The sequence below is a fragment of the Myotis nattereri genome, assembly GCF_964212035.1.
Source record: "Myotis nattereri genome assembly, chromosome: 8".
In the NCBI taxonomy this organism is placed as follows: Eukaryota; Metazoa; Chordata; class Mammalia; order Chiroptera; family Vespertilionidae; genus Myotis; species Myotis nattereri.
This window is the reverse complement of record NC_138083.1, coordinates 39,174,083-39,230,776: the sequence shown is the minus strand read 5'-3', so window position 1 is coordinate 39,230,776 and position 56,694 is coordinate 39,174,083. Positions and strand designations below refer to the sequence as shown.

The following is a 56,694-nucleotide window of genomic DNA, read 5'->3' as shown; positions in this document are numbered from 1 at the left end:
GCGCTAAGGATGTCCGACTGCAGTTTAGACCTGCTCCCCGCTGGCAAGTGGACATCCCCCAAGGGCTGCCGGGCTGCCAGAGGGATGTCTGATTGCCAGCTTAGGCCCAATCCCCCGGGAAGCAGGCCTAAGCCAGCAGGTGGTCATCCCCTGAGGGGTCCCAGACTGCGAGAGGGCACAGGCTGGGCTGAGGGACCCCCCTCCCCCCTGAGTGCACAAATTTTTGTGCACCGGGCCTCTAGTCTATATAATAAAAGCCTAAGCGACCATTACAGCAGACCAACCAGAGCGACCGGTTGCTATGATGCATACTGACCACCAGAAGGCAGATGCTCAATGCAGGAGCTGCCCCCTGGTGGTCAGTGCGCTCCCATAGGGAGCACGGCTCAGCCAGGAGCCGGGCTCATGGCTGGCGAGCACAGTGGGAGCCTCTCCTGCCTCCTTGGCAGCGCTAAGGAGCAGTGATCCCAGCGGTCAGGAGCAGGCAGGCGGTAAGGAGCGAGGGGTCCCCGACTGTGAGAGGGATATCCGCCTGCTGGCTTAGGCCTAATCCTAAAGCAGACGTCCCCTGAGGGGTCCCGGGCTGTGAGAGGGCACAGGCTGGGCTGAGGGGTCCCCCCCAAACCCCCCGACCAGCACAAGAATTTCATGCACAGGGCCTCTAGTAAAATAGATTAGTGGTTGGAAGAGGAGGGTGTAGAGTGATTGTTCATGGTTATTGTTTCTCTTTGAAGTGGAAGAAAAAGTCCTAATATTATATTGTACTGATGGACCCACAACTCTGAATATATTAAAAACCATTAAATTGTACACTTTAAATGGATAAATTTTATGGTACATTAATTATATCTCAATAAAACTATTTAAACCAACAAAGGGTAAATCCTTGATTTCATTATTAGAAATTTACCACATTTACTAGTAATACTTTAAGCCGAAAGAAATTTAATACAGGAAGTTGAGTTATTTCAAAATTATTTTAAAAAAAACCTTGAGAGTGGGCTGGGCCTCTAGGAATGACTCAGAACATCATCACTATACTGCTTACTCATGGGAGCTGCTGCCTATGTCACAGCCCAAAAGCTTGGGAACTGTTGCGTTCAGGAACTCGTCATTTTAGCTTTTAGGGATCAGATGCTACTGATCTCCACCCCCCGCCACCCACTCTCCTTCACAAACATACCCTGACCATCTCTGGACACCCATGAGTTGGTGACTGAACACTGAGACCACAGCTGCAGAAATCTCAATACCTTCATAACCAGCAGGAACAGCCAAAGCTGCACATCTCACACATGTGCACTTAATGGGCATGATCTAATTGGTCTCTAAACCCTAGCTGCAAGGGAGTCTGGGAAATGCAACCTTCACCCTTCCAGGCCCTACAGTACAGGAAGGTACATAGAAAGAGGTTGAAATGAATGTTGAATAAGCCAACCCACCATCACCAATGGCTGCAAGGATGACCACTGCTTGCAATAATGAAACCACAGAAAACAACCTAACTGTGCAACAGAAGGTGTTTGATAAATTAGGCTTCATCTATTTGATGAAATCCTAGACAATGAATAAATTTGTGTTGTGGAAATACATGTTGTGACTTGAAAAATGTTAGACACCCACTGAAAAAAGGCAGGTAATCAAATAATACTTACAGGCAACTTTCATGAGAGCAGGAACCACCTCTGTCTTATCCTGTGTATCCCAGTGCCTGGCACATGCTTGGCACAGAGTAGATGCTCAATAAACATTTGTTGGATGATTAAAAGTGATTTCATTTTTAGAAATTAAAATCCTTTATAACCAAAGAGAAAATCGGGTAGGAGGAGGTAAAAGAGAGTAGAAGGGAGTAAATGGTGATAGGAGGAGACTTGACTTGGGGTGGTGAACACACAAAGCAATATACAAATGATGTTTTATAGAATTGTACACCTGACACCTATCTGAGTTTATTAACCAATGCCGCCCCGATAAATTCAATTAAAAACCATTTACATGTACACATAATTTAAATATGATATAGCAACACTGAAAGAAATACAACAAAATGTTAACAGTTGTTCTCTTTGGTGGTGATATTTGGAGTGACTTTTACTTCCCTCTTTTGGCTCTTCTGTATTTTACAAATTTTGAACAGTGAACATTCATTAAAGTCAATTAGGAAAAACCCACAGATGTTCTGTTAAAGCCACGGAAAGAAAACATGCCTGCCTCATTTCTCTGTCTCCCACCGGTCCTGACACAGGGCTGAGCCCAGAGTGCGCCCCAATTCATGCTTGGCGACCAAGTGCGTGTATCTCCACTTGCTACCTGTGCGACTTCGAGGTCACTCTCAAGGAGCCTGAGGGTGGAATTAAGCTTCTAAAGTAGTCCTGACTCTAATGCAGTGGTGCTTCCTTCAGAGAAAACTGGCCAAGTGCCAAAGCCATGCGACCTTTTCCAAGTTCCAGTCTCCAGTGCCTGCACAGGCTGTGCCAGGTGAGGTCATGCTCAAGATTCTTTAAGAGGAGATGGATGATTCAGCGCCTCCTGTACCCCCGTCAGGCCCTGGGGACATTGCTCCCAAGGCAGCAAGCAGGCCTGACCTCACTGCTCCCAGCTGGGCTCAGCCAGGCAAAGGCACAGTGGGGGCGTTGGGGGTTGGGGGGTGTCTGTCCTCCTCTAGGGCTGTCCCTTGTTATTGTGAGGAGTCCTTCCGTGGGTGGTTTCACCACTTTCACACACACAGCTATTGAGGTTGTAGGTCCCATTGAGAAGCGTGTAGAGACCAGGATGAGAAAAGTAAGAATTCCAATTGCCACCCAGAGTCCCACTTGGGATAGTAGAGCAGTGATTTTCACCGGCTGTGCCACTAGCATGTTTTAAAACATGCATTACTTGAGTATTTAGTCAGGGCCAGTAACCTCTTTTCCCTTAGATTGTCAAGTTAAATAATGACAACTGTCCCCTGGCCGGCGTGGCTCGGTGGTTGAGCATCAACCTATGAACCAGGAGGTCATGGTTCTATTCCCGGCCAGGGAACATGTCCAGGTTGTGGGTTGGATCCCCAATGTGAGGCATACAGGAGACAGTTGATCAATGATTCTTTCTCATCATTAATGTTTCCATCTCTCACCCTTGCTCTCTGAAAAAAAAAAAAAATGACAACAATCAACATAACAGCCATCTGATGTGAATGAATGAAAATTATACCTATTTTTTGTCATATTGGAAAAAATACATTTTTTGGTGTGCTGCAGAATTTTAGTAATTACTGTATGTGTGCCACGGGGTGAAAAAGGTTGAAAATCTCTGAGGTAGAGTATTGGCCTTGGTGTCCCCATCTCACCAAGAGCCAGCTTTTACCTCGCACTTTCAGAGACCTGGCAATAGCTGGCCTTCACCCTCCTTGGGGCCTCAGCGAGGCCCCAGCATGTTTGATAGTCAGCACCAGCCACGACTTCGTTTATCACACCCATCAGTCAGATGGGAAACCTGAGGGGAAGGGACACGGCCAAGCTCACACAACCAGAAAAGGAACGTGTACTGAACGGTCTCCGAGATCAGCCATGCTCTTCAGAGACTCCAGGGCAGGACCAGCGGGAGAAACAGAGAGAGGGGCGTCACAGAAGGATGGGAACTGGTCTTTTGGGAACAGCTTTCCTCACAGGACCTGCAAACAGCCCCAGCCTCAGGCTCAGTCCAACCTCAAGAGACCATGTGGGAGAAAATGCTTCCGCCCCTGACCAGCTGGGCACCATTTCCCTTTTTGGCCTTAATTTGCTTGTCTTTTAAATAGGGCCCTGCAATTATGATAATCACTAAATTCAGGCTCTAAAATGTCATGGTTAATGATTACATCATTATCGTCCCCAAACTCATTCCAAGCCATGTCACTCCCCCATAGAAAAGCTTTCTCATGGCTCCCTATGACCTAACCTGAACCTGGCATACAAGGCTCTTTGTGATCTGGGCCCCACTAAGATTCCCAGGCTTAATTCCTTGCAAGTACCCCTAAACTCCAGCCACACTATTTGATATCCCTTCCTATAAATTCTCCATACTCTTCCTCACCTTTGACACTTTGCCCCTATCTGCACAGATAGGCTCCATTGCATCAAATGCTCCCCTTTGCCTGATCTGCCTGCCTAACTCATATTCATACTGTAAAACCCAGACTCAGTGTTGCCTCCTCCGTGAAGCCTGCCCTGATCTGCCCCCACAGAGTTTCTCTCCCATTTGGGCTTCCTCAGGCCCCAAGCTTTCCATCAACACAACCCTGAACACCGTTTATGGGAATTAGTGGATAATAGCGAGCACCTTGTAACCTATTTCCTCCACTGACCTGAGAGTTCCTTGACAGTAGGAACTGTGTATTACTCATGACTCAGTCCACAGTAGGTATTCAATCAATAAGTTATCCAATAAGTAAAGTCATCTCTTCAAAAAGCACTCTCACAGCTCTGTCTCTAGCTCTTTCGGGGTCTCTAGACTGTGAGCCCTGTCTGAGCCTTGGTGTCTCTAGATATAACATGGCAAGCCTGAACCAGCTGGCCTCTGAGGGCATGACCTCTCTCCCCCCACAGCCGTGACAAAACAGACCCCAATGATGCTATCGGGTTACTCTAAAGCCAGTTCAGCGAAAGAGGAAATTGAGACACAGAAAAGTTAAGCCACCTCCAAGGTCACACAGCACCTAATATGTGTGGGCCACATCTTCACCCACGATTGAGTTTCCTTTAAGGTCACATACTTCTGCAGATGTGCCAAACACTTCTCAGGCACCCATGCCATGCCCAGGTCCCCTCACCAGGACAGAGCAGAGCTCTCAGGCAGAGGGAACAGCCTTGCCAAAGCTCTGAGCTGGGAGCGAGGCTGGCATGCCAGAGGATGGCAAGGAGGCCAGAATGGTGGGAGCTGAGCGAGCAGGGAAGGAGGTCAAAGAGCAGCAGGGTCAGACCATAGCATTATTGGCGGCCTGATGAGAACCTGGGCTTTAATTGGAGTGAAATGGGAGCCATTGCAAGTTCTTGAGCATAAAATAGTGGCATGACCCGACTTACATTCAAGGGATCCCTCTGGCTGCTGTGTGGATGGGGATGACGCGGAGGGACAGGGAAGAAGCAGGGAGACCTACTCCAGATGAAAGACAGCAGGGGCTTGGACTAGCGAGGTGACAGTAAAGGTTGTGACAAAGGGTTGGGTTCTGGAGATATTTTAAAGGTAGAGCCATCAGGACATATTGGGGGTGGGGCCTGAATTGAGTGGGGCGGGGGGAGAGAGTCAATGTTGACTCCAAGGTCTGGGGCCTGGGCATAAGGAATGGTAGCGTTGCCATCCACGGAGAGGGGCTGACTGGGAGAACCAGGCTGTGGGTGGAGACCAGGGGAATGGAGGAGGTGATGGGAAAGCTGGGTCTGGAATCTAGGAGTGAGGACAGGGCTGAAGATGCGAACATGTGTGTCATTCCTATACAGATAGTGTCTAAGGCAGTGATGGCGAACCTTTTGAGCTCGGCGTGTCAGCATTTTGAAAAACCCTAACTTAACTCTGGTGCCATGTCACATATAGAAATTTTTTGATATTTGCAACCATAGTAAAACATAGTAAATATTTTTGATATTTATATATTTAAACGCCATTTAACAAAGAAAAATCAACCAAAAAAATGAGTTTGCGTGTCACCTCTGACACGCTTGTCATAGGTTCGCCATCACTGGCCTAAGGTATCAACGTAAGAAACATCCCAAACCTGTATGAATTTTTGTGAGTTTATTTGGGCCAAACTTTTCCAGGAGGCAGTGTCTCAACAGATTGAGAAAATGCTCCAGAGAATGACAGTTTTACACCTTATTTTCTACATTTCAATTAAAGGGGGAGGCATAAGTAGGGTGATAGGAAATTCATTGGTGGTAGATTAGGGAGGTGGGAGAAAGCAAAGCCAGGGGCCGGGGGCTGGGGGCGGGGGGGGATCTCTGGGATTGGATAAAGAGTAAAATGAATAGACACATACTTCGTTTACATTAGTGGGTATAGGATAGTTAACAGGGACCATTGACAGCACATAGAGGCGTATGTGGTATCAGGAGAACAAGAAAACAATAGAAGGTTCTGTGGTCTTGCAGAGATTGAGCCCTGAGGGATCTGGAGAAAGGGATTACATTTCAAAGCTATGCTACGTACACAAAAAGACTAAGGTAAAGACTGATCTTTATCGAGGGAGATTCCAGCCTAGGACGTGACTACTCATCGTGACTCACTTTCAGTTCTGGAGTTTTAATTTCAGAGGGACCCATGTGCTTACGGTAGGTCTCTGAGTGTGTAAGGTCACCTTGCAGGCCTCCCCTGAGCTTGTCAGCTTTGGTATGCGGCACAAAGGTCGCGGGCTGGCTAACTCCTCCTGGGGTTGGTGTGGGGACCGAAGGAGACGATGGGTGGAAAACACAGGGCCCTGCACACAGTAAGCGCTTAGCGACGGTGGCCACGCAGCTGTCAATGTGGCGGCTGTCATTGGGACCGGTGACTCGGGTTACGCTGTGAAGGATAGACAAGCATAAGGAGCAGTGCAGGCAGAAGCACCGAGGTGTGAACCTGGCCGCACCGCCTCCCCAGCCCCGGCCTCCATCCTCTCCTGCTGGGACACAGACACCAGCCTCCTCTCTGCTCTACAGTGTCCCTTCTCCCACCCCCGTAACAACTGGCCCCGCACAGGAGAAAGGCATTTTGCAAAAAGCATGGTTTGGGAGCTGGGCACGCCCAGTCCTACGCAGGTCTGTCAGTTTCCCCACGTATAAAAGGCTTTCACAAAAGCCATTGGAGGTGGCTGAGCTGGGGTTGGCTGCTCACTGTGAACCTGGGACGGGGGATTAATGAAGGCCGGAGTCCAGGCCGCCTCTGCCCTGGGGTATCGCAGTGGATGTCCTACCTGAGCTCCAGCAAGGCCATCCTGTGGGTGTCTTAGAGCTGCTGGTCTAGAGAGATGCACTTTTCCCAGGGCTACTTGATGGCTATGGGGTAGCAGTGGGGGTTGGGGAATGGAGGTGGCCTGTTGGATTCAGCTGGTGGGATGTATCAGAACCTGGGACTGGGACGCTCAGGGAAGGGACAGACAGAGCATGAACCCATCTCGACAGACCCAGGGCTTGTCCCAGCTCCAGAAGTGTCTCCCAGTGACCTCGGACAAGCTCCTGCTCTTTCTCAACCTCACTCTTCTCATCTGGAAATTGGGTGATGGAGCCATTCATCATGCAGACAGAGAACTACTCAAGAGAATGACAACTTAGGGTCTTGGGGGGCCAGATGAGGAGGAAAACAAACCCAGAAAAGGCCATACCCTGCATAAATCTTTTTCACACAGAGCTGGCACACAGTAGGTGTATGGCAACACTAGCATCCCCTCTCACCCAGGCCCCAGAGCTGACGTGAGGGAGCAAATGGAAATGAGGGCCTCGAAGCCCTTGGAAATAATAAGAGTCATGAAAATAGCCAACATTTGTGCAGCTTTATCCAGTGCCCAATGCTCTGCCTCACAATTACTCATTTCTTCTTGAATTTGGGAGGTCAGTACTCTCCTTATCCCCATTATTGGGATGAGAAAACTGAGTTGCAGGGATGGTAAGGTGTTTGTATCAGGTCACACAGCTGGGAGGCCTTCATCAGCTCTGCCTCCAGACCTCCTGACACATCTGGAGACCATCCTGAGCACCCAGAGAGGATGGTGACCTGAGAAGAAGGTGGGTGCTGACGTAGAACTTGTCCTGATCTGAGATGAGGAATCAGTCACTTCCCTCTTCCCACCTCTCCACCCCGCAGCAAGCCAACAGCCCACTGTTGCTTAGGAAAGGACAGGGTTAATCTAATTTGAACCTCCAGGACATGCATAGGGTGATTCATTTTATTTTTTAAAAGCTTAAAAAAGAAGGAGAAGAAGCAGAACAGCCTCACCTGTCAGGTCTCATTTAGAAACCTGAACATTCTGAAAATACTGGTGAGGAAAGGGGGCTGCGTCATGGGAATGGTGCTAATCCAATGTGACAAGGGGATTCTTTTTTCCAGGCCAGAAAGGCAGAGACTGAGAATTGCTCTTCGGGGGGTCAACCAGCTGGGGTGCAAGCTCAGGAGGCCTTCTGTGGCGGAGCAGTGGGATGAGGGATGGGCTCCCGTCCCCCACTTGCTCAATTTCCTGTGATTGTTTATCAGAAGATGAGGCCTTGCTTACTCCCCTCTCACAGTCACAGCAAGTTGAAAGCAGAGACCTTAGCGCATCAGAAATTCATGACTTGGTTTAACCTGCTCATTTCTCAGATGGGCACACTGAAGCCCAGGGAAAGGAGTGAAGCACTCATTTGATCAACTGCCAGCCAATAAACATTGATCAGAACCCACGTGATGAGCTGGTCACCTCCTGCCGAGGTGGCCAGGGATATAGAAAGGCAGCCGGGCCACCTTTATGGCTTCAGTTTGGATTTGCGTTCCCGCTGCGTGGCCTAGGGAAGGTTATTTAGGTTCTCCGAAGCTCGGTTTTCCCTACAAAATGAGGAGAATAACCTTAAACTCCATAGCTGTTGGAAAAGCCAACTCAGGGAACTATAAGGGTCTCTATTAAGCTCTTTGTTCGCACGAACAGGCACAGATTCAAGGCAGCTTAACAACATCCAAAAAATCAATTGGAAGGACATGGGGATGACTCACATGTGTTTATCCAAAAACAAAACCATACTACACACGAAGAGCTGCGCCTGTACTTTCACAGCAGCTCTATTCACAATTGCCCGAAACAACCCAAAGGTTCTTCGACTGGTCAATGCATAAATCAACGGTGGTACATCAATTCAATGGAACGCTGCTCAGCTATAAAAAGGACCAAACTGCAGACATACAACAACATGAATGAATATCAAATGCATTGTGCTAAGTAAAGGAAGCCACATTCAAGGCTATCCTATGTACTGTAGGATATCATTTTTATGACATTCTGGAAAAGACAAAATAATAAGAACAGTAACCAGATCAATGGTTGCCAGAGACAGAGGGCGGGAGGGAGAGAATCACCTGCAAAAGAGCAGGAGGAAAACTGGCGGGGGGGGGGGGGGGGGGCGAGGGGGCGGGGAGGGCGGGGGGGCGGGGGAAATGATGAAAATGTTCTCTATCACCATTTTGATGGAGTAACACGACTGGACATGTTTGTCAACTCATTGAGCTGTACACCTGAAAAGGATGAATTGTATGTAAATTGTAACTCAATAAATCCAACATGAATAAAATAAAACAACAAGCTAACAAACCTAGCTTCAGAAAAGACAAGAAATGACATGGTCCTAGGAATGAAGCCGTGAACTTGAACCATCGCGGGCAGACCTCGGAGATATTGCTCGGAGGTTTGGTTCCAGACCACTGCAATAGCGTGAACATCGCAGTAAAGTGAGCCACCCAGTTTTTGGGTTTCCCAGCGCGTAGAATAGTTACGTTTACACTACACTGTAGTCAATTACGTGTGCAATAGTATTGTGTCTAAAAAATGTATGTATCTTAATTAAAAATACTTTATTGCTAAGAAATGCCAACCATCACCTGAGCCTGTTTGAAAAACAGCGCTGACAGACTTGCTAGATGCACGTCCACAAACCTATTTGTAAAGAATGCAATATGTGCCCAGCATAAGCGAAGCACAGTAAGATGAAGTATGCCTCTATTTAGAACTTGTGTCAGAGCTGTAAGATCTAAAGTCCCAGGAGGGAATCAGATTGGCTGAGTTTGGGTCCCAGGCTCGCCTCTAACTAGAGTTGAGCAGGGTCGCTGGATTGACAACCCCACCAAGCCTGTAGAAAAGGGGTCTTACTCAGAAGCAAAAATGTACATTGTACAGAGGACCCCATCCATTGCAGAGGCCTGTAGGCCTTGGGGTTTATTGTCCTGGACATTGATGCCTGCCCGTCCAAAAATAAGACCAAACTCCCCATCTCTGAGACATTGGGACATGGGGGATGGCAGGTCCCCCTTGGATGTGAGAGTTGGGTTTCAGATGAACTGAGTCAAGCTGAGGGTGGCTTCAGTCCTACCAGCATTCAGTTCAGGCAGATAGTCACTCAAGTGGCTCATCAAACAGGCAGGAGACACAAGTGGTCAGTTCATCTAAACAAGTGTTCAGCCTAGAGCGTCATTTATTTCCATGAAAGAACATGTGTTCGACTATTATTGACTGAAATGGGTGTGTCAGGCAGACACAACCAGTGACTCAGCCTAAGGTGGGGAGAGGCCGCACAATCGGTGGTTCATTCCCTGTCTCTCTCTGGCCGCCCCAAATGGCCATGGGATCTTGGCCAGAAACTAGCCCCAAGGCTTAACTACCCTTGCATGACATCTTAGCAGAATCAGTTACAAGCATGGACTTTGGAGCACTCACTTGGCCCCTTCCAAACGGTGTGACCTTGGGCAGGTCATTTCACCTCTCTGACTCTCCTTTCAACAAAGTAAAAGATTTTTCAAGCACTTTCTTTGATTTTAAGTGTGTGTGTGTGTGTCGGGGGGGGGGGGGGGGGGGGGGACGTGCTCCAAAAGCATAGTAAGATATAAATAGGGTTGCTACATAACCAAAACTCGGTGTACTGTCTTCGAAATTCTGAACTTCAGATGTGGGAACTCTCACCAGCATAGGGGGATGATGAATTTCCTCTTTATTCATGTGCTGTACTTGTGGGTTTTGGTTTCGTAAGATTGTGCCAATATTGACAAAGTTTTTTAAATGAGCTGGTGGTGGAATTTGGGAGGGGGGGACACATTAATTTTCTTTTATATCTCTATATTTTTTCTACCTACTAGTCCTTTGCCAGCATTTCTTTATTTTGGAGTCTTTCCATTTTTATGAAAGCTCAATTCTAAATGTAAAACAGGTTATTCTTTTCTTTTGAAAGCTAACCTTTAACTTCCAAAGTGGTACATACAAATAGTCCCCCACTTACGTTTCTCACCTCCCAGGGGATCTGAAACCAGCTTTAATCACCACCACTTGCTCCCAGGCAGGGCGCCTGTACCCCTCCCACCCCTGGCAGCAATTTGGAGTGTTTTTCCAAACTTTCTTCTATATATTTACATTTACATATCTAATATGTACTTGTGCTTTTGTTCTCATAGAAAAATAGACCATCTTGTGGAATCACCCCCCGCATAATGTTCCCCCGTTTGCTCTTTCCCCCTCCTAAGAATTATGACTTGCAATTGTTTCCATGTCCATGCACAGAGGACTACCTCTTCTGTTCTTTAACTGCTGTGGAATATTCCAAGGCATAATTTATGTATCTTCCCCCTTTGCTGGGCATTTAGGTTGCAGCCAGTTTTTGCCATAACATATAAAGCTGTAGAGACTCCCGCCTGTACACACCCCTGGGGCACAGGCAGAAGTGCTTCCTTTGGGGTTTAATTGGAGAATGGGACAATATTTGCAAAGGCTTCTAGAGCTTTATGATTGGCTTTTTTTCCCCAACCACCATTAAAAAAACGCCCATATTATTAAGATGTAACTCATATCTCATAAAATGCACTTGTTTACATTGTGCAATTCAATGGTTTTTAGTATATTCACAGATTTGTGCAACCATTCCCACAATCTAATTTTAGAACATTTTCTTCACCGCCCCCCCCCCCAAAAGAAACCCTGTTCCCATGAGCACTCACTCCTCATGTCCCATCCCTGTAGTTCCTGACATCCATTCAGCTGCTTGCTGTCTCTGTGGATTTGCCTATTCTGGGCATTTTATATAAATGGAATCAGATAATATGTGATCTTCTGTGACTGGCTGCCTTCACTGAGCATAATAGTTTTGAAGTTTCCACATGTTGTAGCATGGATCAGTACTATTATTATTATTATTATTATTAAAGTAGAGGCCCGGTACACAAAATTCATGCATGGGGGAGGGGTGTCCCTCAGCCCAGCCTACAACAATGCCAGTGTCCCTCGCCCTGGCCTCCAATCCAAGGCCCCTTCCCTCCCTCCATGTGGTCAGGGCACGGACACTGGGCTCGCATTGCCAGGGTGCCGCCACCAGCGTCCCGCCCCGGCCACTATGGGTGCCGCCATCTTTGTTGCAGAGTGACATTTAATTTACATATTACTCTTTTATTAGCTAGGATAATCAACCATTCTTTTTGAGTGCCAACTCTCTACCAGGCATGGTGTTAATCCTCACAGAAAACCTATAAAGTAGGCACTACTTTGTCCCCATCGTACAGATGAGGAAACTGGGCTCAGAGAGTGCTGTAACTTATCCATGGTTGCACAGGAAAGGGGGTGGCAGAGCTGAACTTGAACCCAGGTCTGTTGACCCCCAAGCCTGTGTCCTTGTAGCTGAATCGTGCTTCTGCTAGAAGCAGGAAGGGAGTGAAACGTGTTTCATAGGCCCAACGTGCTCATCACAAAGCCTCTATTCATAGGATGCCTCTAGGTCCGTGGTCGGCAAACTGCAGCTCGAGAGCCACATGCGGCTCTTTGGACCCTTGAGTGTGGCTCTTCCTTAGGAGTATCCTAATTAAGTTAATAACAATGTACCTACCTATATAGGTTAAGTTTAAAAAATTTGGCTCTCAAAAGAAATTTCAATCGTTGTACTGTTGATATTTGGCTCTGTTGACTAATGACTTTGCCGGCCACTGCTCTAGGTCACTGTCATGACTGCTGCTGATTGCCCTGTGAGGCTGGGCATAGCAAGCAGGACAGTTTGCTCAACTCCCAGTGGCCCCAGATGTTACCAAAGTCAGAGGTCCTGGTTCCTCTTGTGAGTCTTTTCTGACATCTCCCTCCCTGGGTACCTCCCACATCCGGTATTTCTTCTCCGCAATCCTAATGTCTTAACATCTCATCTTTGGGGACTGCTAGATCAGGTTAGGATGTTGCATTTTGATTAAAATTGTACACCAAGTAAGTGATAATTGGTTGTGAGTAAGGGTCTGAAGCGGGTTTTCCTATGAGTAAAGCACATTTTACTGCCTGTAATGGGCAGGACTCCGCTCTCAAAAATCCTAACACTCCCCATTCCCTGGGGTGTCTGCACAGTTAAGAAATGGAAGCACTTAATGGTGACAATACTAGACTCAACTTGTTCTCCTTGGAAGGGGCTTTCACTTCTTAGCATCTCCTTCTCTGAGCCCAGTGGGCCAAGCATTTTGAGTTCTTTTCCTTGGAGACAGCCAATGAGAGGGGGCCCTGGGGTGGAGCGTGGAGCTTTCAAACTCCATGTCGGTCCTTGTCACGCCAATTCAGCATTGATGACACCAGGCGAGCCGCGTGTTCCATCCCACTCCCCTTACAATGCAGTTCCCATTGGCAAATGGAGTAAAAGCAGCTTTCTAAATGTCCAAAAGCGAGGGTGGAGGTGCAGGGCCAGTTCTGGCTTTTCTGCAGGGTCTGGAGCCCCTGACTCTGCCCTGACTTGGCTGTGGGACTGGGAAGATTGTCGGCCTGAGGCCTCTGAGGCTCAGCAGAGGGCCTTCTACCCGGGGTTGTGACTGATGTGACTGGAGAGTACGTTGGGCTCAGACCGCTTATCTCTGATGGAGGCACCAAGGCTTGTTAGAGGCCCCAGCACCACACCCTGGCGCCTGGTTCTGCCATGGACAGCTGGCACCACAGATCTCGCCAACCAAGGCTCTGAGCTTGGCTAACCTCCAGAGCTTGGCCTCAGGCTGGACAAGTCTCTCTCTCTCTCTCTCTCTCTCTCTCTCTCTCTCTCTCTCTCTCCCTCTCCCTCTCCCCCTCTCCCTCTCTGCCACAGGTCACTTATTTATTCAACAAACATTTGTTGAGCAGCCACTAAAGCCAGGAGGGTGGAGGGAGACAGAGGCCCACACACTGTCCTTAGACAAGGCGGGCTGTGACAGTCCTGTGGTGCTGGGGGCTGGGCTGGGGTTCTGCTTTTATTTACTTATTTTTTAAATATGTCTTTGTTGATTTTCAGAGAGAGGAAGGGAGAAGGAGAGATAGAAACATCAATGATGAAAGAGAATCATCGATGGCTGCCTCCTATACGCCCCCTACTGGGGATCGAGCCTGAAACTGGGCATGTGCTCTGACTAGGAATCAAAGCATGACTTCCTGGTCCACGCTCAACCACTGAGCCGCACTGGCTGGGTTGATTCTGCTTTTACAGGGGCATAGTTGGGCCTGAGACCCTACACAGGGGACAGGGGCAGCGGGAGAAGGATGCGGTATGACAGTGGAGCCGAGGACACCATGAGCAAGTCAGTTTTTTCATTTTAAGAATGGACACACTGGGAGGGCCCCCCGGGTCCAGGGCACTGTTCTCTGCTCCCCACCCCCAGGGGCACAGAGATCTTGCCTCCACAGGCCACCAGCCATGCCCCCTCTCAGAGGGCATGAAAGGTCACACCTACCTCTTGACCTTTTCTCCAAGTCTCCTGTTCTCACCCCTACCTCAGCCCATCCCTCCTCAGGGAGTCTGGTCCTTCCCTCCCTGGACTGGCTCATGCCAGACGCTGCTCATCTGCCATTAGTCACCAGTTGGTAGAAAACCTGAGGCCTCCAATGCCTATCACAGTCCCACCGACACGGTCCCGTCTCCCTCTCCCCTCAGCTCAGCCGTCCAGGGCCATCTCTGCGTAGGGGAGCGGCTTGGGGAACGGCTCAGCTGAGCCAGGGCCTGGGAGCCCAGGTGTGCGGTGTGACCTCGGGCAGTTTCCCCAACCTGTCTGAATCTTTATCTTTTTCTTTTTCTTCCTCTCCTTCCTTGTAGTTTCCCTTCAGTTCTCTCTGACTCATCTTGCTCTCTCATGCCAAAAACATGTACTGAATGTCCACTGCCCACCAGACACCATGGATCAGAAGCAGGGTGGGCGTGGCAGGATATAGGGCTGATCCCTGAGCCGTGGAAGAGTCAGTGTCGGCGTCTGAACCAAGGCCAGACTATCCTCCACGTCCTCACTCTGTGGCCTTGGGCAAGTCACTTCACTCCCTGAGCCCCAGTTTCCTCATTTAACAAATGACAAAAATCGTACTGTGAGATTTAAGTGGGACATCTGGCTGGTAATGGGTTATTCAAAAGTTCTAAAATGCCACCTTTATCTCTCCCTCAAGGCCTGGAAACCCTTAAGGAAGTGAAGGGGTGCCTCTCTAATGGTGGGGCCCCTGCATCCGTGACCCTGGGTATAAGACTTATTTGGGAGGCAGGGCGTTCTGCTGAGCACCCCACAAACAGTCTATATTGCTTGCCACCTGCTCCACCCACACATAAGAACCTCACTTTTGTGCAGGAAAGGGACTCCTGATCTTAACTTGCACATAAAATGTTTTGGGTACCATTTATTGAGCAGCTACCATATGCTCAGCACTGAACAGATACTGTCTCTAAACCCCAGAGGTGGGGACTCTGATTACACCCATTTTATAAAGAAGGAAACTGAGGTTCAGACACGTCTAGGAATTTGCCCAGAGTAACACAGCCCGCTCTAACCATTGTACAGCACTTCCCTTGCACAAAATGATGAAGGCCCCTATCTGTTCTGAAGGGGAACCTTGAGCCCATGACCACCCTCCCTGGGCCTCGGTTTCCCCCTCAGTAAGCTGGAGTTTTGAATCATTGCTTGTGCGATTACGTAAGACAAGGCAGGGTTTCCCAGTCCCCCCGAACAGGTAGGAAACCGAGGCCCAGGGCAGGGCCAGGGCCCCCCGGCCACCGGAGCCGTTGTTGTCCCTCAGGGCCACTTGGCATTTTTGCTCCAAAAATCAGGGACCTGGTTATACTAGGTCCCAGCCTCAGTCATTTTGATTGAGCCTTAACTCCAGGCCTGAGAGGAACGAATTCTTGCCCCCATTTTGCAGAGGGGGAAACTGAGGTCTGGAGAGCTGAAATACCTGCCCGTGGCCACACAGCTGGTCAGGGCAGAGTGGGCACTGGCTTCTTGACTGATGTTCACTCATCCTGCTCCTTCCTCTGAGCTCTCGCCAGCTGCAGGGGACAATTTCTGTAACAGTATCTGTAAAACTGGGCAGTTTCACCCATTTTACAGGTCAGCAGGACTCAACGCTGTGTCATGAGTCTGTTCACCAAGACCCAGGCAGGGCCCATTTGACCCAGGGACAAACATCCACTAAAACAAAACAGGCTTGTTCCCTGCACTTTGTCCCACGGGAATGGAAACTAGGATCAGTTCTGAAGCTGAAATCCCTCAAGAGATATGGAAGTTATTCTAGAAAAAGGGCTGGGGAGGCCCCAGACCCCTGCATCTCCAGGGACCCACCTTGCTCAGACCTCAGGGTGGGTAAGAAGCATAGGAGTCTGGGGGACTAGAGGGCCCAGGAGGAGCGATGCCCCACCCCCCTGCCCTGGATGCTAGTGGGAAGGGTCCGAGGTTGAGTTCCTGGAAAGTTTTCTTTGTTTCCTTCTGGCACACGGTGGGTCTGCAGGGATGATAGTGAATGGGAATGGAGGGAGGATGGGAAGCAGGTAGGGGTGAGTGGATGGCTGGGTGAGTGGATGGCTAGATAAATGGGTGGGCAATGGATGGGGGGATAGATTAGATCTATCATCTGAGGGATGGGTGAGATGGGCAGATTACCTGGGTTTTGCTCCAGGAAGAGGCGTGCCTGTCTCTGTGGGTATGTCTGCATCTGTACCCGAGACTGTGTCTGCATGTGTGACCGTCTCTGAGCAACTGCATACCTGCGGATGCCCCAATCTGCTTTTGTGTCCATATCTGATGGCATGTTGGTGCCTGTGTGTGTCCGTGAGCTGGGTGCATCTGGACACCTGTGTATTTGTATGTGGCTCCTGGTGGGTACCCGTGTGTCTGCCCGTGTCTCTGTCCTGGCATGTCTCCATGCTTTTAACCTGATTTTGTGTCCATGTCACTGCATGTCCAGGTTTGTCTGTTGTATGTGTAGGAGTGTGTCGGTGACTGTGTGGGCTCCACATGAGTCTGTATCTGTATATGTGTATTTTTCTGTCCAGGTGTCTGCTACCCAAGGTCTGACACTGTGGGTCCAGATGTGTCTGTGTCCTGATTTAATTGTGTGTCTTTACTGTCCCAGCCCTGCACTGCCTGCTCCCCCAGGGGGAGCCCTTGCCTGGCCACCGTTCCCTCCTCCCTCTAGGGCTCCTGCACCGCTGGCCAGCCCAGAGCGTGGGCCCAGACTGGGCAATAGCAGCCTCACCAGGTCCCCGCCTTCCCCCTCGGCCCCGCCCCCGGCCCGGCCCCGAGCGGGCTATAAATTCCCTGCGCTCAGCCTCCTCCACAGCGGCTGCCAGTGGTCCACAACTGAGGGTCCTGCCACCAGTCCCAGGAGACACTGCCACCCTGACCATGGCCGAGGGTGAGTATTAGGGTCAGGGCTGCCGCTCCCCAGGAGCCCTGTGCCCGGCTGTCGCTCCCTGGTCTCGGTGCTAAGCCAGTGCAGCCGGGGTCAGGACAGGCTGGGGCTCAAATCTTGGAGAGCAACATGAGGTCTGGGCTGGGTGAGGGCTGCCTGGCTCCCAGTCCTGGCTGGGCTTGGGGCCTCAGTTTCCCCATCCCCAGGGCACAGTCATTGACCCCTGGCTTCCTGGGCCAGATGAGGCATGGAACATGAAGGCGTGTGTGACCTGTGAGGTGCTGTGTAGTGGGCATTGTTCCTGTCCTCAGCCAGTTATTTGGGCTGGGCCCTGCTGTGTGTCGAGTGGCGTCAGGCTGTGCAGGGCTGTTGGCCTGGCCTCAGAACACTGAGCTTTGGGCAGTCCCTGCCAGCTGCGAGGAGGCGCGCCTGCTGGCCCAGGCTGTGCAGGCCGACCCCGGCTGGGGCCAGAGGGGGGCTCCAGCATCCTGTGGGGCGGGGCTGAGAGCGGGTGGCCTTCGGTCCCTCTGGCTCTCAGGTTCTGCAACCCTAGTCTTCGGCCGCTTGTTGAGTCTCAGTTTCCCCTTCTAGAAACTGTTCTTTTAAAAAAATTTATTAGAGAGAGAGAGAGAGAGAGAGAGAGAGAGAGACCTGGATTTGTTGCTCCACTTATTGACACCTTCATTGGTTGATTCTTATATGTGCCCTGACCAGTAATTGAACCCACAACCTTGGCGTATTGGGACAATGCTCTAACCAATGGAGCTACCCGGCCAGGGCTCCTTTCTGTAAACTATGGGTGTAATGCCAGCCCTTGGTACATCTATGAGGGCTGAGAGGAGTGGAAAAGGGGCTCAATTAATTTCCCACCTGCCTACACACACACACACACACACACACACGCACACACACACACGCACACACACACGCACACACGCAGTGCTACCATGCCACAGGCCGGGGGAGGGGGTTTCTACAGCGAAGGAGGTCCCTGCAGTAATGCTGCTGGGCCCAGCATCCCGACGGGCCCTTGGGTCGGGTCTCCATTTGAAATGACCCCTGCACACTGCAGCCCGGGAAGGAGCTGGGGGAGGGGAGTGTGGACGGGGCCAGGGGCCATTTGGGGCAGAGATGAGTGGGAGGAACCACGAACCTGCCTGACCTGCTGTGAGATCTCAGGTCCTTCTCTGGGACGCAGCTCCCAGGGTGTGGGAAGGAAAGCCAACTCAGGACCGGCTGTGGCATGTGGCTAAGGTGCCCCTTGTCCCTAGTGCAGCTCCGTATCCTCATCCCCAAGAGTGGGGCTCGGTGGCCTTGGAGATGACAGTTATATGAGCCTCCCACCCCGATGCCCCAGGGGCCACTTCCTACAGGAGTCCCCCGGGCTGGAAGGCCTCGGGTCCTTCCTTCGTGCAGACATCCTGTGATTTCAGACCCTCGGGTTTCTACCCCTTTAAGCTGGGCATGACTTTTGGAAATCCTTCTCCAGACAGTAGCCTCAGAGCAGGGACTGGCCACCTCCCAGAGGGGGACAGCAGTGCTCTCTCTCCTGCTTGGCAGGCCAGCGGAAGTTCTGCTCCTGGTGGAGGTCTCTCCCGCAGTGACTGCAGGGGCTGGGCCTCCCGGTGTCCCCTCCCTGGCGGGAGACTAACACAGGACACAGTGGAAGAGGGGAAGGGGGGAGAGGCGGGAAGATGGAGAACAAACCCTGAGCTGTGAGCGAGGTGGCTACTAGTGCAGGCTCCAGAATCTACAACCCTGGACTCAAATCCCAACGCTGCCATTTGCCGTGGGACCTGGGCCACATAATGCCTACCTCTGCGGTCGCTGGGCACTTCGCACCTCACTTTCGGGATATTCCATGGCAGGAGGCAAGAGACCTGAATTGGTGTCACAGTGGAAGGACTGACTTGCAGGGTGACTTTGGGCAAATCCCCACCCTTGGGCCTCAGTTGGCCACATACTTCCCAAGGGCCCCACAACTCTGAGAGTCTGTCTTGCACTCTTCCCCGACCCTGTGGGCTTCCCAATCTTGACCTTGAGCTTGCCAAGGTTTATGAAGTTTGTGCTTCCCTCAGACCCCCACCCATCCCAGCACCCCTACCCCTGCCTGGTTGTCAGCTCCTGTCCTGAGCTAAGCCCTGGGGAAAGGGTGTCCCAACATCTCCAACATCCTCTGCTAGAACTCACTGCAGCCCTTTGAGGCTTGAGCGAAGAGGGCACAGAGAGGGAGAGACACCTGTCCAGGGTCACACAGCTGCACAACAGAACTGAAACCTAGACCCAGAAGACTCCAAAATCCCCATCATTTCAAAAACCTTGTATTATGGAGCATATTGAGCAAACATAAAAGTATAGAGAGCCCTGCTGGTGTGGCTTAGTGGTTGAACGTCAACCTATGAACCAGAAGGTCACAATTCGAGTCCAGGTCAGGGCACGTGCCGAGGAGGTTGCGGACTCAATTCCCAGTAGGGGGCGTGCAGGAGGCAGCTGATGGATTGATGATTCTCTCTCATCACTGACATTTCTATCTCTCTCCTTCTCCCTTCCTCTCTCTGAAATCAATAAAAACATTTTTTTAAGTGGAGAGAATGGCATAATAAATGTGCTTGTTCTCATCAGTCTCAACTGCCACTAGCCTATAATTGCTCCTGCCTCCTGCACCCTTGTCTGGCCGCCTCGCCGTTATTTGGAAGCATCGTTTCATTTGTAAATATTTCAATATATGTCTCTAAAGGATAAGGCCTCTTTTTTTAGATGTAAACAAATGAACAAAAATTCCTTAACATCACCATTATTCCATTAGTATTCAAATTTCCAGTTGTCTCATACATGTAATAACTGTTTTAAGTAGTTGTGTGTTTTTTTAATCTGATAGCACAACAGTTGGAATGTCTCTTAAATTCCTCATAATCTATAGGTTCTCCCTTTAACTCACCCCCATTTTTATTTGTTAAAGAAACCAAGGACTTTGCCTTTTGTTTCCCTCAGTGTGAATGTTGTTGTGTCCTGGTTCTTTGTTTAAAAACTTCCTCAGTCCTCTGTATTTCCCATAAATTGAAAATTGAAACTAAAAGGCAAGCCTGTGTAATTAACCTATCCCAAATACTGCCCTTGCTTTAACAACAAAACACACACACACACACACAGACACACTCCAACAACAACAACAAAAACACCCAATAATGATAAAATAGCTGGAGTTTACTAATCATTTACTATGCACCGGACACTGTACTAAGCGAAGGAGCATGGTAGGGGGTGGTAGCTGGCCGGGGGATGCCGCCCGGACTCATGCCCCTCATTGTCTCCGTAGATCTGAATGTGGAGAAATGGGACCTGGAGCTGGAGGCCAATGGCCGTGACCACCACACGGCAGACCTGTGCCGGGAGAGGCTGGTGATACGGCGGGGCCAGTACTTTCGGCTAACGCTGCATTTTCAGGGCAGGAGCTATGAGGCCAGTGTGGACCGCCTCACCTTCAGTGTCTCAACTGGTAAGTACCTTCACACCCCCTACAGCCTGAACTTGTCCTGTTCTGTGATTCGCTTGTCCCCTGACAGACAATGGAGCAGGTGACTCCATTCCTCTTTGCCCCCCTGGAAAATCCCCAGCAGTCACTAGCCCCGTTTCCCAGATGAGGGAACTGAGGTGCAGAAAGTTGAGAGACTTCACCCAAGGACACGCAGCTTTGTAAACAAGTCTGTGCTTCTGGACACCTTGGTTCCTAAACACCTGTTATCATCAGGGTTGGGGTCAAGATCTTTTGTGCTCATTCCCACATCAAAACAACTTTCCAGCTCTTATCAATAGCTGCTTCCCAAAATCCACGCAACCCGGCCAGGACTCTGGGATCAGACCCAAATGAGGCCCAAATGAGGTCTGGGTGCTGGAAAGAACCCAGCTGGCTCCAGCCCTAGGGAGGCTGGCTCAGGCTCAGGGCTGCACGGACAGACCTGGGTTCTGGTGCAGACGGGGCTGCCTACCTGCTGTGTGACCTGGGGTGAGTTGCTTAGCCTCTCTGAGCCTGAGTTATCGTGTGAAAAGCAGTCATGGTGAAGGGTGGTTAAGTGAGAAGGGCCTTACTTGGGGGAGTGCCCTGTTGACATTAGTGGCTGTTGCTGATCTTGCTCCAGGGTCTCCAGTGATGGGTAAAGGGACATCGAGACCCCAGCCACCCCATTCCCCAGATGCCCATGCCCATTCCTGGGAAAGTGGCTTTGAATGCCGAATCCGCTGCTTTCGTTTCCAGTGGGAACCACTCCTTTGAGGTCATCGAGGGGCCACCTGGTTGGGACTCTGGCCCAAGGGTGGGAACGGGCAGCTCTTTCTGCGGTCACTGAGGGCAGGCAGAGCGGGCAGGAACTAGCTGCACCCACCTGGCTGAGGCCTGTATTTATTTACCTGGGAGGCCGTTTGATAAGGCTTATCACAGAGCCTGCAGGCTGGCCACGGATATCCCCTTCATCCCTTTCCTCCTTCCCCTTCCGCTTTGGGCAGGAGCACACCCACTACCCAAAGTCACCCCACACACCCAGCACCTATGGGGCCCTTTCTAACAAAGGGGCCTCCAGCTAGTCTCTGATCTTTCTAGCTTCAGTTCCCCTTCTGTAAAGTAGCAGGCTGGAGTACGTGACAGTGGTGCTCTGAGAAGAGTCAAGTATAGGATGATGAAAATCACATCTATGGAGCACCTACTGTTTGCATGCCCGTTCTAAATCCCCCCATCTCGGAAACATAAGGAGACCCATTTTACAGATGGGAACATTGAGGCTTAGAAAGGTCACGTTACTTGCACAGGTCACACGGTGTCTATGAGAAAAGAAAACTCAAACCCGGCCCTAGAGTTGAAGTTTCTCATCACTGTGACCCCACAGCAGTTACCTTCAAGTGCCTGCCGGCCTCAGTGTATTCCTCTGTGAAATGGAACAGTAGACAACTACCAGCCTGGCAGCCTGTGACTTCCCCCTTCCTTTTCTTCTTCTTTCTTTTTCAAGGTGTCCCCTTTCTTTCTCCTCAATTATCTAAGTGTTAGGTAGTTAGGGTTCCAAGTTCAGGGTTCTGAGGTAACCAGCCTTCCCACCCCAACAACTAATCTCTGTTCTCCAGTCTTGGCCAAATTATCTCAAACCGTAGCCAACCTGCCCTGGCCACTTCCACAGCCCCTGCGGGCGGCCGCAGGCGGAGGTCACAGTCTCTCTGGATGCACACAGCTTCCCCTGTCTGAGCAACTGAGACCCTCCCCGGGGCCGGGGAGCCCTGAAGGACAATAGAAGGAAGCCAGGCCTCCAACTCCAGGCCTGGCTGGTGTCAGCGCCCAGCCCCTGGGCACCCTAGAATGTTGGAACATTCTCGCTTGGGATCTTCCTGTACTACCTCTTCAGGGAAACTGAAACCCAGAGAGGGCAGATCGCTGGCCAAGTCACCCACGGAATGAAGTGTGTGGCCTGACCCCACACATCCCCGGGGGCTGCGTGTTCCACACAGACAGTCCGAGACCTGGCAGGCTCTGTTATGGGGTACAGACTACAAGAGACAAACCCCACCTTTGTTACCAGATTAAAGCCACGCTCCCTCCAAGGGAGGGCCAGGGCGTGAGGGTGAGTGGGGTGGGAGTGAGACCGGCCAGAAGGAGTGAAAGAGCTCTTATGAGACCAATAGAAGGCTCTGCTCTGGACGATTCCCCTCAGCCACCACACCTGGCCTCCTGCCACCCTGGTCTGGGGTAGTGCCCAGGACCCTCAGGTCCCCAGAGCCATTTAGGCCCAGGAGGTCCCTGCAGTGTCTTTGGCCCCGCAAGAGTGCAGTGTGGAACCGCAACCCAGGAACTTTCGAAACCAGTTTACGTGAGCCGCGGTGAGGCCGGGGGGACAGCCTGTCCTCATCCCCCCCTCCAGGCCCCTTGGAAGAAAGGGCCGTGTGGGAGGGGGGAGGGGGTGAGGGCGGGGGGTACGGGGGGGGGGGGGAGGGCACGCCTAGGTGCTCCGTTGTCCTGGGACAGAGAGAAAGGGAAGTGTGTTTCCTGACCTTTCCCTGGGGCTGGTATGTCAATAGTGACTGTGGCTATGGGACCTGGCCCAGGTTGTAACCGTGGTGACCAGATCATTGATCTTCCCAACAGGGACAATTCGGAGAGTGAAAGGGATGCCATTAATAATTATACTAGGACTACAGGCGAAGACTGGGACTGTCCCGGCAAACTGGAACATGGGGTCACCCCAACTTTACCCCTCTTGCCTCAGTTTTTATTTTACTCCAGTCTCCAAAATGTCATATGGCCTGAGAATGCAGATTTTCAATGGTCCCCCTTAACCCTTTGAGTGCCAACCGATATCCTAGGAACTATGCTAAAATTGCCAAGGCATTTTTGCTGATTTTACAGCAGTTTAGGAAAAAAATTATGAATCGCAAGTAAATGAAGTTACATATTCAAAAACTTAAGGAAACCTTTACTACATTGACATATTTAGCAATATCATCATCACTAATAAAAGCAGACTTAGAACTGGACGCCATTTCGAAGCTTTGGTAGCGCTCCCGGCACTTTTGGCGAAAGACAGGAGGAGCGCACTAGCCCTCCCCGGCACTCTAGGGATATATATATATATATATATATATATATATATATATATATATATTGATTTCAGGGAGGAAGGGAGAGAGGGAGAAAGAGAAACATCAATGATGAGAGAGAATCATTGATGGGCTGCCTCCTGCATGCCCCACACTGGGGATCGAGCCCGAAACCTGGGCATGTGTCTTGATCGGAAATCGAACTGTGACCTCCTGGTTCACAGGTCGATGGTCAACCCTGAGCCATGCCAGCTGGGCTTTAATGGTCCCTTTTGATGACACTGAAGATAGCTCACATTTCTGTGTAATTACTACTTCCTAGTCACTGTCTTAAACGCCTTCTATAAACTCTCACTGAATCCTCTAAAGCAGGGGTGGGCAAACTTTTTGACTCGAGGGCCACAATGGGTTCTTCAACTGGACCGGAGGGCAGCAACAAAATCATGGATGGAGTGTTTGTGTGAACTAATATGAATTCAAAGTAAACATCATTACATAAAAGGGTACGGTCTTTTTTTTTTTTTTTTAGTTTTATTCATTTCAAACGGGCCGGATCCGGCCCGCGGGCCGTAGTTTGCCCAAGGCTGCTCTAAAGAGTGTTAGGAGGTGGAGGCGACAATACATAGTAACTTTTATTTATTGTGCACTTACTATGTGCCAGGCACCTTTTGAGACACTTCACATGCCTCATCTTCTTTAAGCTTCAGACTGACTTTGTGAAGAGGTAGTGCAATTGCCTCCATTTTACAGATGAAGAAACCGAGTCACAGAGAAGCTACATAGCTGTCCAAAGTTACAGAGCCAGTTTCAGACCTGGAATCAGGCCCTCCCAGGCATGTGGTCTAAACCTATTTTCTTCTCTGATGAGAAAATTACAGATTGGAGAAGCCTGGTGACTTAGCTCAGGTCACACAGCCTCAGGGCCTGAGTGGGGGAGCCAGAACCAGATAGGTTCTCGGGCCCCAGTACTGCTGGACTCTTCCCTCAAATGCCTACTGTGGACGCCTGGGAGCATTTAAAGGCTCACAGCTGACTCCTGGCACCCAGACAGGGTCCCGGAGGCCAGTGTCAGGCCTGTTAGTTCATGATTATATTTGGGCCTGGGTGTGGATGGTGGCTGGGTGTCGGGAGGGAGCCCCTCAGTGAGCAGGCCTTGTATTGTCAGCAGCAGTGGGCTGGGCTGCAGGGAGAGGGTGGACGATTAAAAATAAACCTTCCTGGGCAGCTGCCCAGTCCAGCAGAGAAGGTTCTGTTTCTCTTTTCGGCCACCCAAGTCCAGAAAGGGAGACCAGCCGCCCTCGCCCTCCCCATGACTCAGTCCTGCCTGCAAGGGCCAGGCCCTCCCCTCCACCTGAAAAAGCAGCTATTTGAGGCAGCCCCTCTGCCTCCCTGAGCCTCAAGACCCGCCTCCTGCCCCCTTCCCCCGCCCCCCCCCCCCCACACACACACCCCAGGGAGCATCCTCTGGGAATGAGAGGTGCCGAGGGGACAGCCAGAGCCCAGGAACCTGGGCTTGGATGCCCACCCCGCCCAGAGATACCGAATCAAGCACACAGCGGGCACGTGCATATTTGCTTTGATTTCTGACCCTGGGGTAGCCTCAGTTTCCCCCCTCAAGGGGGCCTGGGGGAAGCTGGGAGCGCCCAGGCATTTCATAAAGTGCAAAGGGCGATGGCAGGTGAGAGACGGCTGTGAACACTCCTCGGAGCTGTCATGGAGATCCAGAGGCCAAAGGCTGGAGGGCCACCGGGGACCCTGTCCTATCCTCTTCGGAGCCTGGGTTTCTTTTCCTGAAAGGGAAGGAGGACGTCAGTGGGTAAAGGAACTCGGCAGGAAAGGCGGGCCCCGGGAAGCACCTACCCAATTCCTGTCCCTGCTGCAGGTGGGCAAACGGAGAGGGGGATGGGCTTGTCCAAAGCCACGCCAGTCCAGAGCAGCGTGACAGACCCTGCCCCAGGCTGCACTGACCCCTCTCCCAGGAGGAATCTGTCTACAGCTTGTCGCGCATTCCTACAAAACCACCCTCCAAGCGGGGGGTTTGATCCCCATTTTACAGATGGGAAAACCAAGTTTCGGGGAGATGAAATCTCCTGCCAAAGTTCTCTCCATGGTTAGTGGCATAACTAGGCCTTGAATCCAGGCCCAAGGACCCCTGGCATGTGCCAGGCCCCTGCCAGTCCTGACTTCCTCCCTCCCTGCCCACCCCTGGCTCATGGCCCCTGCTTTCTCCTTCCACAGGCCCAGCACCCAGCCAGGAGGCGGGGACCAAGGCCCGCTTCCCGCTGTCCGATGCCGTGGAGGAGGGCGCCTGGACGGCCTCAGTGCTAGACCAGCAGGACAGTGAACTCTCGCTGCAGCTCATTGCCCCAGCTCACGCCCCCATCGGCCTATACCGCCTCAGCATGGAGGCCTCCACCGGCTACCAGGGCTCCAGCTTCCTGCTGGGCAACTTCACCCTGCTCTTCAACCCCTGGTGCCCAGGTGAGGTATACTCCATCCATGGGCAGGTGGGAGGTGGGCAGGGCCAGACCTACCCATGGGAGCTACTGAGGGTGGGAGACGGGGCAGAAGAGACATCAAGGCAGACTGAGTGAGGCCCACTCTTTGCAGCTCCGTGCTCAGCTCCCCCAGACGCTGCGATGTGAGGACTCCTCTTATTCCCATGTACAGAGGAGGAGACAGGCTCACAGAAGCACAGTGACTTGTCAAAGCCTCACAGCCACCAAGCGGTCTTAGCCCATGTCTTGTCCGCATGTGCCCATGGCCCTGTGAGCTGGGCGTGGAGGTGGCCGGGTTCTGAAGCTCCACTCAGGAGTGGGGTGCCCATGGCTCCCACCTGGTACTGTTTCACGGGGCTCTGTTTTAAACCTCACCAGACCGGCAAGAGGAGGGGAAACCGAGGGAGGTGGTGGGGTGGGGTAGCCAGGAGAGGGGGCAGGAGCAGTTTTATCTAAGTGTCTCCCCACGCACGCTCTCAATTATTCCTCTCAACCAGCGCAGGGGGAGAGGTCAGCGGCCTCATGTCACAGGCAGGGCACTGAGGCTCAGAGAAGTGAGGGGGCTTCTGGCAGCTCCTTCAGTAAGTAAGTGGAGCCGGCTGCACGAAGCTGGGGGGTCGGAGGGGACACTCGGGGGGACCGAGGCCCACTTGAGCAGATGGGAGGAGGCAGGGGCTGCCACAACGCCTCTTGGGCCTCAGTTTCCCATCTGACTAACAAGGCAGTCGGCCGGGTTTCCTTCCTGCTCCTGCCCAGCAAGGCGGAGAGGGAGGCCTTGTGGGTGGGTCTCAGCCCAGGAACTGGTGTCTCCCCTCAAAGTCTCGGCCCAGGACAGACATCCTGGTCTCTCCAGCATCAGATAACCAGCTTCTTACAGGCCATTGCTTTATTTTTTTTTTCTTCTCCATTTGGGGGTATTTGATAACATATTTGAGCAGAAAGATGTTTTATTTTCTCTTTTACATACTTTGGCTTTTATTTCTCATTATAATAGTAAGACAGGAGACCGTCCTCTTTATAAAACCTCAAGCACTGCAGAGACAGCCACCCCTTGTCACCCCTCCTTGGGGAACACCATCATAGCCACCCTGGGGGGCTCATCTCCTTAGATTTGGGCACATGTGCCTGGAGATATCACCGCATTGAGCTCCTCTGTCTCCTTTAATGTAAAAGGATCCCCCAAATACATCAACCTACTGGGTTGTTTTTCTTCTACAATATGTCTTGAGGATCTTTCCACATTCATCTGCACACAGAGACTCATTTTTTTAAATATATTTTATTTATTTTTTACAGAGAGGAAGGGAGAGGGATAGAGAGTTAGAAACATCGATGAGAGAGGAACATCGATCAGCTGCCTCCTGCACACTCCCCACTGGGGATGTGCCTGCAACCAAGGTACATGCCCTTGACTGGAATCGAACCTGGGACCCCTGAGTCAGCAGGCCGACACTCTATCCACTGAGCCAAACCGGTCAGGGCTAGACTCATTTTTTTAATGTGTTCTTATTGACTTCAGAGAGAGGAAGGGAGAAGGGGAGAGAGAGAGAAACATCAATGATGAGAGACAATCATCAATCATCGGCCTCCTGCACGGCCCCTCCTGGGGATTGAGCCTGCAACCTGGGCATGTGCCCTGACTGGGAGTCAAACCGTGACCTTCTGGCTCATGGGTCGATGCTCAACCACTGAGCCACACCAGCTGGGCCATCAGCTCATTCTTTTTGAGCACCTGAGCGACCATAGCCTGTCCGTGTGGCTCTTTCATTCGTCTGGTCCCCTACGTCAGGGTTTCATCATGGGGAGAGTGTTGCACCCTTGCTTCCGTGGCCACGTGGGATTTCTCAGGACAGAATCGGCCTTGCTGGAGCCCGCTGTGTGCTTGTTTTAGTATATGTGCTGCCGGAGCGGGCACGTGTGTGCTTGTTTTGATTTCTGACAACCTGCGGAGCTTACAGCCCGTTGGCAGCCCAGCCCGTGGAGCAGGAACATGCAGTGTCCTCCTCCCAGCCAGCACTGTGCGAGTTCAGCGTCCAGCGAACAGGGAGCAAGGTTCTGGGGATGTCCTCCTTCCTCTGGAACTGTCCCCTCCCTGCCCTCGGGCTGGCGTGGCGGTCAGCCAAGCAGCACAGTGACTAAAGAAGTGACCCACATCCCAGGGTGAGAGCCTCGAGGAAGCAGTGGGCCTGGTGATTGGAAAGCAGGAAGTTGGGCTCTGTGTGGGGTGGGGCTGGACGAGGACACTGTTCTCCCTCTGGGGCAGAGGGCAGGATCCGCCCGTGATAGGGGACCCCCTGTCCCTGAGCTCCAGCATGGACAGGATCAAGTGCCCGTTACAAGCAAGGCTTCTGTCCCCAGTGCCCTACCCTTACCTGAGCTGGGATGGGAGCCTGAGCTGGGGACACCCAGTGTGCTGACACGCTCACTCCAGCTCACTCCGATGGGAAAACACTGTGGGCATTTCTTTCTCTTTCATTCTTTTTCCCACACTGCCCACTGATTTATAACCACATGGTTCACTTATCGTAAGGCTAATTTGTATTGCACAATTTCCGGAGCCAAAGAGCAGGATACATAGACACTCAGCCATGGCCACATCTGCCTTGCTCCATGCAGTGCGAGTGGGGTGCTGGTCACTGCAGAGGGGCCGGTGGAGCCTGGGCCCGGAGGGGTCCTGGCTGCTGTATTCTAGCCCAGGTTTGCCAGGAGCACCGACTGTGCTTTCTCGGGCAGAGCCTGGGGCCACCATTCCTCAGGGGCCCACAAAAACATGTGAATTGTTTTAAAATCAGAAGAAAACAGTAAGTGTTTAGGTCAGAGAATATGTCTTAATATATAATATTACTATATCCATCCTTATACTAATGCAGGCATGAAATACATTTTATATATATATATATTTTTTAATGGAAGCAAAAATGCCCAGGGCCCACCAAAGGCATAACGAGGCTCTGGAGTTCCCCTTCCTCCGTTTCTTCCCCTGTGACAGGGAGATGGTACAGGCCAGCCTGACATCTGACCTCCTGCCCTCTGGCCCCGGCTACCTCCGCCCCCTTGTCTGTCCTCACTAGTCGCAGGGAACTAAGTGCCCTGCATTTTTCAGCCGCTGCAGCTTGGCCGTCTCTGGTCCCCTGCTTAGCATGTCGTAAGGCATCAGATGCCACCTGCTCCAGGTGGCTGTGCCTAACCCCCGAGCTGGACGGGACCCCACCTCCCCCCAGCGCCGCAGACACACCTCCTTGGCTTTCTCTCCACCCTGAATAGTGCTCCTTCCTCACGCTGGCTCGGGCTTTAGCTTACGAAGCACCTTTCAGATCTGCCACCCATCGTACGCACGGGAAACACCGAGAGGTGGGCAGAGCCGGAGAGGTGACCTGCTAGGGCCACACAGCAGGTGAGAGCAGAGCTAGGGGCTCCCAACTCCTGCCCAGGCTCCTCTGCCCTTTGTTTTAGCATCAGTTTTCCCGTTCGTAAAGTATTCTCGAGGCTCAGTTTTTTCCACCTGTAAAATGGGGCTTTCATGGATCCCTTCTACATAGGGCTCTTGTGGAGAATAAGCAAGTTATTATATACCACATGCTTATCACCAATCCGGGCACGTGACAAATGTTGGATGAAAGGCAGCCCGCCGTTGTTGTCACTAACTGATAACACAATCTCTGTCATTGGCATGGGATTATGTATTAATGATTAGTTTTTTAGATTAAATACTAGAAAGGCTTCTGAGACGCCAACCTGGCCCCGGGGAGTTGTCATCCCCCATGCCAAGTCTGCGGGAACCCTGGGCCTCACCAGACCCAGAGCTGAGGCCCCTCCTTCCCACCCACAGCGGATGCTGTGTACCTGGACTCCGAGGAAGAGCGGCAGGAGTACGTCCTCGCCCAGCAGGGCTTCGTCTACCAGGGTTCGGCCAAGTACATCCATGGTGTCCCTTGGAACTTTGGGCAGGTATGGTCTCACGCTGCCCCTCCCGACCATCTCAGACCCACTGTGTGCTAGGCTCCAGGTCTGAGACAGTCAAGCTGCAAAAGTGTGATCTGGCCTCAGAGCCGCCCACCCCATGTTGTCAGCATTCAAGGTCCCTGAAATGGAGGCTCAGAGACAGTCCAGGCCAGGCCTGAAGTCACACAGCGAAGGGTTTCCCTACCTGTCATGGGAGCAGCAACCCCAGATATTCACGGTGGGAAAGAATGAGGGGAGCCTTTAGGAGTTGTGGGCAGGCAGTCATTCCAGGAGAGAGAAGGGGAACATTCAAGGCCATATATCAAATTAATAGGCAGCACTTGGTGAGTACTTACTGTATGCTCAGCATGTGCTGGGAGCGGGCTTTAAACCTTTATCTACATCAGTGGACCTCAAGCTTAAATATACATCAGAATCACTGGGAAAGTGTGTAAAATACACATCACGGGGCCCACCCCTAGTGTCAGATTCAGTAGATGTGGATGTGGGCTGAGATTCTGCATGTTTAACAAGTTCTCAGGTGATGCTGATGCTTCTGATCTAATGTCAGTACTCTGGGAACTGTTGGTCTGGATATATCAGCTAGCTACTGCCGAATAACAAACAAGCCTAAACCCAAGAGGCTTAAATCTCTGGGTCAGCCAGGGCATAACTGTCTAGGCTGAACTTGTCTGACCTCAGCTGGATGGCTCATCTCTGTTCCATGTAGTTTCTCATTCTCCCAGGCCAGCCTGGGCTGGTTCTCCAAACCATTGCTGTTTTCCTCTACCATTCAGCCTCCCATAAAAATTCTTGAGACATTGCTGAGAAAATTCATGAAGCAAGAACTATCTCACCCCTGACCCCTCAACCTCCTGATGTAAAGGAAGGGAATAATTGCCCACAGGAGACAGGGCAGTTCCTGAAATAGGCACCATGTGATCTGGGCTTTGAAGGAGGTGGGTGCATGTCTACTAGGCAAAGGGAACTGCATGAGCAAGAGCTTGGAGATGGGACAATTTATGCCTAAGAAGTATCTTGTAGCCTGAGGAGCACTGTACTTATGAAGGAGCCCCAGGAGGTGAAGTGGGAGAAATCAGCAGTGTTCAGGTTGGAAACTGGCCTTAATGTCAAGCTGATGGCAATAGGGAGCCACAAAAGGATTCAAGCCGTGGAGGGAGACCTGTGATGAGGCCTGGTTTGGGACAAGACCATAGAGATGTGGAGCAGGGGACAGACGGAAGAGCCTTCGAACATGACAGATCCGTGGTCCAATGGGTGTGACAAGGAGGGAGTCCTCCTTTGGATAAAGATAACATTTGAGTTGCAAGGATGAGAAGGTGTGAGCCATACAGAGAGTGGCAGGAAGAGTGTTCCATCCAAGCAAAGGAAATGGCCAGTCCAAAGGCCCTGCAGTAAAATGGGAACCCCAGCCACAGATCATGCAGGGCCCTGCAGGCTACAAGGGAAATCTAGATTTCAATGAGTATGGTAGAAACAGAGGCGTGACGAGATTACCAGTAGATTTATATCTTTCTAATCTACGTCAGTTCCAATCAGAGCAGTGTGGGTGGGCGGGGTGGGGAAAGAGGGGGCGCTCACCCGCTCTGCAGGGTGAGTCAGGTTTTGGGGGAAGTAGGAGATTTGGCTGAGCAGAGAGGGCAAAAGGACACTGGCAGGGCCTGAGGTGACTCTGAGGGTAGAGAAGCCCCAGGGACACTGGGCTCCCCACTCAGTGGTCTCTACTCCAAATCCCCAGGACCCCCCAGTAAGACCCTGGATGCAGGCACACCCCCTTTCCCTTTCTCATACACTCAGTCTTTGTCCCATCCCAGTCCCTCCTCAGCCAGGAGAAGTTGGCATCACAGTCTGTGTAAGGCAGGCTGAGGGGTCCTATAGCTGCTGGGCTTCAAGGCAGACTTCCTGGAGGAGGTGACTCCTCACCCCCTTCATCCTCCTTTTGTTTCCTCTGACACAGTTTGAAGACGAGATCCTGGACACCTGCCTGAAGCTCCTGGACATCAACCCCAAGTACCTGAAGAACAGTGGCCGTGACTGCTCCCGCCGCAGCAGCCCGGTCTATGTGGGCCGGGTGGTGAGCGCCATGGTGAGTGAGCAGCATGGCCCACCCTAGGGGTCCATGACAGAGCACAGTGGGGGCTCCCAGGGGACGGGTGAGCCTCAGCTAAGAGAGTTTGTATTTAGAAAGACAAAATTTACCCAAATGAGGATAATGTCATGTGATGTCTCAAAGCAATTCATTCATTCAGCAAATATTTATCAAGTGCTGCTATGTCCCAGGCACTGGAGAAACAGCTGGGTTTAAGACATGTGTGGTCTCTAACTTCATAGAGTTTATGTTCCAGCGGGAGAGTGAGCAAAGACAGACATTAACCAAAATGTCATGTGAATGAGTTGCATAGTCATAAATAATGATGCAGGCGCTGAAGGAACCCAGATGTGTGAGCGTGTCTGACCGCAGGCCTAACCTCAGCGAGGGAGGGGGGAGCCTCCATAAGTGACGATCCCTGAGCTGATACACTAACTGGGAGGAGAAGAGCCTTTCAGACAGAGAGCTCAGCTTGTGCAAAGACCCTGATTAGGTACCGACTTGGGCAGGTTTGAAGAGCAGGAGGGAGGCCAGCCTGTTGGAGCAGAGTGAGCAAGGGGGAGCAGGGTGCCGGCGGGGCTGCAGAGGTAGGCCGGGGCCAGACCACGCAGAAGCCTGGATTTTATCCCCAAGGGAAGGGAGTTGGGGAATGACACAATCTGGGCAGAAGCCAGAACTGGTCTTTGTCCTCAGATCACAGGGTGCCACCCCGTAGACACAGTCACATCTCCAGCATCGCCCTCATGGCCTTGTCCCCTCTCCACCTCCTGGCTTCCCTTTCCCTTTCCTGCACCCTGGCTGCCCCAACCATCTCTGCTGTACCACACAGCCTGTCACACCTTGGTACCTTCGCACCTGCTGTTCCCTCATCCTGAAACTCCCTTCCCTGCCTTTTACTATGTGCTGAACTTGTGCTCAACCCTGCACAGCCACCACCCTCTCCCCAGACTTGATCCCCCGGATGTCCTGCTGGTTGCAGGTCAACTGCAATGATGACCAGGGTGTGTTGCTGGGACGCTGGGACAACAACTACGCGGACGGCATCAGCCCCATGTTCTGGATCGGCAGTGTGGACATCCTGCGGCGCTGGAAGAACTACGGCTTCCAGAAGGTCAAGTACGGCCAGTGCTGGGTCTTCGCTGCTGTGGCCTGCACAGGTGAGCTGCACACTGCGGGGTGGCAGGGCCTGGAACCTTTTCTCAGCTCCATGAGCCCTGGAAGTGGGGTGCAGAGAGCCCTGGGGTAGGAATCAAGAGACCCAAGGTCTCGTCCTACCTCTGCCACCAATGCCATCAATGTACTGTGTGGCCTGGAGCCAGTGGCTGCCCCTCTCTGTTCCTTTTTCCCACAATGAGGGATGTTATTTGGGAGGCAGCACAGGCTCAGGGTTGAGAATATAGACTTTGAAGCCAGGCAAACCTGAGCTGATGACGATGCTTTGAGAATGGGTTAGCATCACCTCCCAGTTGGGAACATGGAGTCACGGGTGGAATTCAAACCCCAGCTGGGCTTCTGACCATGTGTGTCCTTAAGAGTAAATCACTTAACTGAAATGGGCGTAATAATAGTGCCTTTATTCTGGGGTGTTGTAAAGATTAAGTGAGTTAGCATATGTGAAATGTTTAAAATTATTTCATATGCATAACAACAAATACTTACATAGTACTGCTGTCTTTACTACCATTATTATTATTATCATTATCATTATCATTATTATTATTATTGGGCTCAGGAAATCTAAGAGCTGATCTTGGGTTCCTAGCTTCTCTGACTCTAAGACCAGTGCGCAGGCCCAGAAAAGGGTCCCCAACAGCCCCTGCACTTTCCTGCACTCTAGCAGGCTGGGTGGGGACAGCCTGACGCCGGTTCCCAGCGAAGCTGCCTCTGCTTTTCCTTCCGCATTTCCCCTCCTCCATGACTGTCTGCCCCCGTGACCTCTGAATTCCTCTTTCTCTTGAAACCTCCCCCACCTGCCCCCTTTCCTCTGAGGGGCCTACAGCACACCTGCTCAGAGAACCCCAAGGGTTTCCTGAAGAAACCCCACCATCGGTGGTCTGAGCCCCCGCGCTCCCCTGTGGGTGCCTGCTTCCCCCGGGGCTGTGACCGCCTGCAGGTTTAGCTGCAGATCTTGCCCGTGACTGTCCTCTCCCCTGGGCCAAGGCTGCGTCAGGGTCCTTGCAGCCTCCAGCCAGGCCTGGCGTGGAATGGAACCAGGAAAACTTAGGCAAACCAGGGCCTGTCTGACTCCCTCAGTCCCGGCATTTCTTCAGGAAGCCAAATGGTGGGTTGGTCCGTGGGCGCTGGAGTCTTACTGCCTAGTTTGATCCCAGCTCCACCTCCAGCCCCTGGGTGGACTTGGGCACGAGAATTGGTGTCTCTAAGCCTCAGTTTCCTCACCTGTAGAATGGAGACAGTGGTGACCAACCCAATTCACAGGAAGCTTGTAGGATCCTTAGCACTGTCTCGGGCTCAGGTTAGGTTTGGGTTGGGGGTTGTCAGGGGAAGCTGTGATTCCTCATCTGGATCCTGGGGCATTTTCTCCGTGTCTGCGAGTTGGCCAACACTGGCAGACAGACATTTGCAGGGCACCGTGACACACTTTGCTGGTCCACCCTGGGCACTGGCAGACTGGACTGCCCATACCCAGCACCTCTCTGAGTCATCACAACATCCAGACAAGCAACTATTATTAGCTCCTCTCAGAGGAGGAAATGAAGGCTCAGAGAGGGCAAGTGTCTTGTCCGAGGTCACACAGCTGGTGGTGAGTGGCACAGCTGGGCTTGGAACCACGTGTGCTTGACTTGGGGGAAGCCTCCTGGCCGTAGGCTGTGATGGAGGCTTCCCAGACACCATCCGTGGAGACAGGGATGGTACCTTGCTCCTTGGGCAGTGAGGGCAGGATTCTGGTGGCATGGCCGGGCAAGGCCTAGGTTTGGGCCACCAGCCTTCGCTGAGGCAGCAGCGAGTCTGGCCTCTGCCCAGGCCTCAGGGCACAGGAACCAGGCAAGAGGTGGGGATTCATGCTGCTCCTTTCCCGCCTCCCAACACCCACACATCTGGCCAGAACCCCGGGCCCTAGTTGACGGCAGGCAAAGTTCACATCCCTGCTCCTCCCCTGATTTAGCAATTCAACCTCGGTCAAAACCAAAAGCGAAACAAGAGTCCTGTAGGACATGTTGGCAGGGTTTTTTTGCTTCACTTCTTCTTTTTTTTTTTTTTTTAGCTATTTACTTTCTTTATCCTACCCTGAGAGTGTGTTGCTTTTACAATGTACATTAAAAAGCACCTGAAAGATGGGGAAGTAAAAGCCCCATAATTCCATCTGTCAGGAGCACCCAGTACCGCCATTCGGGCAAGACTCATGCCTGGGGCTCTCTCCTCTCCATGTGCTTTGGAGTAAATACAGGGCCCTCCTCATCCATGACTGTGTCCCAACACATCTGATGACACTGCACCTGCACCCTGACCTTATTTTATAGAAGAGGAGACAGGCCCAGAGAGGTGAAGGGCCTGGCCCCAGGTCACACAGCTGGAAGCAGCGAGAGCTGGAATGGAAGGACTTCTGACCTCTGCTTCCTCTTCTGCCTGTTTCACTGCTTGCCCCCCCCCCCCCACACACACACACACACTCTGAATCTCTATCATTCCTCCCTTCCTCCCTCCCTCCTCCTCTCTCTACTTCACCCACACCTTCATCTCATTGGACAAGATAGTCTGTGCCAGGCCTACGCTGGGCTCTGGGGATATGAAATAAGACAGATCCCTCCCTGCCTCAGAGGACTAATTAAAGGCCCCCTCACGTGCCCACCCATGGGGATGAATCCCTAGTCTTGGTATGAATGCAAACAATGGGGCAATTTAAACCCAGCGAGGTAGCTTTCCTGGAGGACAGCACAGCACAGGCCAATGCCTGTGGCTGGTGGGAGTGTGGGTGCTGGGGGAGCAGTGAGGAGGCCAATGTGGCTGGAGCAACGTGTGCAGGAGGCAGTCAGGGGCCAGAGCCTGCAAGGCCAGGGGGCCCCAGCCAGAGGTCTGGCCTTGACCTCAAGGGCCACGGGGAGCCATTGCAGGTTTAGCAGAGGCATGTTGATGTCAGATTTGCATTTTAGAGGTTTCTTCTGTTAGCTGGCGGTACAGAGTGGGCATGGGGCGACTAGCAAGGTGGGCACCATTGTCTGGGTGAGGGGATGACACACCCTCACCACTTGGACAGTGGGTGCAGTCTTCACTGGGGTACAGATGGGCATGTCTTCAGGTCCTCAGCCCCATCCCTAACCCCTCTCTCTGCCGTGTGCCCCCTCCCAGTGCTGCGGTGCCTGGGGATCCCCACCCGAGTCGTGACCAACTACAACTCGGCCCATGACTCGAACAGCAACCTGCTCATCGAGTACTTCCGCAACGAGTTCGGGGAGTTCGAGGGTAACAAGAGCGAGATGATCTGGTGAGGTGGGGCCCAGGTTGGGGGGAGGGCCCTGTGGTCTCCAGGAGAGGAGATCTGGGAAGGCTTCTCAGAGGAGGTCACATTTGAATTGGGTTTCAAATCTGAACAGAGTTTGCACGAGGGGGAAGTGGGGTGTGGGGAGGGCTCTCCAGGCAGGGGGAACAGCATGAGCAAAGGCCAAGAGGAGAAAAGTCAGCGCGATGCGTGGATGGCCCCGGGGAGTAGCGTTGTCAGGATTCTGGAGGCCAGGGGGCCTGGGCCTCCAGCGGCAGCGGCTGTCACCTCACCCAAGGCTTCCAACTGGGAGCGGGACAGGCTGACCACCTTGGAGCAGGTCTGGAGGGAGAGACCGGAGGTGGAGTGTGGTCCAGGCGGCTGGGGATGAGGCCTGAACCAAGGCACAGCCTGTTTCCAGAGGCTGGAAAAGAAGGGACAGGGCCGAGAAATTAGGAGGAAACCTCAGCTGAACATCAGGAGCCACTGAAAGGGTCGGGCGGTGGGAGAGGCATTGAGAATGACACTCAGTGCAGGAGCACCTGGCCGGGGCCCACAGCGGGAAGAGCAAAGAGGAGTGTCAGGGGGCCAGGTGGGCCCAGCTGAGGACGAGGCGAGTGTGGACTGTGGGGAGGGGATGAAAGCCTGAGTGTGAGTCCTGGCCAACGTTCCGCTTCGTTTCCCAACAGGAACTTCCACTGCTGGGTGGAGTCCTGGATGACCAGGCCCGACCTGCAGCCGGGCTATGAGGGGTGGCAGGCCCTCGACCCCACGCCCCAGGAGAAGAGTGAAGGTGGGTAGGTGTGTCCTCATTGCCTAGATGAGGAAACTGAGGCTCAGAGAGCACTCCTCAGAGTCCCTCCGCTGGAGAGCACAGGGCTGGCATTCTAACCCAAGTCTGGCTGACCCCGACTGGTCCATCTAATGTGGGGACCTCACTGATGTAATATGAAACATCACCCCTGCCTGCTGTGGAAAACAGAAAGTAGGGAGAAGCATAAAGAAAATATCAAATAGCAACTTGTCCTCTCCCTCCGCACAAAGCACCGTTAACATTCTCACACAGTCACCTCCAATTATATGCTTGTTTGCATATGTGTGTGCAGGCGAGGAAGAGAGAGCCACGGCAAAATTGGTGAAGCCAATTCATAGAACATAATGCCCAGGGTTTACAAAGTCAACCAATTACACTGAAATAGAGTTATCAAAAAATTTTAAAAATAGATTTGTAATGTAATCATACAGGTTTCATATAACAAGATCTAGCGGTAGAATTAATACATTAGGTAACTTGGTTGCAAGGATGAGCATAAACGTTATCTCCAATTATCTGTGACAACTACTAAGTGCTATGAAAGTATCTGTGGTTTTATGGGCGATGAGTCACAAGTGCAGCTAAGATTATGGTTTGCTGCTTCCACAGTCGAAGGAAATGCTGTCACAGTACAGTGAAGAGAAAGACCTCATCTTCCCCCATCCAAGTTCACGGACCCCTGGATTCTATTCGTTGCACCTTGGGGGTCCGTGGACTCTGGGTTAAGAGCTCTGGCTGTATGTGGCCTTTCATGCTGGTTTGTCACTTTTTCGTACGTCATTAGCATTTCTCTACCAGGCAGTTTCTGTGATTTGAATTTGAATTTCGTGTTACTGTGTTCCATCAAATGGACGCACCATAATACAGTTACCCAGCCTCCAGTCCTCAACGTTCAGATGTGTGACCAGTTTGAGGCAGCTGTAAGCCACGCTGAGATAAACATTGGCGCGGGTGTTGTACCAGACAGAGGCCCTGCCTTCTCAAATACGGCCAGCTGCGTGGCTCCCTCGGTTCCTTAGGGTGCTTTGGGATATCCTTCTATTTATTTATCACTTACATAGGACCTTGTATATGCAAATCCTCATTAGGGAGGTATAAATAGCATCCCCAACAGGAAACTGAGGCTCCGAGAAGTTAAGTAACTACTTCAACGTCACACAGCTAGTAAGAGCTATGATTTGAACCCTAAAAGCTGGGCTCCAGAGTCTCAATCCTTAATTCTTACCTATAATGCTTTCCTAGCAGTGGAGTGCCTGAGCCAAAGGGCTTTATGGCCTCGAGACGTTTTGCCGTGTGTGGTTGACTTGTGGATGGTTTGGAGGGTGCCATCCTACCCTCATCCCAGGTGCATCTCTGCCTCCTCTTCCCCCGACCAGGGACATACTGCTGTGGCCCCGTTCCAGTTCGTGCCATCAAGGAAGGCGACCTGAGCACCAAGTACGACGCCCCTTTTGTCTTTGCCGAGGTCAATGCCGATGTGGTGGAATGGATCCGGCAGGAGGACGGGTCCATGCACAAGTCCATCAACAACTCCATGATGGTGGGGCAGAAGATCAGCACCAAGAGTGTGGGCCGTGACCAGCGGGAGGACATCACCCACAACTATAAGTACCCAGAGGGTAGGTGCCCTGAGCCTTCGACACTGCCTTGCAGATAAGCTCCGGTTTTACCAGCCCGGCGTTGTGTGTGTGTGTGTGTGTGTGTGTGTGTGTGTGTGTGTGTGTGATTTGGCAGTCTGCATACAATGACCTGTAGGTTACTCTCCGTTCCAAAGAATTCCTTAGGAGCAGGTTATACTTACCAAACACACTGGAAGACGGTGGTAGAGGATAATTTGTTTAGGAAAATAATTCTATATTCTACAAAAGGATTCCATTTGGTCTTTAAGCCTCACTTTTTGGGGGGTTGGCTTGACTCAATAAAACTGAAGGGGTGTCTGTTATATAGGAGAGGCATGCATCACAACAAACATGAATGATGTCCATGTTGTGTGTTAACAGCGCTTACCAGCAGTGGGACCTACAGTTGTAGATGGGCAGTTCTACACTTTTTCAACTCGAGAGGCTTGGAAATCCAGGGGGCCCGGGAGGAGGTTTCTGGAACTCAGTCGTGTTTATGTTTGCAGTAGTCCTCATACAGCTGGGGAAGTGTGCAGGATGGTGGATGGGGAGGGGTGAGATGAAAGAGAAATGGACCAAGAGAGATTTAAAGATAAGATGGGTTCAATCAGGCACAAAAATAAGACTTCTTTCTGTTGCTAATGTTAAATCAGTAGGAGGAGGTGGGGGGAAGGATGTGGATTATTTTTAAAATTGGATCTGGCGCATCTGACAGCCAATCCAATACGATTGATGTTTCTAAGCATCTGCCCAGCACAGTGGGGCTCACAGGGATGACGGGGAAACCAGACCCCGGCCCACATCTGGCCCGCACTGACTTTCCAGGGCTGGCTGGGGGCTGGGGGTCCCGTGGCCGTGTTCTGGGTGGAAAGGATAACACAGAAGGAAGAGGTGTTCCTGGGCCTCTGAAAGGTCTAGAGAGGATGGTTTGACAGGAGAAATGTCTTGCCTATCCCCACAGGGTCCCCAGAGGAGAGGGAGGCCTTCAGGAAGGCCAACAACCTGAACAAGCTGGCAGCTAAAGAGGAGACGGGGGTGGCCATGAGGATCCGCGTGGCCCGAAGCATGAAAATGGGCAGCGACTTCGACGTCTTTGCCCACATCACCAACGACACTGCGGAGAACCACGCCTGCCGCCTCCTGCTCTGCGCTCGCACTGTCAGCTCCAACGGGACGCTGGGGCCGGTGTGCAGCTCCAAGAACCTGCTCGATCTTTCCCTGGAGCCCCATTCCGGTAAGGCCCTTTGTTCCTGGATCAGTTATTGACCACAGACTGACGTGCTAGGAAGGGCCCTGTGCCCTGAGCGTGTGCAGTTTACCTCCCCATTTTCCAGGGGAGAAGACTGAGCACAGAGTGGTTAAGTAACTTTCTCAAGACCACACAGTCGGGATGTGGCAGGACTGAGACCCGAACCTGTGCTGTCAGCAGCTACACGGCTTTGTTCCATCTCATGTTCTTGGACTCCGACTGCTTTCCCAGACTCTCCACAGCTCTCTCCCCGCTAATTCCTTTCCTCTGTCTCCAGCAACTCCCACACCCAGGATCCGCTCTCCTCTGGAGGTTCCCAGCCCCTGAGAGAAGAGGTTCTAGACCAGCGGTTCTCAACCTGTGGGTCGCGACCCCTTTGGCGGTCGAACGACCCTTTCACAGGGGTCGCCTAAGACCATCCTGCATATCGGATATTTACATTATGATTCATAACAGTAGCAACATTACAGTTATGAAGTAGCAACAAAAATAATTTTATGGTTGGGTCACAACAAGAGGAACTGTATTTAAAGGGCCAGAAGATTGAGAACCACTGTGCTAGACCAGCGCTAAGGCCATGTGGCTGCTGAGCACTTGACAAGCCGCTGGCGCAACTGCGGAACTGAAGTTTCCATTTCACTTTGTAAACAGCCGCGTGTGGCCAGAAGCCGCCACATTGGACAGTGAAGCTGTCGTGGTGACAGGAGACACGGTCCAGTCCGCTGCGGAGAGAAGGGTTTCCTCCTGGCCCTGATTGTCTCCTCATAAACCGCCCTAGCGCTTGTCCCGTCCACCCTGTAAGGCAGACCCCCTTCCCGTCCCTCCTTAGTTCCCTGTCTCCCCTCTTTTGGGGTAAAATAATGTCAGTAGATGACCCAGCCCTCAGCCCCGGGCAGAGCCTCTGCCTGCATGGTCGTCTCCTTGGTCCTTTTTGTTGCCGGGCTGTCTTCCTTAAGAAGGGGTCATCTGGGGCTGGGCCTTGAGGGATGCATAGGAGTTCACTTTGGAAAATGGGCAAATAAGCCTGAGACCCTGAGAGGGGTTGTGGCCGCTGCTGAGGTCACTTGGTAAGGCGGCACAGAGCCCTCCTCCCGCCACCCAGGAGCCCAGTCCTGCCTTTTGCGTTAGGACCCAGAGGCATGAGAAGGGCAGAGGGGTCATGGAGCTGGGAGAGGCCCTGGGGCCAGTGGAATGAGACACTGACGGTCCTTCTGGCTGAACTTCCGTATTCCCCTCAGAGACAGGAGAGTCATGACCTGATAGTGTGGGGCTCTCTGGCCAGGAAGAGGGGGGCACACCGTAGCCACTTCATACCTGGGACTATGCTAGTAGGCAGAGCTGCACGAGGCCCAGGGCAGGAGTGCTCTGTGTTTATGCAGGGGGCCCTCCCTCTCCTCTTGCCTGTCAGCCTGCACGTTTCCTCTCCTTCGGCCCTGGGCCCCGTGGGCTGGCGTGTGGGGCACAGCCATCCAGGTGCTAAGGAGGCCTGTCTGTGTTTCAGGCCCGGGGTCTATGGGACTGACAGTGCCACCTCCTGGTTTTGTCTTGGGAACCACTTGGGCACTCCTGGAGCCGCATGTCCAGAGCAGACGGTCGGTCGGGGTCCCTGAGCAGGGCCAAGCCCTCAGGACAGTGTCACTTGGCACTAGGGCCGGGGTCCCAACACTTACACTGTTGAAAGATGCATTCTGAGGCCAGTCAGGCTGGCTTTGCATGTGGCCACTGCCACCTCCTAAATGTATGACCTTGGGCAGGTGGCCACGCTGCCTGAGCCGCAACCCATCCTCACCCATTAATTGGAGCAACAACATGCCCACCTAACGGACCCCTGTGAGGACGTGTGCTCAGGTGCTCAGGAGCTGGCTGGGACGTGTAAAGTGGTGCCGGGCGTGGGGGGCCTTCACTCCTGGACGAGCGAAGTGCAAACAGGCATGGGAGGCGAGAAGCCCCCGGGCCTTTCCTGATCACCTGCTGTGCCAGGTAGTGGTCTCCGTGCTGGGCGCAGTGGGGCCTGAGCCCTGCAGCCCTGGATGGCACCGCAAGGACCCAGCTTGGCCCTAAGCATCCGGGCCCTACATGTCAGGTGTGTGGGGTGGTCAGAACACCCAATTCTGCTGACGGGCTGTGGGTGCCGGAGTGTTTCTCTCCTCCATGCCAGGCCTCAGGTTCCCCCTTTGGACAAAGTCTGATTCTTCTTTGTAGAGCCCTTCGGCCCACTTGTTAGGATGCATTCATGTCATTTCCTTCTTGGGCTTGGGACCACTTCAAAGGGAGGAAGTGTCCTTCCTGGAATGTGTGGCAAGACGTGAACTTCAGCCTGGACCAGGGATAATGATTTCCTCCCGGGCCTCTTTGCCGCTCAGATGCCATCGGGCCCACGAGCACTGTTCCGGAGAGGCTCCCGCCAAGCCTGTTGCTGTTTCTCCTCATCCTGGGGATGTGTTCACAACGGGGGGACATGGACCCACAAGGGCACAGCCTACAGGAGGGGGCAGAGGACGGTATCCTCAGGCTGCGAGGTGGAGCTAGTCCAGGTGCCCCGTGGGGCCTCCAGTGCCAAGCTCAACCTGAGGCAGGGTCTGTGACTCTTGAAAACCCCACACTTTGGTTGAGTTGCACATGATTCTCGGATGATAAGATCTGGGGGATTTCCATGTGCTAATGGACAGGAAGCTGGGCGTAGGACAGCCCAACAGAATCCAGTCACCCCCACCCCTGCCTCCTTGCCCTGCTGCTTCTCTCTGTCCCCTTCCTGCCCCTCCCTGTCTCTCCTCCTCACCCCTCCCGGTGGTCACCGGGAATGCAGCCAATTGGTGATCACGCCTGCCCACAGCACCCTCCAGAACAGGCAAATCATTAAGGAATGACTGAAACCACCGGACAAGTTTCCTTCTCTCGGCCAGCACCTGGCCCAAGGCCACGGCTGTGGTCCCTGCCGTGGTCCCTGCGGCAGAAGGCAGTTCTCGAAGGTCCAACCCCACCCGGTTCAGCCTCCTGGAAAAGTCAACAGTTGGGCCGTGTCCTCGAAGCTCCTGGATGACAATGTTCCCTTTCTTTCCTGTGGAGTTGGTCAGACTTTCCACTCTGCCCCACCAGGAATTTTCACTCCTTTTTGTCCATTTTGGCGGAAGATTTGCTTTTCTTCCCCTAATGTCATCTGATCAGAGGTTGGGGCAGATCCACCCGGGGAATGAATGGCTGGAGGGCTGGGCACATGGAGGCAGCATTTTCCAAAGGGTGGGATGTGGACCATCAGTGTGAGAAAGTGACTCCCTCAGCTCTTCACGCTCCTTCAGATGACCTCACGGGGGACGTCGCAGCGGGTGCTGACGGGTCTTAGCATCCCAACCCTTGCTAATCTCCCTTTTGAACAGTAAGCTCAGGTCTTGGACTGAGAGCCCTTAGCCGACAAGATAGCTCACCGGAATTGAATAAGCATGACTTAGCTGGTATTTATTTTTACCAGTTACCTTCTATTTATGGTAAGTGAGACTGGTTTGCTGCAAATGATGATGAAAAATTTCCCTGGTTAGAATCGGCTAGAAAATATAAATGAGTGGACTGAAAGAAAAATAATGAGCAAAGAATTAGGATACTCTCCGATGTGTGAAAAATCGTGAATGGCTGGAGTCTGGGAAATGCTGGTCTAGTGGGGGGAGGAAGGGGCCAGATGGCAGAAAAAGAGGCACCAGCATCTCCTGTCAGGGCACGGGGACGATGGGGAGAGGCACTGGGTGCTGATGGAGCCCAGGGACCCTCCCTCTAGCGACCCTGTGTGGCAGGGGAGGCCCAAGAAGCAGGGATCTGTCCCCGGCTCCCCGTGACCAATGGGACAGGCAGGGCCTGGCTCAGGCTTGCGTACTCTCAGTCCTGTGTCCTTCTCCCTGCCCTTCCCTGCCTCCTACAGGCCTCGGAGTCCTTGTCAGAACAATGGGCTGACAATCACACTTGGCTTCTCTGCAGTGGGAGGGGTGACCCTGCTTCCTTCTCTCTTACTCCCGCATTGCTGTGTGGCTTTTTCTCTGAAAGGACCTCTCGTCTTAGCGCTGCCAGCGTTAAGGGTGCCGATTGTCTGGGGAAACAAGAGGCAACAGAAAAAACAGAGAGGGGAGGTCATCTTCCCAGGCTCACACAGCCCGTCATTGGCCAACCAGGGCCAGGTCGCCTGATCTGAGCCCCTACTGGCAGGAGTGTTTCTTCGACTATAAAATGGCACAATCTTACTGACCTCATGGGGAAAGCGAGGTTCTGACTGGCCGAGTGACTTGCCCAGCATCCCCGTGAGCAAAGGGGGGGAGGCAGGAGCAGCACCCAGGCCTGTCAGAGCTCCAGGCCTTCCCCTACCAGCTGTTTTACTTCCCCTGCCCACCTCCTCCCTGGCACCCTGGAGCCAGGGCAGGCAGGGGAAAGGCCTGGGATCTGCCCAGCCATCCTCCCGCTGTGTGAGCGCGAGCGCATTCCTTGCCCTCTCTGTGCCGGTGGAAATGCAAGAGGAGAGGTGGGCTGTGTCTTGGTCATTAAGTGTGCTCTCGCCTCCCCCCTGCAGAGAACAGCATCTCCCTTCCAATCCTCTATGAGAATTACTGTGACTACCTGACGGAGTCGAACCTCATCAAGGTGCGGGGCCTCCTCATCGAGCCAGCTGCCGACACCTACCTGCTGGCCGAGAGGGACATCTATCTGGAGAATCCAGAAATCAAGATCCGGGTAAGGGGCTGGCTGGGCAGGGTCCCAGGGCAAGCCCAGAGCTGGGAGAGGGCAGGCCTCGTGCACCTGCATCCCTGCTCCCTCAAGCTCGTTGATACCTCAGGGATCCTCATGAAAAGCATCACGAAGCCAAACGAATTTGGGCCTCATGTAGCCTCTAGGGGTGAATCTTAGACTCTCAGCATGGTAGAGTCATGGCATTTAGGGATCTCAGAGTCATGGACCCTTAAAAGCTAGCCTCCTAAAGCTAGATCCTCAGAGCCCAATAAAAACTGACTGTTGTCACCATCATCATTGTCATCGTAGTGATTCACTTCAAGGAGCCACTCAGGACCCCAAATGCAGCAGTTACGAATAAATGGTGAAGAGCAGAGCGTGAGGGAGTGAGCACTGTGTGCCAGATACTCTGCTAGGAGCTTGCACGTTTTTCGCTCAGCAATCCTTATGAGAACCCTGCAGCCAGGCATTTCTCTCCCGTGAAGAAACCAAGGCTCAGAGAGGGCAGAGATCGGCTGGCTCCAAAGCCTGTGATCTTCCCACTCTAGGCCCTGGAACAAGGGAGAGTAGAGCCCCTTTGGGTTGTGTGGAGCCTCCCTGCAGCTCCATGAAGGAGGCCAGGCCAGGATCATCACCTGTTTTCCAGATGGGGAAACTGAGGCACGGAGGTCAGGAGTGAGAGTGGCAGGATGGGCATGGCTGTGTTCAGCAAACAGTGGGCCAAATTGCAGCAAAGACCGGGATGGCCCAGCCAGGACCCTGCCTGCCCTGGAGAGGTTCTGGGCCCCTCCCTCAATGCTGCCCCTTACCTCTGCCCTGTGCCCTGCCCCAGATCCTGGGGGAGCCCAAGAAGAACCGCAAGCTGGTGGCCGAGGTGTCCCTGCAGAACCCGCTCACCGAGCCCCTGGAGGGCTGCACCGTCACTGTGGAGGGGGCTGGCCTGACCGAGACACAGAAGACCGTGGACATGTAAGTGTCAGTCACTCCAGCCTGGGAACTGGGAGCCAAGGGCAGATGCTGATGGGGGCACCACACTCTGGCCCATAACCCCTCCTCTCATCCACACTCCCACCCACCCCTGCCTGAGTACCCTTGGGGCAGAGTCCCCCACTCTCATCCTCTCAACACCCACACTCCTGTGTTCCATGCACGTGTCTCACAAACCGGAACAAGTACACATCCCGTCACTGAACACCTGCCCCCAACGCACAGGCCCTCACATAAACACAGGCATCGGCACCCTGAGTGTCTACACGTGTGTCCTAGATGCACATCTATGTACAGATGCACATATGAGCACATACACTTATTTTTCACTTTATTATTGTAATGTAACTTACATACAGTAAAGAACCCAAATCACACATGTACAGCTCAATGCATTTTCACGCATGTGGTCACCTGAGCACACCCCCTCTTACCACAAGCACACCATCCACTTCCATGTGTGCATGAGCTCGCGCACACACACACACGCACACACGCACACATCCCTCTATACAAAGCAGGCTGCCCAGGCCCCGGAGAGCAGTGGATCCATTTATTACTGTCATTATTGTCAGCATTAAGCTGTACAGAGGCTCTGTGTTAAGTTCTCTGAATCCACAAGTCATTCTGGCCTGACCCCTTCGTGGGCACTGGGCTTGGCATCTCCTCAGCCTCCTCCTCTCTCTCCACAGCCCAGACCCCGTGGAGGCGGGGCAGGAAGTCAAGGTCAGAGTGAACCTGATGCCTGTCCAAGTGGGCCTCCACAAGCTGGTGGTCAACTTCGACAGCAACAAGCTGAAGGCCGTGAAGGGCTACCGGAACGTCATCATTGGCCCCCCCTAAGGGGCTCCCGTGCCCAGCTCCATCTCAGCCAGCCCACAGCCCCCAACTTGATCCCCAATCTTTATCCCAAGCTAATGAGGAAAATGGGCCCCAGACCCATCCTGTCCCCTGAGCCTGGTTCCCACCCCTTTACACATGCGCGATGCTCTGTGCCTCCACAGTGGGGTTGACTGGGCTTGGGATGGAGAAAAAGAGACCCACGCCTCCCCCTCCAGCCCAGATGCCATTTGGAAAGCAACTGACCACCCACCACACTGTCTGATCTATACCACAGTCCCTTGGAGCAAAAATGAGACGATGAGATAGTCTCCCGAGTTGGCTGGATCAAGGAACTCCACACCCTAGTGTGTCCTGTGCCCCTTCCCCAGACTGTGCCCAGGCCCCAGAGGTCCTTGGGAGAGCCAGCGCAGGTGGGGATGGGGGGGGGGGGGGTCCCAGGTGCAGGACAGGCTTGAGCTCCTCCCACATTCCAGAAGCTCTGGCCCACAGCTCCCCCACCCTCCTCACGATTGTGAAGCCCCTACATGCAGGTGCCTCCTGTACTAGCTGGTACTTTCGTGGCTGCCAATCACCACGGGAAACTGCAGAATGGGAGCTGATTTCTCAAGGAGGAGACCGGGCCTTGGAGAAGGGAGGTGGCCCGTGCGCACAGGCGGGCTTGTGGGTATTCCAAAGGCTGGGTAATGTGAAGGCCTGGGGATGGAGCACAGGCCTCTGACTCCGAGTCCAGCACCCTGTTCTTGCCACCAGCCCTGACCTGAGAGTGTCAGAGAGGCCATCTGGGACCTGATCCAAAAGGACCCAGGTGGGGTGAGGAAATGGGAAAGGATTGGGAGCAGTCGGAGCCCCAGGTGCAGCCAGCCGCTGCCTTCCCCTCTCTGGGCCTTGCTGTCCTCACCTCCAAGGCCCTCTCAGCTCTCCTGATGCCGTGTATGACCCAGCAAGTCTTACTCCCTGGCTGCACAGGGCTTAGGCCACGTGCCCGGGTGTTTCTAAGAGTGAAACCATGACCACGACCACCGCTCTGCCCCAGCCTATCCAGACCCCACACCTGTGCCCAGGCACCTTCCATCAGACCCCAGTCCCAAGGGAAAAGAGCCCAGAGGCCCCTGTCCTACCCATGAGCCTCCCCACCGCAATGTCTAGACTTCACAAGAGCCTTAGCTGCCTGTGCTGCTCACTAACCCAGAGGGTCCGCACGCAGCCGCCCCCTCTTTGCAGGACCGGGGCCCTGGAACACAGCTCAGAGAGCTACGAGCTGTCATCTCTGGCTTAATCCCCCACACCCTCCATGGGACTAAGGTCTCCCTAGGGCTGGAGGAGGGAAAAGGGAGCATTCTCCATCTGGAGTGGGGTCCCAGCCAAACAGGGCCCCCAAAAGCCCAGAGAGGGCGTTGGGGAGAGTCACGCTGATGCACTTAGAACTGGCTGCTTTGCACAGGGGAAGAGTCACAAAATGAGCCGACACATCTGTTTCATACACTGCTCTGTTTCTCTATGGTTTTATACACGCTTTGGGGTGCCCATCAGGCAGTAGACATGCTTTTGAGCCACAGGGAGCGAGCACTGAAATAAAAGAGTTTATTTTGCACATTCAAATAAGGTCTGTCTGGCTCTTTTCATGCTTTTGAGGAGGGTGAGTGGGTGAGCTCATTCACATTGCGACCAGCCAGGTCCAAACTTGACTGGCATTCAAGGCTCTCCAGCCGCTTTCCCAAACAAAACATGTTTGGGCCACAATGAACTTCCTGTATCTCCCCAACCCTGTGTACTTGCCCACTTCTTAGCTTTTGCATGTCTAGTTCTCTGAACCTCGTGTCCTTCCCCTTCCTTGCCCATCTTATGAACTCCTTCTCATCCCCTAATGCTTAACTCTGTGAGGCCTTCACAGATTTCTCCTCAGGCGCCCAGAGCCCTGAAACGTGGACCAACTCAAACATTTTTCAGTGAGTTTTAGTTCCATGTTGGTATATCTGTCCCCCTTGCCATTCTATATGACATTCTCAGGGGCAGAGACCATGTTTCTCTTAAATCAGTGGTTCTCAACCTTCCTAATGCCGCGACCCTTTAATACAGTTCCTCATGTTGTGGTGAACCCCAATTTCATTGTTACAGATTGAACATAATTAAAGCGTAGTGATTAATCACAAAAACAATATGTAATTATATATGTGTTTTCCGATGGTCTTGGGCGACCCCTGTGAAAGGGTCGTTCGACCCCCAAAGGGGTCTCGACCCACAGGTTGAGAACCGCTGTCTTAAATAGACATTAATAAATACTGAATTGGTAAATCAAAGTATTTGAACTCAGCTCTCATAAAACCAGTGCCGTCCAAAAGAAATGTAACATAAGCCACATTAAAAAGAGTAAAGAGCCCTGCCAGCGTGGCCCAATGGTTGAGCATCGGCCTATGAACCAGGAGGTCATGGTTTGATTGCCGGGCTGGGCACAGGCCCAAGTTGTGGGCTCAATCCCCAGTATGGGACGGGCATCAGTGATTCTCTCTCATCATTGATGTTTCTATCTCTCCCTCTCCCTTCCTCTCTGAAAGCAATAAAAATATACTTAAAAAATAGACACAGGTGAAATACACTTTATCTAATATGTCCAAAATATTGTTACTTCATCACGTAACCAATATAAAATTCATTAGTGAGACACTTTGCATTCTTATTTTCACACACTGTCTTTGAAATGTTGTGCAGAGTTCACACTGACAGCTGTCTCCGTTCAGATTGGCTGCGTTTCAAGCCTCCACGGCCACAGGTGGCTACTGGTTACCATAGTGGATGGGTGGATGGTGCCATGTCAGACTGTGACTCCAGGAGTGTGGGGACTTGGTCATTCACCTCATTCCCCACTAATGTTTGTTGACTGACTAGATGATAGAAGACAGTCTCTGGTCCTCAGGGAACCCCTGTTGAAAGACATGACGTGCTCCTAACAATAAATCCAAATAAATGAATCCCATTATCCAGGTGCTGAATCCTTCTGTTCCTTGCACACTACACCCTGGCTCTGGCCTGGACTGCTGAGCATTTTACCAGTTACTAACTTACTGGAAACAGAAACCACTAGCCACTTCAGGCAGAGAGCGAGTTCTTTGGGGAAACTGATGGCAGAGGCATCTGAGAGGCGGAAGAGCACAGACAGGAGTGTCACCCAGAAATCGGGAAGGAGCTGTCACCTGGACGGAGCCCAGGAGCCCGTCAGTCCGCACCACCTCGCTGCTGGAGGGGTTGTCACTGCGGCCCTGGTACCGACAGAACTGCTGGGGTCTACAAAGCCTGCCCAAGTCCTCCTGCCTTCTCCCCACTGGCAGAACCTACGCAGAAACTAGTTGGCCAGGGACTCTGGAAAGTATTATTTCCAGGCTCCAGCCCCCTGAAAACAGAGATGGCTAGGCAACTGGGGATGGAGGAGGGGATGGAGTTGAGTAGCTGATACTTACCGCTGCTTCCTCTGAGAAGAACACCCTCCCATGATCTCCAACTTGGAACTCTTACTCCATCTTCAAAACCCTCCTCCTCTGTGAAGCCTTCCTGGACTGCAGCCAGCGCTTCAACCTCTGGCTCCCCTCAGCACATTGTAAAAGCCCATTGCCACACTCCGCAGCCTGTTAGAACAGCTGTGTGTGTGCGCCCTATATTCTGGAGCACCCTGAAGGCAGGATAGGGCTCACACCCCTGAAAGGGGGCCACCAAGTGGACTCAGGACTGCCAACTCTGGCTCCCAGCTCTGACTGCCCACCCTCCACAAGGCAGGCCTGCCAATGCTAGACAGATTCAGAGGCCTCTCCTGAGCAGCCCCTAAGCCTGCTCCACCCCGGGGAGCCCACTAGCCAGGAGCCCAGGAAGGAAAATGGCCCTGCTGGTCGACAGAGAAAATGAACCTGAGATCCTGCTCGCCAAGCCAGATGTGAGGGCCGAGTCTGGGCCCTACAGTACTGTCCATACGTGCACTGCCACAGGGCAGCTCAGTGCTGCTGGGCCCCCTCCAAGCTCGGCTCACAGCCCTGGCACCAGGGGCCTGGGCTCTGGAGTCGAACAGACGCAGGATCAAAGCCTGGCTCTGCCACGGACTCACAGCACGGCTTCAGGCAGGTCCTCAGCCCCTCTGCGCCTCCTGGTCCTCCTCTGCTGAGTGAGGATGAGGTGGTGTCTGCTTTCATGGCCAACATGCAGGTCCAGGAAAGTGGTGCACGGGAAACAGAGCTGCCCCTGGCACATTGCAACCCTAATCCCCGCCTTTTCTCAGGGTCAGGAACCGTCATGTGCACGAGTCACTTACTCCTCAAACAGCCGAGTCATGTTTCCCCCCAGTTTTATAGCTCTCACTGCAGAGCTGGACTTGAACCCAGGCTGCCTCCCGTCCCCAGAACACAGCCGAGCCCAGAGGAGGCCCAATTTCCACTGAGTTCTCCTTTCCAACACGTGGGCAGAGGCCTCCACACAGCCCTGGTGGCCATCGTGGTGTCTGATTGGGGCCAACTTCCCACCCCCAGGGTTCCTCTCCTCTCCAGCTGCTCTTGTTTGCCTAGGATGCCTGCCAGCTCACCCCTTGGCCTCAAGCCAAGTCCAGAATAACAGAATGTTGATAGAATCTAATAAGGAGCAGCTGAGAGTAAAGGGCCAGGCAGCAGCCCCCTGGAGGCAAGTGCACCGTGAGGCCAGGACTGGGTCAGCGCGCTCTCCTCGCCTCCCTGCTTCCCTGCCCCACAGGCCCGGGCACAGACGCAGAAACACACAACTGGGCAACTGTGAAGCCCTGTGTTCTGTTTTAAGAGCCGAAATCCAAAGGGACCCATTAAAAGCAGAAAAGATGTAAAAAAAATATGATGATGCATCATCCCTAGCCTTGACTCAGTGGATAGAGTGTCCACCCGCAGACTGAAGGGTCCCAGGTTTGATTCCGGTCAAGGGCATGTACTTTGGTCTTAGGCTCGATCCCCAGCCCTGGTCGGGGCACACAAGCAGGAGGCAACCAATTGATGTGTCTCTCTCACATCGGTGTTTCTCTCTCTGTCTCTCCCCCTCCTTTCCACTCTCTCTAAAAATCAATGGAAAAATATCCTGGGGTGAGGATTAACAACAACAACAACAAAAAATGATGGCGTATCAGCCTTGAGCACACAGGATCTGTAATGACACGCAGCACCGTGCCTCTCACAGACCTCAACAGACACAAAAGACTATTATCAACAGAGTTCCGCTCACATGCAGTCCATGAGCAGGCGGAACTCATCTGTGTGTGAGAAGTCGGGCCGTGTTTTCCCTGGCGGCGGGGAGGCGCGAATGGGATGGTTTGATTTTCTTCATCTGGGTGCTGGGTAAACAGGCACTCAGCCTGTGAAAATGTGCCAACCGTATTGTTATATAATGGTCCTCCCTTTGTATGTCTGGTCTACTTCCATCAAATTTCAAAACATTTGGTTTTCGGAGGTTCTAAACTTAAGTCCAGACGGGGGATGGAGGAGAGGGGCTCAGCTGCAGAGTTCTCTCCATTCTTCTTCTGGGAGAGGGATCCCAGTAGGTATACCTCCAGGGATACTGTGAGGCTTAAACAAGATGTTACCATGTGAACATGAGACTGCAGGGCTAGGGCTTGTGCGTCTCATTTGCTGTGAACAGCGTGAGGCACATCCGTCAGCAATGAACACGTTGAATGAGTGAACATAAAGCTGGGCTTTTGTCATCTCAGCCAGTCTTCAGAACAGGCCATAGAGAGGATCATCCCATTTCCCCACTGGGGAAACGAAGGTGCAGAGACGTCAGGCAGCTCACTCGACGTCACCCAGCAAGCTGATGGTGGAGCAGGAATTTAGAATCCGTTGACCCTCTCAACCACAGCATCTCACAGAAAGACCTGGAAAGCGGAAGGGAGGACTTGACCCCCAGGCCCCGGGCAATGGACATGGCAAGTCTTTCCCCATCAGCACCCCAGGGTCTGAGAAAGCCAGACTAGAGGCTGGGCTCATGAACAGTTACTGCATGACCCAGCAATTCCACTCCAGGTATACACCCAGCAGGAATGAAACCATGTGACCACACAAAAATGTGTACAGGAATGTTCATAGCAGCATTATTCATAGTAGCCAAAAAGTCCATCAACTGATGAATGTATAAATAAAATGTGATATATCCCATAAAACAAAATATTCAGCAATAACAATGAGTGAAGTACCAGTACATGCTACAATATGGATGAACCTTGAAAACATACTCAATGAAAGAAGCCAGTCACAAAAGACCCCATGTTGCATAATTTCATTTATATGAAATGTCCCAAAGAGGCAAATCTATATATATAAAAGGCTAATGTGCAAAGTGTCCCTTCGGGAGTTCGACTGGGAGACCGGGAGTTCGCTCACTCGCTATGATGTGCGCTGACCACCAGGGGCTGGGAATGAAGGAAGGTCCCAATAGGCAGCTGGAATGCCCCGATCGGCCCTGATCACCAGCCAGGCCTACGGACCCTGCCCGTGCATGAATTTTGTGCACTGGGCCTCTAGTATATAGAGAAGAGAGTAGATTGGTGATTGCCTGGGGCTGGAGGGATTGAGGGACTGGGAGTGGGTAATGGCTTAGGGTATGGGTTTTTTGTTGTTGTTTTTTTTTTTTGGGGGGGGGGTAATAGCATTAAAGCAGATGGCCAGTGCGAGGTGAGATGTGCCAGGAGAGACCAGGGCTCAGGGCAATGGGACCAGCACGGCAGTCATGAACAGGGTGCCAGGCATCACCTGCACTAACTTGCTGGGCCCTCACAACATACTGTGAGCAGGAGCTGGCATTGCCTCCTCCACCCCGCAGGGCGGAAGCTGAGGCCCAGAGAGGTTACATGACATATCCAAGGTCACACAGCCAGAAAATAGTGGAGCCAGGACACCAACCAGGCAGGCTGGCTCCACAGCGTTTGCTCCTCGCCTCCTGCTCTGTTGTCCTCTGTCACGTGACGTGGGTTTATGAAATTAGAGGGTCTTTGATAAGGAAGTCAGAGAAGGCCTCTTTGAGAAGCTAATGAGAAAGCTGATCCCTTAAGGAAGAGGAGTGAGGCCAGGAAAGTGGGGTGGGCGGGGAGCAGAAGTGGCGAGGGCCAGGCAGAGGCCATTTCCCAGGAAGCCGATGACGCGGAGCTCTGGGACCCTCACTTGCACAGCCGGCCACACAGGAGGGTCTGAGGCAGCTGCTGCGGCTCCAGGCAGGACCGGAGCCAGGTCGCTATCAGGAAGCATTTCCATGTAAGTGCTTCTGGGAGATCTCAGAAGAAAGGAATCTGAAGCTTGAAAATCCCCGGCAATTTGCTGTGATTTCTTTTCACATTCTTAATAAATATTCACTTTTTAAAAATATATATATATTTTATTGATTTTTTACAGAGAGGAAGGGAGAGGGATAGAGAATTAGAAACACTGATGAGAGAGAAACATCGATCAGCTGCCTCCTGCACACCCCCTACTGGGGAATGTGCCTGCAACCAAGGTATATGCCCTTGCCTGGAATCGAACCCAGGACTCTTCAGTCCATAGGCCGACGCTCTATCCACAGAGCCAAATATTCACTTTTGTACCCAATTTTATATTCATCATTTTATATCCTTTTTCTTAAAGGTGGTGCCCTCAAATTAAAATGAAAACCATGGTGTTTTAATGGCAATCATGAGCCAGGGTGCCAAGCATCCTCCCACCAGAGTGGGTAAAATAAAGAGCCCACACACAGTTTCAGTGGAGACATGGACCCAGGGACTGTCGGGAGAAGAGGGGGATGGGAGGACCACCTTGGAAAGCTATCCGCAGGATCTTCTCAAGCAGACGAACGTTCACTTCCTACGAGGCTGCAATTCCTCCCGTGATGTTTACCCAACAGAAATGCCGAGTCTGTGTGTCCTCCGAAAACATGTGCAAGAATGTCCATAGCAGCCTTTTCTTACAATATCCCAGAGCTGAAAGCAACCTGAACGTCCAGCGCTGGCAGGATGGTATGTACATTGCGGTGTAGTCATTCAACATAACAGTATAAGGAGAAAGGACAAGCTGCAGCTCTGTGCACGATTACTGGAATCTCACAAACACGTTCCACAGAAGATGCCAGACAGGGGTGCACACTGAATGGTTTTGTTCCTATGAAGTTCACCGCCAGGAAAAACTCCTCCATGATGTGAGAAGTCAGTGGTTACCGTCAGGGGTCGGGTAGCAACCGGAAGGGGAACCAGGGGAGCAGCTGGCGGCTGGTAATGGTCTGATTCTTGAGCTGGGGTGCTGGTTCGCACGGCGTGTTCAGTTTGGGGAATTCATAGAGGTGTACGCTTACGGTGTGAGCCTTTTCTATATGCATGTTATACCTTAATGTGAATTTCCTCGATGTTATAAGCTTCAAGCCCCTGAAAACCCTGACGTTCCCCACCCCCACCCTTTAAAGGCGTTTATAAGAGCCTAACTGATGACACACACCGAGGAGCAAGATCTCACATGCCCTCCAACCTGTCCTTGGGGTCAGAGCGGGATTTGGGTTTTATTCTTGTGAAGAGGTTTCCGCTGGAGGGAAGTGAGTGAAAGGTGATATGAGGGAGTAGCGGGGTGAATGTGGGGACTTGGGCGTGGCTATGGAGAGCCCCAGTCAGCAGAAGGGCAGAGAAGATTTCCTGGGTGGGATCTCAAGGGCAAGGCAGGCATAGAGGAGGTAGGGGTGGGTGGAGAGGGTTGATTGGGCAACGATGGGGAACTGGAATAAGATAAGGGCAACTCGTGTGGGGGCCTAGAGGGTAGAGGGAGGTGTGGTCTCTGATTATTCCACAACCAGTTGGTCACCCTGGCACCACCAGGCCCAGCTCCATCTGGAAGCCAACGCTCCCTTGGCCAACTCCCCCTTCATTCCTTCTCAGGGCTGGCCGGCCTCTCATGGAAACGCTAAGGGGCTCCCAGCCAGAGCTTGGCAGCCACCCAGATCTTTACAGCCTAGCATTTTGTCTCTCCCGGTCATGAACCTGGTTTTTCTTTTCCTCCTTTCCTGTTTTATTGACCCAAGCCTTTGCAGCGGACTTCAAGCTTGACGATGTTGTATCTTGTGTCATTGAGAGCCCGGTAGCCTTCGTGAAGTGGGTGTGCTATCCCGTTGTACAAATGAGGAGAGTGAGACCTGACCCAAGACTACCCACCCAATGAGAGGCAGAGCTAGATTTTAACAATAATAACAACAGCGCAGACATGATTGAGCAACAAGTGGTGCCAGGTGCGGTGCTCAGCACTGTGCATCCATCCCGCCGCCCATTCAGTCCTCACAACGACCCAGTGGGAAAAGTTGCAATTCTTATCAGCCCCTTAAAAAAATTTTGTATTGAAGTCTTACATACGTATGCATAAAAGTGTACAGATTATAACAACCTGGAGAGTTTCCACAAACTGAACCCACCCATGTGGGGGGGAAAAATAGAGCAATTGATACAGCACCCAAAGCACAAGTGATAAAAGACTGATAAAGTAGACTTCATAAACATTTAAAACTTTTGTATTTCAAAGAACACCATTAAAAATATTGCTAGAAATAAGAAGGGCACTGTATAGAGTAAATGTTTTCATTTGCCAGAACATATAACTATTTTAATTTTCTGTAACCTAATGACATAGGTTC

At 52.4% G+C, this 56,694-nt stretch overlaps 1 protein-coding gene across 1 annotated transcript; it reads left to right on the top strand.

Moving 5' to 3' along the window:
• Positions 1 to 17,289: 17,289 nt before the first annotated feature.
• TGM2 (transglutaminase 2) lies at positions 17,290 to 48,661 on the top strand (the record flags this gene model as incomplete). The annotated part of the gene is made up of 13 exons (XM_081096542.1): positions 17,290 to 17,299; positions 20,613 to 20,792; positions 26,108 to 26,350; positions 30,197 to 30,315; positions 32,288 to 32,416; positions 33,399 to 33,576; positions 36,725 to 36,860; positions 37,544 to 37,647; positions 39,045 to 39,287; positions 40,249 to 40,521; positions 45,083 to 45,243; positions 46,073 to 46,209; positions 46,920 to 48,661. 13 exons carry the CDS (start codon positions 17,290 to 17,292, stop codon positions 47,068 to 47,070), a joined length of 2,064 nt encoding a protein of 687 aa, XP_080952668.1. The 3' UTR covers positions 47,071 to 48,661.
• Between the last annotated feature and the right edge of the window lie 8,033 nt (positions 48,662 to 56,694).